This window comes from Lycium barbarum, chromosome 12 (genome assembly GCF_019175385.1).
Source record: "Lycium barbarum isolate Lr01 chromosome 12, ASM1917538v2, whole genome shotgun sequence".
Lineage (NCBI taxonomy): Eukaryota > Viridiplantae > Streptophyta > Magnoliopsida > Solanales > Solanaceae > Lycium > Lycium barbarum.
Window position 1 is genome coordinate 101525348 of NC_083348.1, and position 71201 is coordinate 101596548.

Here is a 71201-nt window from a genome sequence, read left to right on the forward strand (position 1 = left end):
GAAAAATAACAATTTGCATAAAATAATTTTAGTTATAAACAAACTGAAGAAAACGCAAGACTGTACAATGTTGCATAAATATATTTGAGGAAAATAAATTATATCAACTACCCATTTAGAAGGAATCACTATAAGATTAATATTAGTAAATTTAAGGTTTTACAGTATTAAAATGTGATGGTATCGCCAGATATCTGAGAGGTCTTTAATGTTTAAAAGATACAAGTCTTCATTATTTTAAAAGTATTCCTAAATCAACATGACCTATTTGGAAGGTATAGTTATTGTTTGGCCTTTGATGTTCTTTTGGAAAGACATTTTTTATTTAACCCAAGAAATTTATAAATACTAACATTAATTTCATTCCAGATTTTTTAAATGATCCTACTTGATCTTCCAAAACTACAGTTCTTATGAACCCCGCTAGGATTCGTCTAAGCTAAGAAAACAGCAAACTAAGATAAATGTTAGTCAATCCGTGCAAGTCAAATATACAAAAAAGGAATAGAGTAGAGAAAGTAGATGGGCCTAGCCCATTTAAAGGCTTGTGGCGTTCGGTTCTTTGCTATATGGGCATGGCCCAAGATTTTTTTTTCTTTTGTATGTTGCGGGTTGAGGATGACTCGAGATGAAGATTTCGTTGGGTTTTGGCCCAACACCGAATGCGGCAGATGATGAGTCCCGAATTAGGACTCCATTTTTCTCCGATGTATACATGTAAAGAAAAGGGTAAATATTAGCATAAATTTCAAAGAAGACACAGCAACAAAATGAAGCATCAATACAGCAGCTTTTAGAAAGGATTAAGCCAAGTAAACTTAGTAGAACGTTTCAACTAATAATTAATGCTCAAATGGTTCACTGTTTTAGTGATTATTCCCCCCCTAGAACTGTACCAGCCAAGCATTCCAAGATTTAGAGGCATATAAGTCCAAAATGGCTACTAAGCAGCAATAGAGAAAGACTCAAAGTGCAATAAAAGAGCGATTGTATTCAAGCCCAAAACTGCAGTAGAAACATGTTTAATTCGCAGCAACAGCAGTTTAACATGCTTAACATGCAGCAGCAGTTTCGTTTAATCCGCGTCAACATGTTCGTACAAAGGAGAACCTATAAACATATACATGACTAAGTACCTAAGACCCGAACAATCAGTTATTTAATTGTCAAGAAATTTGGCAAGTGGCGCATGCTAATTTTCATGGCACATACAGAAAGAGGCAAGAAATGAGAAGCAACAGAAAATTTGTGGGAAACATCGTCCATGGAATCAGCGTTTGGAGTACTGAATTTTCTTTACAACACTGATATTAAAGATATCTAATCCAATAGGCATATAATGGTATTAGTACAACGGATATTACAACTGGAAATCACCCATGGTACAAATTTCATATTGCTCCCTATACTAACCTCATTAATCACTAACGAATATTACGACAGAAGCATCTAAACTCTATGAATGAAGCATGAAGCAACGAATGACGATGATGAGGCAAGAAGAAGATAATATTTGTTCAATGTGCAAGAGCTTCCAAAGTTGACTCGAGGCTCGCAGGCATGCTAAGGAACACGCAACAAACTGATTTTGGCAAACACAAAGGCATTCAAGGACATTTGCAAATTCGGATCATTTCTAAAATGTGGTAAAGAACAGAGAGAAAGAAAAAAAACAGAGAGCAAAACTGAAGAGGACAGGGTTCAAAAAAAAAGGAAGGCATAAATCCTTTACAAGGTTTCATCCCATAATACTGTGCATTCAAATAAACATTCTCTCAATCCCTTAAGTTAGTCATAGTCAGCTAAATAACAAAATGGCATCGAACATTATGGCTACAATCCTTCTAATGCAATAACAGTCTACAAAAAGCACCTTAAGGATATTTTGGATTCGAAACTCAGTTTACAAGAAAGGATTTCTTAGTTGAAGATAAAAAAGCTGAAAGTTCAGAGCTCAGGCCCCCCCCCCCCCTTTTTTTTTAATATATTATCATAACAGATGTGGGTTTACATGACCCTGAGGAACAACTAACAAGTACGAAGACTGAACTTTTATTCCAAGCACATTCAATTATACATAACACACACATCTGCAGCATATGTTAATTTTAGCACTTGATATCACTGGAAGTTGTAAAATAGCCTTTTTTATCCATTAGACAACAACTTCCAACTATGCGACAGAACATTCTCAATGTACCCACAGGCAATCAAATAACAGATGTAACTAACAACTAAGTTGACATGGACAACATAGAGGAAAGTAATCACCAATTGTTCTAAATACAAGCATATATCAAAACCCCATTTATATTTTGAGAAATACAGAATCAGACCCACAGGAATCAAGTTACCTAGACAGATTACCAAATTATGCATTAGAACAAACACAAGCAATGCTTCAAGAGGTATACATCAGTCTATATATTACTCATGGTGTCAACATACAAAGTCATATGAGATAAACAACCGAGATCAAGTCATGCACAAGAAATTTAAAGCTAGTAGTATAACGACAGTAATTCACACCCGATGAACACAATCTTTGATCATTATGAATCCGATCATCCACATAAACATTATTTAATCAATATAGCCGGCAAATAACTTAACAGACATCTTCGACTAAACAAAATTACCACTTAACTAATTACTCTGTTCGAACTAGGTAAAATTAACTTGGTAGACATAATGAACCACATCAAGCTTAAATTGATACTAAACTTAGCAAAGCATAACTAAAAATCCAATAAAAGGGGTAAAAGAGATAGGAAATTTACCTCTTGTGGTCGCAGTGAATGGGGCGTCGATGTCGTCAAATCTACTCTCTCGTTATGAATAGACCCGAACCTTGAGCCAAACGAATTCGAACGAAAATATTACGGATTTTTGTGAACTAAAGCTCTGTATTCACTTTTGACGAATTGAACGAAAAATGCTAGGAAATAGAAAGTAAAGATTGTTATTCAACAATGTCCTTTTTTTTTGCCCCCGTAACCCCCAAAAAATCCCCCGCTTTATAGGACTTTGTTTGGTAAAAAACAAATAGAGGAGCGTAAGAGAGAGACGGAGTGGGGAGCAGCGTGTAGGGGACAAGGGAACGTGGGCTGGTATAAAGGTGGAGGGGAACGTGAGGATGGAGGCGAGAGGAAAGGAAGGAGAAAGAGAAAGGGAAGGAGAGGAGGCGGGTGAAGATAAAGAGGAAGAGAAAGGAAGGAGGCGGGTTTAGGGATTTAGGGTAAGGAGGAAAATAAAGGGGTGGGCCGGGTCGGACGAATTCTATTGGGCTGGTCCGTTTGGGCTGGCCCATTAATTTGAATATGGGTTGAAAATGTGGGTTGGGTATTAACATGTAGGTTGTTTGGTAGGGAAATAATATTGCATTTGTATTTTAGGCCATTAATTTGGCTGAAAATTGTTGGTCCTTCCTCCGCTATTTTAATTATCTTCGGGCTTTTAATTTAGTGACTAGTACAATATCTATTATGTGAAGATAAATAGTAATTAGTGTATAGAAAGTAAGGATTTTACCAAGTGTTGTCTTGTAATTAATTTGACGAATCCGAACCCGAAAACGAGACGATGACTAACCGTTTGAAATTTGTGATAAAGTAATGCTTATAATGTTAAAAAATAAAAGTTGTGATATTAATAGTAGTAGCAATAAAATATCGCGAAAAATAAAGTATTTAGCTCGTTAGTAAATTTTAAAACCCGGGTAAATTAAATAAAAGAGGGACAAAATTGGGTGTCAACACTTAATTCACACATATTTAGTGATAAACAAAAGAAATCAACAATATTTAGTGATCAATGTATAATACTTAATCAATTTGATGTATTTTGAGTCAGGAAAGATGATCTACTAAGTCAGTATGCACTAAATCGAGTGATCATTAGAGTAATTTGATGCGAACTACTTGATTCACCCATATTTAGTGTTAAAAAAAGGAAATAAATGGTATTTAGTGATGAATATATATACCTACTAATATCCTTAATGGATTAGATATTAATTTCATGGATTAGATGGGCAATTCTAAGTGTATTCTTCCTAAATCGAGTGATCATTGGAGTGTTTTAATGTGAAGTACTTAATTCAACCATATTTAGTGATAAACAAATGAATTCAATGTTATTCAGTATAAACAAAGGAGTTCAATGTGATCAATATCGTGAATATGTTACAACAATGGATGAGTTGTTGCAACATATGAGATACCTGCTGCAACATATAAGTAAGTTGTTGCAACATATGAGATACCTGCTGCAACATATGAGTAAGTTGTTGCAACATATGAGATATCTGCTGCAACATATAAGTAAGTTGTTGCAATAATTCAAATCTGTTGCAACAACTAAGCAACTTGCTTAAACATCTGATCCATCTGTTGAAACAGATTAATTACTTGTTGCAACTTCTTCAACAAGTGTATGATCTGTTGCAACAATTAACTCACATGTTGCGACATATTTTTTAGTTTTTGTAATAATTTAAGCCATTGTTTGATTTTTTCCAACAAGGTGAATAATTTGTTGCAACAACTAAGCAACTTGTTTAAAAATATTAGTAACTTGTTGAAACAGATTAGTAACTTGTTGAAACAAATTAGTAACTTGTTGCAACATCTTCAAGAACTGCATGCATCTGTTGCAATAATTAGTAAGCAAAATAAATAAGTTCATAAACAGAAATTGTTCAAAAGCCACCTTGGTTGCAAATACCACAACTAATCAAAATAAATAAGTTCATAAACACCATTCACAAATAACATAAAGGACAAAAAAAAAAAAACAGAAATTGTTCAACAGCAACCTTGGCTCCAAATACCACAACTTAAGTAATAATTTGTTCAGCAACTGCCTTCTAAGGTGTAGCAGATTTCCTTGATCTACTCCATCTCCTTCATTTCCATCATCAGTTTCTTCATCTTCTAGTTCTTCTTCACTTTCTTCAATTGTATCTACTGCTTCTTTGCTCTGTTCTTCATCTCTTTCTAAGGATTGATTGTCAGTTTGGCTATTCAATTTGACTATATCTTTCCTCAACATTTGCTGATTCATAAATAAATTGTCTACTTGTTGCAACACGTGTAGAAATTGTTGCAACAACTACAAATCTGTTGGATATCTTCTACAAACAGAACCAAATAACTGAAGCTATGTCCAACAGATTTGTAGTTGTAGCAACAGATTGTCTACTTGTTGTAACAAGTGTAGAACTTGTTGCAACAACTACAAATCTGTTGGATATCTTCTACCAACAGAACCAAATAACTGAAGCTATGTCTAACAGATTTGTAGTTGTTACAACAGATTGTCTATTTGTTGCAACAAGTGTAGAACTTGTTGCAACAACTACAAATCTGTTAGATATCTTCTACAAACAGAAGCAAATAACTGAAGCTATGTCCAACAGATTTGTAGTTGTTGCAACAGATTGTCTACTTGTTGCAACAAGTGTAGAACTTGTTGCAACAACTACAAATCTGTAGGATATCTTCTACAAAAAAAACTAAATAACTGAAGCTATGTCCAATAGATTTGTAGTTATTGCAACAGATTGTCTACTTGTTACAACAAGTGTAGAACTTGTTGCAACAACTACAAATCTGTTAGATATCTTCTACAAACAGAAGCTATGTCTAACAGATTAGTGAGTCGTTGCAACAGATTGTCTACTTGTTGCAAAAAGTGTAGAACTTGTTGCAATAACTACAAATCTGTTGGTTATCTTCTACAAATAGAATCAGATAAATACTAGGACAGGAACAAAAAAACTATTTGTTGGATATATTTTTCTAAACCCTGAACCATACCAGACAGCAACAGAAAAATCATCTATTCACTACAAACTTTTCCTAAACCCAAAAAAAAAAAAATTCAAAACTTCCTTTTAAGATTTTTTTTTTTTGGAGGGGGATGGGGTGGGGGGCAAAAAACCAAAAATAAAAACTTTCCAATACTTTTTTTAAAACAAAATTAATTTTTTTAGGGTGGGTGGGGGAAGTAAGAAACCAAAAAAAATAATTCAAAACTTCTTTTCAAGAAAAAAACATTTGGGGGGGGGGGGGGGGTAGTGGTGCGAAAAAACAAAAAAATTTCAATACTTTTTTTTTTGGAAGGGTGAGGGGTGCAAAAAAACAAAAAGAAAAACTTTTCAAAATTTTTTTTATGGGGGGAGGGGTGGGAGGAGGAGGGGTGGGGACCGGTAAAAAAAATCAAAATTTTTTTAGGAGTGGGGTGGGTGGGGGGGGGGTGAAAAAACAAATAAAAAAAATTAGGGGGGGGGGAGGGGGTGGCTGGTGAAAAAGCAAATAAAATAACAAAACTTAACAAAAAAAAATTGAGCGGGGGGGGGGGGGGGGGGGGGTTGGATTACGCGGGGGAGGGTTGGGAGGAGGGGGGTGAAAAAATAAATAAAGAAATTAACAAAAATTCAAAACAATTTTTTTTTAAAAATTGGGCGGGGGTGGGGGCGGGGTGTGTGAGGAGGGGGTGCTGGTGAAAAAGCAAATAAAAAATATCCAAACTTTTCTTTAAAAAAAAAAAAATTGGTGGGGGAGGGTGGGGCTGGGAGGGGTGGGAGGAGGAGAAGGTGGGGCTGGTGGGTTTTTTTGGATTAAGTTGAGATCTTTTTGTATTTTATAAAAGATTAATAAATTTGAAAAAAATACATTTTACAGGGACTTAAAGGGCTAAATACAAAGGAATTCAGGAATGTAGATAACAAAATAAAACTTGCAAGAGCTAAATTGGAGGAATTGCAGGAACATATGAGGACTGATCATCATGCAGACCATTTTGTTCAGGAAAGATTTGCAAGGCAAGAACTTGAAAAATGGAGTTGTGTGGAAGAGAGTATACTACAACAAAAATCTAGGGTGAATTGGCTAAAATTAGGCGACTCTAATAATGCTTATTTCTTTGCGAGTATGAAGAATAGGGTGGCGCAAAATAGTATTCAGAAGCTAATTTCCAACTCCGAGGATATTATTCAGAAAGAGGAGGAAATTGAAGAGGAAATTTCTACGTATTACAAAGGGATTCTAGGGTCTGCTGCTGCTGTACTACCTGCTATTAATCCCGTAACAGTGAGAGATGGGCCAGTACTGCATAAGGAACAACAGGAAATGCTTATTCAACCGGTCACTCAGGCTGAAATTTCAGCGGCCCTTGCTGCCATAGGAGATACAAAGGCACCAGGTTGTGATGGAATGAATGCTTGTTTTTTTAAAAAGGCGTGGAAACTGGTGGGGCAAGATGTTAGTGATGCTGTGGTAGACTTCTTTGCTACAAGTACTATGTACCAAGCTATAAATTGCACTAATATTACCTTGATCCCCAAAGTTAGAAATCCTTCAAAAGTAACTGAGTTTAGACCCATCGCTTGCTGTACTACGCTATATAAAATCATTTCAAAGGTGTTAACCAAGAGGATGCAAAGTGTGATGGATGAGATTATTGACAAGAACCAGTCAGCTTTTGTCCCTGGCAGAGGCATAGTGGATAATATTGTGCTAAGTCATGAACTGGTTAAACATTATGGAAGGAAGAACATATCTCCAAGATGTATGCTTAAAGTTGATATGAGAAAGGCATATGACTCTGTTGAATGGGCTTTCTTGGAACAGGTTCTTCAAGGTCTGAATTTTCCTGAGATTTATGTGAGATGAATCATGCAGTGTGTTACTACTGTCTCCTATTCTGTGCTGGTTAATGGAAATCCTGTTAAGCCTTTTCCTGCAAAAAAAGGACTTAGACAGGGTGTTCCATTATCACCCTACCTATTTGTCTTAGTAATGGAATACTTTACACGAACTTTGAAGAGGTTGAGAAGGATACCAAATTTTAATTTTCATCCTAAGTGTGAAAAGCTTAATATTATCCAATTAAGTTTTGCAGATGATCTGTTACTATTCTGTAGAGGCGACATTTGGTCTGGTAAGCTACTGGTGGAGTGCTTTGCTGAATTCTCAAAAGCCTCGGGACTACAAGCCAATGCTGAAAAAAGTGCTATATATTTTGGAGGGGTTCCCGACTTGGAACAAGAGATCATTCTCAATCAACTAGGATTCTTAAAGGGAGATTTACCCTTCAAGTACCTCAGGGTACCGCTGAGTACCAAAAAGCTCACTATCAATCAATGCCAGCCTCTATTGGAGAAAATGATGGGCCGAATAAATTCTTGGACTTCCAAATTTCTTGCTTATTCTGGTAGAATTCAGCTTATCAGGAGTGTCCTGTTGGCTATCCAGAATTATTGGTCCCAGATATTCTTGCTGCCAAAGAAACTCATCAAAACGATAGAAAGTGTATGTAGAAGGTATTTGTGGACTGGAAGCATAAATCCATCCAAAAAAGCATTAGTAGCCTGGGAACAATTATGTCATCCTAGAGTGGCTGGTGGCATGAATATATTAGACATCCACAGGTGGAACAAGGCTGCACTCTGCAAACTATTGTGGAATTTATGCACCAAAAAGGACAAACTGTGGGTCCTTTGGGTGCATACTTACTACATAAAGCAGGGATCCGTGTGGGATACTCAAAGCAAACAAGCATCCTGGATGATGAATAAGATCATCAATGCAAAAAAATACTTGGATGCTATCTCATGGGATGAAGAATTTTTGATGCGACAGGCCAAGTTTTCTATAAAAAAAGTGTACACTTTGATGGGGGGTCAGTTCCCTAAAGTTGACTGGAGGAGACTCACGTGCAACAACCACAGCTGCCCAAAATGGACTTTCATTCTGCAATTGGCGTTAATAGAAAGGCTGGCCACAAAGGACCGACTATTGAAATGGGGAATAATAGATTCAGCTGCCTGCCCTCTATGTGATAACATGGATGAGAGCCATAATCATTTATTTTTTGAGTGCTCCTATTCGATGAGAGTATGGACTAAACTCCTGAAATGGCAAAGCATAACTAGGACTGTAAGACGATGGCAAGAAGAGAAATCGTGGGCAACTAGCAACGCATCTGGTCGAAGTGTGCAGGCAGATATCTATAGGATGTGTCTAACTGGGGCTGTTTATCATATATGGCTCGAAAGAAATGCTCGGGTGTTCTCACAAGGGCAGAAGGAAGACAAGGCTTTGGTCAAACAGATTATCCAGGAAGTTTTTGTTCGTGCATCCATGAATAGGAAGATTGCTGCCAAGTTAGCCCAAATGAATTACTATCCTTGAAAGTAGCTATGTATAGGAGGATAGAGTGTACTGGTTGAATGAGACAGATTTGAGACTAGTAGTTCAATTTGTCTAGGAGTTTGTACTGAACTGTTCACTTGGTAAATAATACATTTAGTTACCAAAAAAAAAAAAAAATACATTTTAGACCTAATTTTCTTAATTCCAAATTTAATTGGGTTTTGATTTGATGTGGTCCCACAAGTCACCAATACTAATTTGACAACTAAAAGGTGATCTTTTAGTTAAATCTTCCATGTTTGTTGACCACCGCCTCTATTTCATCCAACGGCCAAGAATGAGCAAGTTGTAATCGCAAGGCCGATATGTTTTTGGGATATTTATTGGAGTTACCCTTCATCTTCTAGAACCAACAAGTGTGCTTCTGTGCATCATTCCAGCAAAGGTAAGTTTCTTCTGCTACCTTCACTTCATGTAATAACAAAATATTTGTTAGCTTGATATTTAAAGGATTAATCAGGTTGTTTAGATTTTTAATTTTTGCATTTGTTTCTTTTATTGAACTGATGCTTTAGCTTTTACAATTGGTTAGGGTTTTACCAATTTTGATATGTGTTGCATGATATAACGATTTCGTGGTTTTTGGGTGTTTCCGATTCGCTGTAAATGTCCATTTAATCACTTCTCTATCGTTCTCCATGGGCTTGATCATGGTTCTAACTGAGTTTTGGAAACGGCCATTGCAGATTAAAAACAAACCCTTATTTTCATAACAAAGTTTAGGGAGCTTCCCATAGTTGGTCCCAATATAGGCCTGAATAAGAGCAGAATGTATGGAGGATTCGTATTGCATATCTTCAGCTAGTTTCGGATAGAAGCTTATATGGTTGATCCATTTACAACTGTTTCCTCACAATCCGTTTATTTTAGTATTAATATATCGGCTGCCCCTTAAACTAAATTTCATTTAGATACTGGAACTACGGCTTGTTCCAATTGAGCACCTGAAAGTGTTCCTTTTAGACACTTGCGACTCAAATTCTGGAACTTCTTTTACGTGTGTTCTCTCATACACGCCCATTACGTAGATAAGTTAATCACTTAAAAATATGTGACCTCCTTTAACTATACGAATTAGTCTCAATAAGCCGTAAATCCTCAAGCATATTCCGATTGAGGATGATGTGTCTAAATAAAATATGCTGACAAGTTAAAGGGGTTGTCAATGTATTAAGCCTTTATTTTATGCCTTCATGTTTTCATGTTTTATGACAACTGTTGGAGCATAGATGTAAATGAGCTCAGAGAAGAATCCTTTTTTTTTTTGAAACTTTCAATTAATGCTTCTAGTAATGATCATTGAAGGAAAAAGGATTCTTTTGAATATGGCTCCTTAATGTCTATCTACATTGAATTTGTGATACTGACTCTTTACTGTTCTGTTTTACTAGGTTTAAAGATGGCTTTTCTCAATAAAATTGGGAACATTCTTAAACAGAGTGTAGGCAAAAACACAAACTTGGACCTCTCTGGCTCAAATGCTTCACTTTTCCAGGCTATAAGAAGCATGTCTTCGTCTAAGCTTTTTGTTGGAGGTGAGAAGATATTGTCTGTATATGAAGCTTCTGTGATTTTTCACTTCTGTTGCTTACTCTATAATGCCGTATTGTCTGCTGCAGGTCTCTCGTATGGCACTGATGAAAGTTCTTTGAAAGAGGCATTCTCTCAATATGGTGATGTAATCGAAGGTACTAGGGGGTTACTGTTTTGCATATGTAGATTTAGCAATGCACTTCATTTAAAAGAGATGATTGCTGTGTAGTTGCAGCATTAACTAATACTCGTATCAAAAGATCATCAGAGACGGAATAATGCTGCTATGATTGCGAATAGAAACGAGCTAGTGCTTTCAGATGTTAAGGTAGTGAATATATAGAAGACTCAATTCTCATTTTTGTTTTGAATTAATTTTGAAGTTGGAGTTCAAATTCATTTCTCCTATTAATGAAACAAGAAGTCTTTGGTCTTAATTGGACATGTTTCCTTATCAGTTTAGTTCTTGGTGAAATGTCCCAATTCTAATGGCCTATGAGACAGGTTCGTGTGTGCGGTGTCTGTGGAGATTTCTCTGAAGTTTGCTTCCTTTGCTGTCTGTTGTTTAGCTGAATTTTTTAATAAACTATTTCCTCTCCCTTTGCAGCTAGAGTTATTCTGGATCGTGAAACTGGGAGGTCCAGAGGCTTTGGTTTTATTAGTTTTCCATCAAGTGAAGAAGCAACAAGTGCCATGCAGGCCATGGATGGTCAGGTATGACGTTACTTCTAGTGGAAAAGTTATCCTTGTGAACAAAAAAAAAAGGGCACACAAAGCATCCTGTGTTAGCAGGGTCTGGGGAAGGGCCATACTCCAAAGGGTGTGAAAGTTATCCCTATGAAGACAAATTACATATATTTTTATCCATATGCTAAAAAGAAAGAACTTGAATAGAAGACCAATATGGATTTCATAGGAAAACGACACTTTTACTTTTAATGCATAGTTCAGAAACAATATTTCACCCAGAACCTTACTAGCAAATTCTTTTGTGATGACACTTTGTATCTGCAAAGGAGGACAGTGACGCTTTTCCACTTGTTTATTCAATTTCCTTTATGTAATTCTGATAATCGCTTTACATCGTAAGACTATTTATAGAGAGTGAAAATTTTCTAGAAAATCCCTATTGCCTGTAATTACACTCGTTTGAATATACTTACAAGTTACTTTTTGCACCCCTCCCACCGGCCTCCTACCAGTTCCATCTTGGGTTGGCCAATAAATGTGATATTTCCTAGCACCTTAATGTTGTCACTGGTCATTTTTTTGGAAACAAAAAAAAAAAAAAAAAAAACTTAGTAATGGTGTGAAGGTGATTTATGCTGTGTAACTTTTTCAGGATCTTCATGGAAGACGGATAAAGGTGAATTATGCCACAGAAAAGCGTCGTGCTGGTTTTGGAGGTGGCTATGGTGGTGGTAATTTTGGTGGTGGTGGAGGTTATGCAGCCGGCAATTATGGAGGTGGAGGTGGTGGATTTTCTGGTGGTTACGGTTCTGCAGGAGGAGGTGGCTACGGTAGTAGTGGTGGTGGTTATAATTATGGCGGGGATGGTGGAAATTTTGCAGGTGCTGGAGGTTACCCAACCAACAATTATGGTGGAGGGGGTGGGTTTTCTGGTGGCAACAGTTCTGGTGGATACGGTAGCTATGGAGGCGGTAGTAACTATGGGAACAACAATAGTTCCCCTGTTGAGGGTGGTAACTATGGAAGCCCTCCAAGCAGCAATTATTCTGGTCAAGGCAGTGATTTTTCGGGTGGTTATGGTGGAGGCAACAGTGGGAATGACTTTGTTGGAGTTCCTAGTAATAATGGCTTCACTAACATAGGATTTGGTGGGAGCTCTGAAGCATCACATAATGGAGGCCAAGAACAGCTTAGTGCAGATCAAGGGGGGGCTCAATCTGTAAATGAGGACCTTGGACAGGAGACATCAGTAGAAGGAAATTACAGGGATGACGATGATGAACCAAAGGATTACGCCAACAGGGGCTGAAAAAATGTTTAGTTTCAAGAGAATGTCTAGGACATGTTTGAGTCATTCGTGAATAAAATGTCCATCCCGTTTCCGCAGCATTCATAACTTTGTCTAGTTTTATGAATTTACAGGCCTCAAAAGTTTCTTAATAATACTCGGTTTAGTATCAATTGAACTAGCAATATGCGTATTAGTGAATACTTACTAGCAACATTTGCATAAAAAATGCACAAAATTTGTTATCTCTTCAGAATGTGATATTCATCATATTTCTTTTGTTTTATATTTTAGTATATCTCGGTTTTATATTCGTAAATGTGTTTTCATTTGAGATCAGTGAAATGAATAATGGGAGAATGACGTATATATATATATATATATATATAAGAATAGGGTATATTTACAAAATATGATAATATTTTTTAGTTTACAAAATATAACGATAGATTTCTTACAAAATATATACGAAATTTTCAGTCTAAGACTTTAAATTTTCGCTCAAAATTTTGTATATGAAATGTGTATATCTTGCTCAAGGCTTAAAAAATTCGCTCAAAATTTTGTGCATGAAATATGTATATCTCGCTTCAAGACTTAAAAATTTCACTCAATATTTTGTGTATGAAATATGTATATCTCACTGAAGGCTTAGAATTCTTACATTTTTTGTGTATAAAAATTGTATAGAAACGATATGAAATATGTATATAACTGTATAAAATTTATAAAAAGTTCATGTTAGGTTTTTGGAAATTTAATACAACTACAACAACATTGTATAAAACTTTCATTGGCTTATAAGTTGCTTATAAGCTGTTTTCAGCTTTTTTAAGTGTCTCGCTGGCCAGCTTAAAGTCATTTTGTGCTTAAAATAAGCTCAAAAAAATAATTGGGCCCATTTGACTTAGCTTATCTAAAGCATCTTAGCAAAAAAAAAAAAAAGTTAAAAAAGTAAGTTAGACTATTCAACTTATTTTTTTTAACTTATAAGCTGTTTGCAGCTTATAGACATAAACCCATCCAAACAGGCTATAGAGCTGTTTAATTAGATTATAGCAAGTAAGTTTTATAACAAGGCCTGATACAATTTAAAACCATAGGCGTGTCAGATTACACATTATGATCATACATACGAAATAATTTAAAATAGTTCAATGATTCTTATCTCCGCATAAAGTGCATATAACCTAATCGACTGCTTTTCCGCAATCTTTTCTTTGAATAAAATGTGACACATTGAAGTGTGTTACAAATTGCAAAATGAGACACAGGCTGCAAGAAAACCATTCAAACTGCCTCCAGTGCATCAGCAACGAGTTCTTTTCAATTTTCCCCGTTATAATCCCTTCCCTCATTTCAATCTTAGTAGCTCAGTAGGTTGACTATTAGAACTTTCATCTTATTGATGAGAGTTTGATTCCCAACTTTATAACCCTTTGATTCCCCACTTTATAACCCCCTCCCCCAATTTAAAAAATAATAATAATAAAAAAAAAATCCCAGGAGAAGGGAACTCTAATTCCTACTTAATTTGTACTTAACATGACTTTAGTAACGTTTAGGAAGGTTAAGTAGCAAACAGAAAAAGAAAAGAAGGATTAAGTAAATAAACTTAATTAGAAATAAATAATGCTAAATAGCATTAAATAAGAACAGAATGGGATAAAGTATTACCCCTCGGTTTCAATTTGTTCATCTTTCTATTCTTTTTGATATATGTAAAAAACAATGCCACTTTTTGTATTTAGTTACTCTTTGCACCCAACAACTTGCCTGACATATTTAAGACCACAAGATTTTAAAGAAATTTTGATACATTATATACATTTTTAGTTTAACATCACAAGATAAAAAATCTTCTTTATTTTCTTAAACTCCGTGTTGAGTCAAATTAAAACAAACAAATTGAAATGAAGGGAATTTTTGGGTAGAGTCTGTGTTGTTGGAGCTGAATTAGTATTTTAATAAATGGAATATAGATGACGATAAGAAGCTGGAATAGCTCAGTTGGTTAGAGCGTGTGGCTGTTAACCACAAGGTCGGAGGTTCAAGCCCTCCTTCTAGCGATGTACTTCTACTTATTTTCCTTTTTTCTTGCCTCATTTCCTGCAGGAGTGCCATAAACCCACAATACTTAAAAAATTCCGTTAAACCCTAGTTGATACCCACCTCCCACACAAGCTGTTAAAATCTAAGCTTCCTCAACCGTATCTCAGATTAATTTGAGGGTGAACGTCTTCGTAATTCCACTATATCCTTATCTGTAATGGATATTGATGACAAGGCTGCAAGGCGTATACAGGTCCGGTTCGTGACGAAGTTGAAAGCCCCCTTTAATGCCCCACCTAATTCCATTGCTGTTCCCTCTAACCTCACCAGATTAGGCCTCTCTTCCATTCTCAACAACCTCCTTAAAGCCGGTAACTTTTTCTTCTAACTCTTTCTGCCCGCTATGCTGAATGTGTTGACTCCAACTAGTTTATTCGTTGGTTGTGTAACATAGTTTGAGTTGTTAGATTATGGCTCTTTTTTTTGTTGTAAAAAAGTTAATTTTAATTACAGAGGAAATGGTTCTCCATGATAGGCTTGGTGGTAATGTGCAGCCTAGTTTCTGTTGTAGCTATCTCTCCTTCCCTACCTGTAGTATTAACAATTTCATTCTTCTTCGATTTCTATTACCACACGGTATTTCTTCTGCTTTGGTTATCACATTTGTTTTTTGCTGTTGTTACTGTTTCTTTTTTTTCTGAATGCTATGAACTACTTTACCTAGTAGTTCCCATTTCTGCTTCTTTTCCATATTTCATTTTTTTTTTTCTTTCAAACTGTTTTAAAATACTTTTCTTGAGTCAAGGGTCTTTCCAAACAGTCTCTCTACCTACACGGGGTAGGGGTAAGGTCTGCGTACACTCTACTCTCCCCAGGCCCCACTTGTGGGATTACACTGGGCATGTTGCTGTTGTTGTTGTTGTAATTACAAAGGACATGGTCGTTCATGCTGAAATAGATGTTTGTGGGTAATGATGGTTCAACTCTACAGTTGTACATAGCTCATGTTAATTGTCAATTTGGCTTAATTGGTTGGTTTAACTCACTTGTTTAAGCTACGAGCTAGTAAATTTCTTCAAATGAGTATTTTTTAATTTTGCTAAGCGAAATGTACAGAGAGGAGGATTCATATAGCTGACCCCGTCTAGTTTGGGACTTAGACGTAGTTGATTTATTGGTTGTGTAATATGGTTTTTTGTTTAATGTCAAAGGAACCCCCAGCCGCTATCCTTCGGATGCGCACAGGGTAAAACCTCGCTCCTGTCCAACAGCCCGCAAACCACACAGAAGAGATAAGCCACACTAGGCAATTAGTTTTGAGTTTTTAATGAAAATGGATGTTCTTTTTTGTTAATTATAATTACAGAGGATTTGGTTGTTGATGCTGAAATAGATGTTTGTGGGATATGACGGTTCAATGCTACTGTTGTGCAGAGCTTATGTTAATTGTCAATTTGGCTTAATTGATTGGTTTAACTCACTTGATTAAGCTACGAGCTTGTAAATTGCTTAAAATGAGTAGTTGTTAACCTACATTAACAAGTTGAATAGGTTGTTGGTTGTGGTCCGAGAGCTTTGTTATTATGGGTTACGGTGCCATAATTGAGCAGCTTTATACTTAGAAATGACTCTATCAAAATGTATATTGTGTCTAGATTTGGGATCAGAGATAAACGAGTCAGGTTCATATTTAATTAAATAAAGGACCTGATCTCATGTATACTTTACCCTCCCTTCCAAGGTAGGGGGTAAGGTCTGCGTATACTTTACCCTCCCTGGACCTCACATTGTGGGATTTCACTGGGTATGTTGTTGTTATTGTTGTTGATCTCATGTATACTGGACAAGAACTGTATTGTCTGCTCATCTATTCTCCTACCTGTGTTCTTACTAGTATGCTTACCTGTTTGTCATTTGATGTTATTAGGAAAGGATGAGTGGAATCCTGAGCCTTTTGATTTTCTCATTGATGGAGAACTGGTCCGCATGTCACTTGAAGAGTTTCTCCTTGCCAAGGGCATTTCAGCTGTAAGCGTCTCTCCTGAAATCACTTCGTGACATTTAAAATGACCACAGTTCCAGTGTTACTGTTTTGTCTCTTCAGACCAACTTAAAAATCAAAAGATGCTTTTGGAAGCTGGTTAATCTTGTTTCCAAACTAAATATAGAATGAACTGTTTTGTCTCTTCAGACTGACTCAAAAATAAAAAGATACTTATGGAAGCCAGTTAATCTTGTTTCCAAAGGAAATATAGAATGAACTCTATACATTGATGTTAACATTGATTTTAAACACAATAATAGAAGTGTGTTTTTGTTGTGTGGCGCCATTAATGTGTAATGACATTCTGCTTAAAGTTTGTTGCTTCAATTTGTCTGAGCATAATGACTGGTGGAGAATGATAATAATGAACTCTAGAACTTACCAAATAACAACAACAACAACAACAACAACAATAACAATAATAATAATAATAATAATAATAATAATAATAATAATAATAATAATAATAATAATAATAATAAATCTATAGAAAAAGATGAATAGCCAGTCATAAAGTTGATATAAGTGGCCCAAGCTCGAGCTGAACTTGTACCAACAGTTGGATTAGCTCAAATGCTGCCCCCCCGTTACTTGGATTTATTTCTAATTCCACAAAGCATCTACTGGCTGCTGCTAGTGGGATTGTTCTTTTGCATTATTTCATAGGTTTTTATTCTTTTTATGCTCGCAATTGTATCTTTTATTGGAGTTTCAAACTTGTAGAAAAATCCAAACATATACTGTCTCCTATTATGTGCTTTTGCACCTCCCAACTCCAAAGTATTAAAAGTTCTGTTTCAAAATTGTAGGCAGTGTAGTACCAATCAATACAAAAAATTGTAGTCAGTATAGTGTAATGTGAAAACATTTTCTTTCCGGAAATGATACAGATAGTTGACCTTCACTTACGAGTTGTTTGAAATAATTGTACGTATTGCAAAGAGTATATACATACCTGAAGGTTATAGAAGTACTGCTACTCTGTAATTCTAGTTCCTTCCTAGTTGTTTCTCTTATGTTCTCATTCACTAGCCAGAAGTGGCTTTTTCAGTCACAAGCCATTGAGATTTTTGACAATACGTTTTACTTAAGTAATTATACACTTATTAGTGGCTCTTATATTCCTTATTATGTTTCTTACTTTTTTTCTATATATTTTACAGGAGAAAATATTAGAGATTGAGTACATTAGAGCTGTGGCTCCAAGAAAACAAGAAGAGCCATCTTTGCATGACGATTGGGTCAGTGCAGTTGATGGTTCTAATTCTAAGTAAGCATGAGTGTGAGATTTGTTTTTCTAGAATCTTCAGAGTGATCCTTGTAATTTTCACCCCCTTGTATATCTTTCTTTCTCTAATATATTTAAGATTTGATACATGTATGCTTCTAATGGAACTTCTTTACTGAAAGAGAATATAGGTTTATCCAAAAAATAAAAAATACAGAGTCTGCATTATATAACTAAATGGAATGGTTTCATGTCTCTGGCTATTGGATCTCTCTAGATTTCTGAGGAGAACATTTTTGATATTATTATATTGTGCTGCTTTTTTTCCAAGTGTTTTTGAGGTAAAATTCAACCTCCATGTGCTTCTTTGTCCTAAAATATTGGATGGTGATGTTAAGAATGTAATAATGGTCTTCTTTCCATACAGTGAACCATTAGCTTAACTGACAAGATGTATTTGTGATCTGACAGGTTTGTTTTGACTGGATGTTATGATGGTTTTGGAAGGTAATCTGCTGATTGTATATTCTTTTGCTAATTTCATTTTTGGTTCAGAACTCGGCTTTATTTGTTTTTTGTTATTGTGTCAACCTAACATTTGATAGTGCTACTCAGAATATGGAAGGCTGCCGGATCTTGTACACATCTATTGGAGGGCCATACTGGTGCAATTACTTCTGTTTGTGTTGTCAAACCAAGAGGTATAAGTGGGAGATAGTTTCTCCGCAGTTGCTCGCTTTCTAGCATTATGCTTTACCATCTGCTGCCATTATCATTTCTCTGTGATACCATGTTCATACTCCCAGATCACCTGCTTTTGATGTTTCGTTTTCGGTTAATATCTCTTGTTGATATCCATTCTATTAGCTTGCCTTGCAATGCTGAAATACATTGGATACCAAAAACTTTTACCAGCATGTGGAAATATAGTTTGAATTTCTCCTGGATATCTTCTTTGTGCTTCATCTCTTCCGCAACTCTGTCTCTGTGTTTATCATTTTTATACCTTTTATTTTCTTTAGTGCCTCAAAGTGGTGCTGATCAAATAGTAGCCACGGCTTCCAAGGATAGGACACTGCGGCTCTGGAAGGTAACATGACGTGCCTGCACTACATATAACTCACTGCCTAATTCATGATCTTCCTTTAATTAGTATATGTTTGGCTTAAAAGTTTGATGCAGATGAGTCTTTGGATCAGATAAAGAGGATTAGAGCCTTTAAGATTTTACATGGACATACTGCTTCTGTCCAAAGTGTTGCAGCAAATCCTGCTGGAGATACGGTCGTGCATCTCTTCACTTAATTGATCATTTGAAGCTTTTCAATTACGAAATTGATTCTAAGAACTTTTACTGACTCCCAGTATTTATTATTTTGACAGGTTTGTTCAGGGTCCTGGGATTGCCAAATAGCTTTGTGGCAAGCAAGTGGCTCAGATACAGGTGATGTAGTTTCAGTCAAAAAAAGGAAGAAGGATGCCCAAGAGGAAGATCTTCAATTAGAAGTATGACTAGATTCCTTTTAACGTTCTATGTTAAAGATAGAAAAATACATCTATTTCATGCCGTGTAGTGTATAAAAATCCATGACCTGTTTAATAAGGATAATGTGTCGGTTCTAACAAAACAATCTACTTTTACTTTTTTGCAAAACCTATTCTTCCCTAAACCCTACTTCTGCACCCTTTTCCATCCTACATCTTATCTACGACACCCATCCAATTGTCCCACCCTACTTGCTGCTGCGCCTCCAATTTTGTCTTGCTACTCCCGCGAATTATGTGACATAGTTTGAACCGGCACGGAGTTTAGAAAGAAATGAAGAATTTTGGAACATGTGGTCTAAAATATGCCATAACATTATATGCCATAACATTGTGTGACTATAAAGTTTTTGAAACTTGTAACCTTAACATGCTATCACATAAACTGGAACTGGAGGGAGTATTTGTTCTTCTTCCTTCCCCCTACCTGTCACCCCGCTCTGTTCCCTAGCTTCCTCCCTTGTTCCTTCCTTTGTTGCCATTATATTCTTCTCTTCACAGTTGTTTCAGCAACAATTTTGATTCTCTATGTTGTATCACATTGACAATTGATATTGATTAGCAAAATCTTGTGTCCCTTTTGGTGAAAGACAAACAGCCTTCTGATTTCCTCAAGTGACAATGTTCATCAATGCGTCTGAAGGGCCAAAATAATTTTGGAATTGATTTTGAAATATGTCGGTCTTTGGCAAGCAGGAGAGGCGTTATCTCCTCTTATTATATCACTCGTGCTTGATCTTAGTTTTCTCTCTCTCTCTCTCTCTCTCTCTCTCTTCCTTCTATTGTTCTCTCTTTTATTTTTAAAATATTTTTTAATGTTTGTTATCCTAATTGTGTACTCAAAAAATTCTATCACATCTTATGCTCACAGGAGGCGGCTAAATCTACACTTGTAGGACATACACAATGTGTCTCTTCCGTGGTGTGGCCACAAGATGAAACAATTTATTCAGCATCGTGGGATCACTCTATTAGAAGATGGGATGTTGAGATGGGCAAGGATTCATTGAACCTGGTGACCTTCCATCTCTTTTCTTCTCTTCTTCCAGTCACATCTCTACTGTCCTGTGCATGTAGATTGTAGGGGATAGTATTTCCTAAAATTACTTACATATGGATTGGAGGGGGCAAATTAAATTTACCAACTTGTATACTATTCCTGTTGATATTGCTTTCACTTTCTGTCAGAGATAATATTTCTCTTTGGCAGTCAACAATTATATTTTAAAATTACACCATCTTGAAGAAAAAGATACCGCCCATCATAATAAGTTGCCGATTTTTGAACATTTTTTAATCCCAAGACGTATAGTATTTTTGTAAAGTCTATTCTGTTGAGAGCTTGAAAGTTGAAACTGTATTGTCCTAAAAGTATGGATAATGATCACCTTCCTATTCAACAGTACTGCGACAAAGTCATTAATTGCCTTGGTGTTGGAGGTGAAGGTTCTGCCCTCATTGCTGCTGGTGGTTCTGATCCCATTCTTAGGATATGGGATCCTCGCAAACCAGGTTTCTTTCTTTCTGTTCAACTTGCAGAAGCACTTATAAACACCCACTTGAACTTTAACTCCCTGTCTCTCTGTGCTTACATATCTTTTCTTTGTGTTTATTGTTCAAGTAACTGATGACCTTAATTACATCACACACCGATATATTAAAAAAATTCTTTCATGTATCACTTAACAGGTACTTCGGCGCCTGTCTATCAGTTCTCATCACACGGTTCTTGGATATCCGCCTGCAAGTGGCATGAAAAGTCATGGTTTCACTTGGTTTCTGCATCGTATGATGGGAAAGTAATGTTATGGGACTTGAGAACTGCGGTTAGTGCTATACTTTTAACGTCTCTATAATGATTAGTATGACTTTCTATAAACACTTACGTTTTCCATTCCTGGGTAAAACAATTTGTATTGCAGTGGCCCCTTGCTGTCATTGATACTCACAAGGACAAGGTACTATTTTTTACCTTGTAAGATCTGGTTTAAGAGTATTTGTTCTATTCATTAGTATTTCCTAAACATCAGTCTGTCAATACAGGTATTATGTGCGGATTGGTGGAAAGGAGAAAGTGTAATCAGTGGTGGGGCTGACTCGAAGCTTTGCATATCTTCCGATGTTTGTGTGTTGTGATTAGAGGTAAATTTTACTCTCTTTTTGCTGTAGAGTTTGATGAGGAATTATCTTTCACAGCTTAGTTAGGTGGAGTAGAACACAGATTATTAGGAGGGAAAAAAAAAAAGGAATAGTCCATACTTGGGTTCGATTCCAGTTGCTACATTTCATTTTCCTTGTCAAAAAAGAAAAAAAAGAATAAAATCCATATACAGATGGTGTATTATTGAATGTGTAACAAGGTAGTTATTGCGAACCGGAATTGGCTAAATATATGATTAGAACTTTTGTTCTGTCAGGACAGATCTCCCCTGTTGCCGATGAGATTGTGCTTCAAATGATGATGCAGTTTTGCCTATGGAATCGGTTGGGTCAAGCTGAAGTTGTAATAATCTACTTCAGATTCAATTTTGTCTATGCTAAACTGGAAACGGTTTGTATTATATAATCATGTGAGGCTAAGTGAATTGAAGCTGTAATTTTCGCATGTTATTTCAGCAACTATTAATACCAATTTATGTAGAAGTGACCATGATCACCAAAACCTTATTTGAGATTGGTGTTGTTACTTTTCTCTCCCATTTCCCCCCCTTTTTTTGAAAGGTGGCCTCAAACTGCAAGATATGTAAAGTAGACATCATTTTGCTGGTGCCATCATATTGGATTTGATAAGAATCCTTTTGAGTTTTGTGTAAGAAATGGTTAATTTTGCCTATGAAATCGATTTTCTCAAGATTACAACCAGCTCGATTCATTCACAAATTGCAAGAAATATGCCTACACTACTACTACTAGTAGTATACTACTACTGCTGCTATACTATTTGTGAATGAGCTCATACTCAAACTGGCGTGTTTCTTCTTCCTCAATCTTTTAGATTCCGGTTATGCTTTAAAGAATTTTTCAAATTTTTGCAACTTATGAACTACCGGATCTTACATGGGTTTGCTAGTACTAGTAAGCACATCACCACGTGCACTGCATGGAATTTCACTAGTTCCCTTATACATTTCCAACCACGCATCGTTACCGTATCCAATTTTTTGCTTTTAAGTCTTGTACGGGTGCATTAAATATGATCAAATAAGTGCTACAACTGACATGATGCAACTTGCATCATAAATGTTGAGGGGATTGGTGGTATGTTCCCCTCCGAGTTGGTCCAAAATAACTACGTGCATTGATTAGGTTAATATAAATGTGCAACATGAGTATAAAGTGGATCTTTTGCCTCGGTGGAATTGAGGGGATTGGTGGTATGTTCCCCTCCGAGTTGGTCCAAAATAACTACGTGCATTGATTAGGTTAATATAAATGTGCAACATGAGTATAAAGTGGACCTTTTGCCTCGGTAGAAAAACACTTCTGTTTTGAAAAATAAGTAAAATACTTTATATGAAGATGCGGTGGAACGATGAATTAAATATGAATGAACAAGGTAAAAACTTACATGATATAACTTGCATCATACATAGGAGATTGGTGGTATGTACCATTCCGAGATGATCAAAAATAATAATGTTGATTTAAGGTCAAGAAAATATGCAACATGATACATCAGTATATATAATGGATCTTTTGTCCGGGTTAAAAAACACTTCTGTTCTGAATAAATAAATTTAGATGCGGGGGATAGATGAGTTAAATATGAATGGGCAAGGGTTACAACTTACAAGATACGAGAAGTGAAACTGAGATGGTTCGAGCATGTGAAGATGCCCTGTTAAGGAGGTTGAGAGGTTGGCCATAGTGAACTTGAGGAGGGGTGGAGATAGGTCTAGGAAGTACTGGGTTAGGTGATTAGGCAGGACATGGCACAACTTCAGCTCACCGAAGACATGATCCTTGATGGGAGCGTGTGGAGGTCGAGAGTTAGGATAGAAGGTTAGTAGGTAGTCGGATTTATTTCTTTTCCATCCCTGGGTAGTAGTACTACTCTTGCACTTTCTTATTCTTAGTTCTCTATTATTACTTGTTGTTTCTTAGTCTCGGTTATCTTATTATCTTGCTGTTGTTTATGCTTGTTGCTACTGCCTCCTTTTTATCTTCCTTTGAGCCGAGGGTCTACGGAAATAAACTCTACCTTACCAAAGATGGGGGAAATGACCTCACTTGTGAGTTTGTTGTTGTTATTGTAAGGGTTACAACTTACATGATGTTACTTGCATCATACATGTTGAGGGACTGGTTGTATGCACCATTCAAAGATGGTCCAAAACAATATGTGCATTGATTAGGTCAAGAAAATATGCAACATGAGTATATATTGTGGATCTTTTGCCCAGGTAGAAAATACTTCTATTCTGAAAATTTTAATGAAAAATGTATATGGAGATGCAGGGATCCATGAATTAAATATGAATGGACACAAATTACAACTTGCATGATGTGATATAATTTGCATCATACACGTTGAGAGGATTCGTGGTATGTACCATCCCGATATGGTCCAAAACATAATGTGCATTGATTAGTCAAGAAAATATGCATCATGAGTATATATAGTGAATCTTTTTTCTGGGTAAAAATACACTTCTGTTCTGAATAAATAGATATTTTTTTTAAACTAATATGCATCATGAGTATATATAGAGCCTGTTTGGATGGGCTTATGCCTATAAGCTGTTTGCAGCTTATAAGCTAAAAAAAATGGGGTAGTCTAACTTATTTTTTTTGGCTTATAAGCTGTTTTCAGCTTATAAGCTGCTTTAGATAAGCTAGGTCAAATGGGCCCAATTATTTTTTTGAGCTTATTTTAAGCACAAAATGACTTTAAGTTGGCCAGTCAAACACTAAAAAAAGCTGAAAACAGCTTATAAGCAACTTATAAGCCAATCCAAACTGGCTCATAGTGAATCTTTTTTCTGGGTAAAAATACACTTCTGTTCTGAAAAAATAAATAATTTTTTCTTTTAGTTTAAAAAAAAAAAATCTATACGGAGATATAGGGGATCGCTGAATTAAAAATGAATGAACTTGAGTTAAAACTTATTTACATGATGTAATATAACTTGCATCATGCACGTTGAGGGGATTAGTGTGATGTGCCATTCCAGATGGTCCAAAACAACAATGTGCATTGATTAGGTCAAGAAAATAGGCAATATGAGTATATGTAATGGATTTTTTTTCTGGGTAGAAAAACAATTCTGTTTTGAAAAATAAATAAAAACATTTATGTGGAGATGCGGGGGATCGAACCCCGTGCCTCTCGCATGCAAAGCGAGCGCTCTACCATTTGAGCTACATCCCCTTTTGCTTTGACTTCCCACGTATTTCATATTAAGCCGATACAAAAACCTAATTACGTTAGTTTTAGCTTTTTTGGTCCATTCATTGGAAGATGTTTTATTTATTTATTACAGTTTATGCATCTTGCTGTAGTTCACGGAGTTTGATTTTAGGATCAAATTGGCAAACTTTTTGAGTGATATTTCTCCTGTAAAAAGGAGGCGGCCCAATGCACAAATTGTCCTACATTCTTTAAATTTCAAAAAACATTAGGAAGTACTATTTAATAAGTCAAAATAAAAGGCTAGGATTCTGTATCAAATTAAATAAGTTAAGCAGCAACTTTAAATGAAGACTAACTATATTTTATGATCATCGTGACATTTCGAGACTAATTGTGTCATGTATATATGCATATTTCTCGTATCTATTTATGTGTGTATAATATAATTAACCAAAAAAAAAAAAAAAAAAAAAGAAGGAGAAATTGTTAATTACATTGCAGTGACAGTTTAAATTAATTCCTCCGACCACATATGAGATGAATGTAACCTCAAATTCTAACCAAGATAATCCACCTAATCCCTCCGACGTAACGACCCCTTAGTTAAATTTCATCCTTATCCACCAAAACAAGTTTCTAGCGCGTTGTTGGAACTAAAACGATCCGACAGAAATTGTGATGCAAGTATTTGGTCTAATTTCTGTCCTACCAAGAGTAATCTAGAAGGTCCAAGCTACGTTTGAAAGATTCTATTTTTGACATGCTACTTTTGGCGTCTATAAAATTGGATAGAGCGCCTAATATAAGGAAAAGAATAATATTGAGACGTACTTTCAAGTTGCAACACATAACAACAGAAGAATAAAGGTGCATATATTTGCCTATTTGGTCCGACATAAATTGTGATGGAAGTACTTGGTCTAATTGCCGTCCTACCAAAAGTAATCTAGAAGGTCCAACATTTGTTTTAGCTACTGATCATCGCCTTGGTAAGCTATTGCCTCACCAACTAGCTAATCAGACGCGAGCCCCTCCTCGGGCGGATTCCTCCTTAAAGATTCTATTTTGGCATTCTACTTTTGGCGTCTATAAAATTGGATATAACGCCTAATACAAGAAAAATAATAATAGTGAGACGCACTTGCAAGTTGCAACACATAACAACTGAAGAATAAAGGTGTATATATTTGCCTATTGATATGCCGGAAGTCATATTTAAACGGAAATCATTTTCTAGTGTTTAGTATGTCGGAAATTATTTTTTAGGAATAATAATAAATAAATAAAAAAGGAAGAATGATTTCCTCACTTGTGAGCGAAATTTATTTTCCCTGCCTTTATTCTTAATGTTAACTTCATATTACATTTTCTAATGAAATATCGAATGAAAAATAACTTAGTCATACAAAAACACACTGTAAGTGATTATATGAGAAGAAAACAAGAGCAAATAACAAAGTGATCGATGAAATTGAAGTTTCTCAGCTTAGTCGATGTCAACATTCACTTCAAAGCACAGACATAGGGCTATAGGGCTTTCTTATAACGCCAATTTACAAGCTTTGTATCAACATTTAGGGAAGAATACATCAGGAAATAGAATATATCCCTATTATTTTTATTGATCCAATAGTGTTGGTAATATACTAAGTCCACGTACCCTTGGAAAAATACTAGTAAATGTTAGTAATATACGTTCCAAGAAAATACTACTAGTAGAAACACAATGTTGGACGAATGTTAGTAATATACGTTCCAAGAAAATACTACTAGTAGAAACACAATCTTGGACGTCCATATTCTTGATATTAAAAAGAATTCAATATCTATAAACTAGCCCACCTAAAAGGTATATTACATGTAATTCACTCTCCATATATATGGTATTAGTAACCTGAAAAATAAATCAGTTTTGTAGTTTACTTGCTAACAGGTTAAAATACAATAATATTGTAAAAATCTTGTGATAAAGTAAAAGAAGGTCGTCACTCGTCAGTATGTATATGAGCTAGATTATAGTCCCTACGTTTCACTTTATGTGTCTTAGTTAGACCAGACATGAAGTTTAAGACAATGAATGAAGACTTTTGGAATCTTGTGACCTTAAACTAGATAAAAGATGTGTGTGATGCATCAAAATGTCATTAAAATTTGTGGTGTAGAATATGGAACGTTAGAAAAGATAGAAAATAATAAATTGAGGGAGCATTTAATTAAAAACCTACTTCCTGATTCTGGGCTCCCTTATATAATGCACTAACTATAAGCTTTAATCTCTGCAAGCTAGGAAGAAATCAAGAAAGAAAAAAAAATGAGTCAACCACATATAGTTGCTGTACCTTATCCAGCACAAGGCCATGTTCTTCCTTTAATGGAACTCTCCTTGTGGTTAGTCAAAGAGGGCTGCAAAATCACCTTTGTTAACTCTGAATTCAATCACAAAAGAGTGACGAAGGCATTATCCGAAAACGACAATGTACGGAACAAGATAAACTTAGTTTCAATCCCAGATGGATTGGAACCTGAGGAAGATAGAACAGACCTGAAAAAGTTGACAGAAGCAATTGGTGAAGTGATGCCTGGGAAACTAGAGGAAGTCATTAAAATGATTAATGAGCCTGATGAAAATGGAGTTTCATGTGTTATAGCTGATCAAAATGTGGGATGGGCACTTGGAGTTGCGGAAAAGTTGAACATTAGACGAGTTGCTTTCTGGCCAGCTGCAGCTGCTACACTAACATCTTTTTTTAGTATCCCAAAACTCATTGATGATGGAATCATAGATAGCGATGGTGAGCTCCTTTAATTTTTTTACTTAGTTGAATTTATTCCATAGCACTTGTTATAAAATAGGTCTTACTTTTGAAAATTTACATAGAAAATGAGGACTCGTTGGGTTTGAAGTTTAAATTTGATACTGCATGCATCATCCAGTATTTGGTTTTGTATTTTGACTCTTGCGTAGCTAATCCTAATAAGTATAATTTGTTACACCAACTGTTATATTATTTTATGGGAAAAGGGTCAAAAATACTTCTGAACTATTCGAAATGGGTCACTTATACCCTCCGTTAAATTTTCGGGTCAAAAATACCCTCGCCGTTACCAGACGAGGCCACAAATACCCCTCTGGTTAACCACCTTCTACTTCATCCTATGTGGCAGTGCCACGTGGACTGCCACGCCAGCCTTTTGAATAGGTCAGAGGTATTTTTGACCCCCTAACCCCCCACTCCCGCAAAAAAAAAAAACAAAAAAAATTAATAAAAGTTTTTTTTTTTTCTTTTTTCACCAGCCACCCCTCAGCCCCCTCCCCTTGCCACCCCCCATCCCCTCCCCCCCAAAAAAAAAAGTTTTAATATTTTTTTTTTTACCAACCACTCCCTCTCCCTCTCCCCGCCAAATTTTTTTTTTTTGTTTTTACACCAATTCCCCCTCGTCCTCCCCCCCACCCCCCCCCCCCCCCCCCGCCCCCCAAAAAAAATACATAACTTCTTTTCAATTTTTTTTTTGGGTGGTGGGTGGGTAGGTGATGCAAAAAATAAAAAACAAAAACTTTTTTTTTTCAAACAAAATTAATTTTTTGGGTGGCTGGGTGGAGTAAGAAACCAAAAAAATAAATAATCAAAACTTCTTTTCAAAAAAATAATTTTTTGTGGGGTTGGGGGGGCGGGGGCGGGGGCAAAAAACCAAAAACATTTCATTTTTTTTTTAAAACCCAATTTTTTTTGAAAGGAAGTTTTGAGTTTTTTTTTTTGGTTTCTTACTCCATCCACCCACCCAAAAAAACTAATTTTCTTTTAAAAAAAAATTGTTTTTGATTTTTTGCACCACCCACCCACCCACCACCCAAAAAAAAAATCTTGAAAAGAAGTTACCTATTTTTTTTGTTGGGGGGTGGGGGGGGGGGGGAGGGTGCTGAGGGGTGGGAGGACGAGGGGGGATTGGTGTAGAAACAAAAAAAAAATATATAAAAAAATTTAATTTTTTTGGGGGGGGGGGGGGGGAAGGGGGGTGGGGGTGGTTGGTGAAAAAATTAAAAAAATATATCAAAACTTTTTTTTTTTTTTTTGGGTGGGGGGTCAAAAATATCCCTGAACTATTCAAAAGGCTGACGTGGCAGTCCACGTGGATAATTTTTTTCCACGTAGCACTGCCACATCGGATGAAGTGGAAGGCCGTTAACCAGAGGGGTATTTGTGGCCTCGTCTGGTAACGACGAGAGTATTTTTGACTCGAAAATTTAACGGAGGGTATAAGTGACCCATTTCGAATAGACCAGGGGTATTTTTGACCCTTTTCCGTTATTTTATACCTAATATAGTTATGGGATAAAAAGACGCATATATTTGAAATTTCCCATATATCCCATTTTAGTACCCCTGTCTTGTGATATATATGATACACATAGAAATGAACATCTTTGAGCAAGGAATCCCTAGTTGAATCATTCCCGATCAATACAATATCATTACTCATACTGAAACTTACAAAACCAAGCATCAAATAAAAATAATATCTATAGTACATTTGTTATATTACGAATCCCTACACTACAAACTCATGTATACAGTCCCTGCATAATTTGGTTCTAAACCAAACAACTTCATTAAGGCCTCAATGGGTAACCATCTTGTTTTATCTATTGAATCAGAATGAGGACAATGTGGAAGTTTCGGTAAGAAACAACCTTTCACGCTAGGTGCTCACCTTCTCTGTTTGGGTAGAAATTGGTAGGGAGGGCTTGCTTATAAATTGGATAAACAAAATTCATAGACTTATTGCCTGCAAATTTTTTTATCAGGAAAACCTCGCTCATTCAAGGGCTTCTTATTTAGAATGCAATTTCTTGTTTTTAAGTATGTAATTAAGCATTGGTAGGAGGGACAGGGTGATGATGATGAGTACATAAATCAAAGTACGATTTAATTAATAAACGTGGTTCCGAAATCGGAACATGCTAAGCATGATCTTAGATTTAGAATAGCTGCTTAATTAGATGTGGATGCATGGTCTAATGTAGTGGTCAACCTATTTATTACCTCATGCCTATTTAAGCAGAGAGCTACCTAAATCAATTGAGCTCATGTATTCAGCTCTAGTTAGTTCCATTGAAATAAACCATTCCTTAATGCATTGTTCCCCGAAAATGAAATGAAGGTTCCCCTGTTAAGACAATAACATAATGAGCAAAATGGAACTTAGACATATCTATATAGTTCATATAATATAATATCAGTACATACTGGTTAGAAAGAGTATCCAATTAGTTGTATGATCTTTTGGATTCCTAACAAAATCTACATTCCAGGAGCAATCTTGAAGAAACAGGGGATTAAGCTATCACCAAACATGCCCATCATGAACTCATCAGACTTTACATGGGCTTTCTTTCCTGATCCAGCCTTGAGGAGAGTGATATTCGATCTCATAAATGACAACGCCGAAAGAGTTAAATCCGCAAGTTGGATCGTTTGTAACTCCGCAAAGGAACTGGAGCCTGAAGCATTTGCCATGTTCCCTCAAATGTCACCAATAGGACCCCTTTTGGCAACCAATCGATTAGGATCTTCAACGGGCCATTTCTGGCCCGAAGACTCAAATTGCCTAAATTGGCTCGATCAGCAGCCACATAACTCTGTCATTTATGTCGCGTTTGGTAGCCTTACAATCTTGGATTTAACTCAATTCCAGGAGCTGGCACTTGGGCTAGAATCGTCCAAACGACGATTCCTCTGGGTGGTCCGAGAAAATCTAATTTTGAATGGTGATAGCGTTTACCCCAAAGGTTTTAAAGACAGAGTAGGCAATAGAGGCCATATTGTGAAATGGGCCCCTCAACAAAAGGTGCTAGCGCATCCTTCTATTGCTTGTTTTGTGAGCCATTGTGGATGGAATTCGACGGTCGAGAGCGTAAGCAATGGGGTGCCTTTCTTGTGCTGGCCTTATTTTGCTGACCAGTTGTTTAATCAGAGTTATATTTGTGATATTTGGAAAGTGGGATTGGGATTTAACAAAAATGAGGATGGAGTTATTGGCAAAGAAGAAATCAAGAATAAGCTGGATAAGCTATTTGGAGATACCACATTTAAAGAAAGGGCTTTAGACCTTCAAGCAAAGGTTAACACTAGTGTCAAAGGAGGAGGGAGTTCTAATAAGATGTTTGGTAAATTTGTCGACTGGATCAAGACTCAAAGAAGTTCAATTTAACTGGGAGAATCAGCATGAGAAAAGGACCATAATTCCCAAGAATACAATATGGACGATTTTCTGTTCTTGTTTAGCATGGAATTTGATAAACCCCTGCTCTACGTGAGATTTTTTTTCTTTTCCCTATTATATGTAATAATTGTTAAGGTTTCCCCTTAATTTCCTACCTTATTTAGATTCTATCATAATTTTATTTTATTTCAAAATGATATTTTTGATGGAAAAGGTTTCCTTGGTGGAAAATATCTCTTCGAATAATCCTTTCTTGGAGGAAAAGTTTCGGATTTCTATAAATTGAAGATCCATCTCTTTCACATAAAACATAATAACATCCACAATGTAGTCGTTTAACGAGTCTTGTTTAGGGGAGATGTTTTCCTAATAGTTTTAATATTTTTTTAATTAGTTTCTCATATGTAGGCCAGTTGGCCAAACCATATCAATATATTATGCCTCTTTTAGTACAATTTTATTTGTTGTTCGATTTATTGTGTTCAAGGTTTGCAATTATTAGGCTTCCGCATGTCGCCCTGTTATTTCGATCCCAACATATATATCAATATGTTATATCTTATATACGAATTGTTGTTGGAGTATCATTTATTGTGCATTTACCATCGTTTTTTAGAATACATGAAATTGAAAATAAAAAAAGTAGTATTACTACCAAGATTATATCAAGAAGGAGAATGAATTTGATTGAATGAAAATATATAAAGATGGATTATTGGAGGTATTGTGCACGAAGAGAATTTTTGTTTATTCAAAGGGTTTCTCATTTATTCATTTACCTTATATATTGTAGATTATATAATTTAGTTAATAGTTGTAGATTATAAAGTATTTTATGCTTTCACCAGTATTTATGAGCCTTTATGAAAATTTTCCTATTATTTTAGCCTATCATAAATTACAACCAGCTCGATTTATTCACAAATTGCAAGGAATATGCTATACTACTACTATTTGTGAATAAGCTCATATTCAAACTGGAGTCTACTGTTTACGTGTTTTGTAACTCGTGTTTCTTCTTCCTCAACTTTGTAGATTCTTGTTATGCTTTAAAGAACTTTTTAGTTTTGGTATGCAATACCAGTCCTTACATGAATTAGCTAGTAGTAGGAAGCACATCTTCAGGTGCAGGTGACGGTTTTTCAGTGAAAACCGACGGAAAATCGACGCAACATGTGTGTCGGTTTTCGAATACGTTATGTCGCTTTTCGAAAACTGACGGACTCCGTCGATTTTTTTTTTTTAAAATAAAATAATGAAATGTAACAACTTGGAATCGAATCCGGCTCCTTGGCATTAAAGGGCTCTACCACTTGACCATTCATGTTCTTTGTTCAAATACTTACATTAATTTAATTTATACTGTTTTTTTGCTCTAAAAACCGACGGACTCTGTAGACTTTTTTTATAAAAAAAATAAAAAATAACAAATAAAACCAAAAACCTACAGAGTCCGTCGGTTTATTTTAGAAAATAATATAAGAAATGATTATATTTTTCGCGTATTTTTGCGTGAAAAATAACCGAAAATAGCGTGGAGATGCGGGGGATCGAACCCCGTGCCTCTCGCATGCAAAGCGAGCGCTCTACCATTTGAGCTACATCCCCATTTGATTTCTTAAAAAAAAAAAAGATTTAAAAAAATTATCTAAAAACCGACGGTTTTTGCCAGTTTTTTAGTAGTGAAAGAGATTAGAAGTGCAATTGAAGGTTAAAAGTGTTTACTTAAATATCACAAGGACTATAAACTAGAAATTTTTCAATAACTGGTAGCACTGCTTGGAATTTTCACAAGTTCCCTGGAACATTTCTAACCGCGCATCGGTTACCATTTCCAATTTTTTGCTTTTAAGTCGTGTACTGATGAATTAAACTTGAATGAACAAGGGTTACAACTTACATGAAGTATTATAACTTGCATCATACATGTTGAGGGGTTGGTTATATGTACCATTCCGATGTGGTCCAAAACAGTGCATGTTAGGACTTCAGCTCAAGAAATATGCAACATCAACATGAGTATATATAATCTATCTTTTACCTGGGCAGAAAAGTACTTCCGTTCTGAAAATAATAAATAAAATAAGCGTGGAGATGCGGGGGATCGAACCCCGTGCCTCTCGCATGCAAAGCGAGCGCTCTACCATTTGAGCTACATCCCCATTTGATTTTGCTTCCGGCTTATGTTCTATTCGTCAGCCAAATTCCCACAATATACATAAACGTAATAAGGTTATTTTTGATGTTCCATCCATTGGAAGATTTTTTTTATTTTTCTCATTTAATACAGTTTATGCATGTTGCTGTAGGTCACGTAGTTTGATTTTAGGATCAAATTGGTCAACTTCGTGTGTGATATTTCTCCTATATTCTTTAAGTAGGCGTTTGGTCATAGACACCAAAACTTTTTCACTTTTTTTGGAATTTTGGAGTTGTGTTTGGCCATAGTTTTTGCAAATAGTATTTTTTTTTTTGTTGAAATGTACTTGTTTTGGTTGTGAAAAAAGTGAAAAATTTGAAAAACAAGTTTTTTTTTTTATTTTTCAAATTCCAAATGCAACTTCAAGTTGTATTTGGAATTTTCATTACCTAACACTAATTTTTGAAAAAAGTGAATAATTCTTATGGCCAAACGGGTCTAAAAATTTCAGAAAGCAATCGGAAGTACTATTCAATAAGTCAAATAAAAGGCTAGGATGTACCAAATAAGTTAAGCAACTTTTACAGAAGAGTAACTAGAATATTTTATGATTAACGAGACATCTCAAAACTAACTCTTCCATGTATATATGCACATTTTTCGTATCTATTTGTGTTTGTGTGTGTTTAATATAACCATAAAAAAGGAGATCGCATTTAAACTGCTAAACATATATGTCACTGCAATGTACTGCACCTGCTGTTGGACAGTTTCTTCCTGAATTTTTCTTTTTATTTAAGGTTAAACCCTTGTGTGTGTGTATCAATTGTTTCATAAGGATGACTAGTGCTGTTAGCTGAATATATAACATACCAATCCATGTGTATGCCGAATCATGCAGTATAGGATTTGGTAAATAATTTCAATATTATCAAAACAAAGGTTGAAGAAATATTTAGGCAATGAAAGAATGAAGTACAAGTTTCTATGAATGATCATGATCGTCGTATGGTGACTTATTTGTCAAAGCCAAGATGACTGGATATCGTCTTAAACCTACATAAGTAGTAAAACATATGCACTGTCAGTCTAAACTATTTTTACATCGTCGGGTCATTTTAACCTATTGTAATAGGTAGTTCAAATCCCACATTTTAATGAAGAATGGTTATATGTAATACAATTTGGATAATCTAATAGTCTAAAAAAAATATTTATATCAACGGTGTTAAAATTTATAAGTTAAACAAGGGGTCGTTTGGTAGGTGGGACGAGATTATTAGTCCCATGGGATTGGAATTATCCCATGTTTGGTTATACGGGATAAAAGATTGGATAAGTTATCTCATATATATATATATATATATATATATATATAGAGAGAGAGAGAGAGAGAGAGAGAGAGAGAGAGAGAGTGGGATAAGTTATCCCAGCCTATCCCACACAATCTCATCTATATGGAATAAATTATCCCTCCTACCAAATGACCCCTTAGTTCAATGTCAGCCTTATCCGCACCTAAACAAGCTAAGATTCTCGTTGTTGGAAGTAAAACGATCCGCAGAAATTATGATGTAAGTATTTAGTTTAATTTCCGTCCTTCCAAGAATAATCGTCTGAGAAGGTCCAACGTCTGTTTTGAAGATTCTATTTTTGGCAATGCTGCATTTTGGCATCTATCAAATTGGATAGAGCGATTAATACAATAAAATAATTAAGAAAACAGAAACGGAACTTTTAGTCACTGGCCGACTTCAACTACTTCACCAGTGAGATGTACTTGCAACACAAAAATAAATGTGTATTTGGTATGCCGGAATCATATTTAAGAGGAAATTATTTTCTCGTATTTGGTACGACGGAAGTCATTTTTCAAGGAAAATTTGAAAGGGAAAAATTGATTTCCTCACTTGTGAGCAGAATTCATTTTCTTCACTAACAATCTTAATTTTAACTTCATATTACTTGCTCTAGCCAAACACCGGACGAAAAATAACTTGTGTCATACCAACACACTCTAAGTAATTACATAAGAAGAAAACAAGAGCAAATAACAAAGTGGTCGATGAAATTGAAGTTTCCCAGCTTAGTCGATGTGAAATTCACTTCAAAACACAGACATAGGGCTTTCCTATAACGCCAATTGACAAGCTTTGTATCAACATTTAGGGAATACAACATCAGGAAATAGAATATATCTCTATTATTTTATGATCCTATTGTATTTTTAGTAATTTACTAAGTCCATGTACCCTTGGAAAAATACAAGAAATAAACGTTAATATTCCAAGAACGAAATACAAAAATATGGTGCAACTGCGCATATACACTATCAGGTTATGTAAAAAGTAGCAACATGTATGTGCAGGGGCGGAGATAGAGTAGAGTATTACTTACGGGTTTGGACGAATTCAATAGCTTTTTCTTAGGCTCATTGTTTGTATTAAGAAATCCATCAATTAAATATGTATAAATATTTAATTGCGAATGTACCCAGTAGCTAAGACGAGCTATGAATTCGGTGATAAGTTCAGAACCCATAAACTTAAAATTATGGCCCCGCTTCTATCTACATGACCATACATAAAATGATAAAATGTAGACTCAGTACCTTGAAAAATAAGGCAGGCAGTTTTACTTGCTAAACATGTTATATACTCCTATAAAATGCAGTGATAGTGTAAATTTTGTTTACAATGCAATCGTATATATAAAAGTTAAACTCTGAGTATTAAAAACAATATTTCCTGATTCTAGGCCCCCTTATATAAAGCACTAACTAGAAGCTTTAATCTCTGCAAGGAAGGAACGTACAAAGAAAGAAAAAATGATCCAAATTCCACATATTGTAGCTATACCTTATCCAGCACAAGGCCATGTTCTTCCTTTAATGGAACTTTCCTTGTGGTTAGTCAAAGAGGGTTGCAAAATCACCTTTGTTAATTCGGAATTCAACCACAAAAGAGTGATCAAGGCATTATCTGAAAACGACGATGTACGCAACAAGATAAGCTTAGTCTCAATCCCAGATGGTTTGGGACCTGATGAAGATAGAGCAGACCTGAAAAAGTTGACGGAAGCAATTGCTGAAGTGATGCCTGGGAAACTTGAGGGAATTATTAAAAGGATTAATGAGTCTGATGAAAATGGAGTATCATGTGTTATAGTTGATGAAAATATGGGATGGGCACTCGGAGTTGCAGAAAAATTGAACATTAGACGAGTTGCTTTCTGGCCTGCAGCTGCCGCTACGCTAGCGTCGTTATTTAGCGTCTCAAAACTCATTGATGATGGAATCATAGATAGCGATGGTGAGCTCCATTCTTACTTCGTTGAATTTGCAATTAGCCTTGTGGTCTTCTAAGTTCTATAGACCAACCACGTAAAAAATATTTACATAATCAGGTCATTGATTAGTTGATTACAGATAATTTCTTGATAATCAGGTAAAAAGTTAGCTAATGTATTATCACAAGTTAAAAAATTTACTATAGTATAAAAAATATTTATGTTATCAGTATATATAGCTAATAAAACCATAGAATAAGTCCTACTTTAGAACCTTTAATTACTTAGAAACAACAAGATCGCCTAAAAGGCATCGATGGGTAACCGGCTATAGTTTTGTCTATTAAAAAGGCGCGACAATGTGGAAGTTCCCAAAGTAACAACCTTCGCCGTTAGGTTCTCACCTTTTTGTCTGGGTGAAAACTGGAAGGTAGGCTTTCTTAATCGAATGAATAAACGAAATTGAGGTTCTTTTTTCTTGCAATTTCATTTTTATCAAGAATGTATCGGTTATTCAAAGGGCTTCTTATTTAGAACTAATTTTTTTGCTAATAGTGAATATTAGTGTTGGTCGGAGGGGCAGGATGATGATGAGTATATAAATCAAAGTACGCTTACATTTGTAAACATGGTTAGTAAACATGAATAACTGCTTAATTAGATGTGGATGCATGGTCTAATAGTTAAGAGTAGTAGTCAACCTATTTATTACCTCATGCCTATTTAAGCAGAGAGTTTCTTAAATCAATTGAGCTCATGTATTCAGCTCAAGTTAGTTCCATTCAAATAAACCATTCCTCATGCATAGTTTCCTGAAAGTGAAATGAAATTTCCCCTGTTAAGACAACAATATAATGAACAAAATGGAACTCGACATATCTATAGTTCATATCCGTATAATATAATGTCAGCACAGACTATGACTATATGCAAAGAGTATCCAACTAATTGTGTGATCTTTTACCTTCTAACAAAATCTGCTTTCCAGGAGCTATACTGAAGAAACAGGGGATTAAGCTATCACCAAACATGCCCATCATGAACCCATCAGACTTTGTATGGGCTTGCTTCCCTGATCCAGCTTTGACGAAAATAATAATGGATCTCGTAGCAGACAACAATGAAAGAGTTAAATCGGCAGATTGGATCATTTGTAACTCAGCAAAGGAGCTGGAGCCTGGAGCATTTGCCATGTTCCCTCAAATGTCACCAATTGGACCCCTTCTAGCAACCAATCGATTAGGATCTTCAACGGGCCATTTCTGGCCTGAAGACTCGAATTGCCTAAAATGGCTCGATCAGCAGCCACATAATTCAGTCATTTACGTCGCATTTGGCAGCTTTACAATCTTGGATTTAACTCAATTCCAGGAGCTGGCACTTGGGCTAGAATTGTCCAAACGACGATTCTTGTGGGTAGTTCGGGAAAATCTAATTTTGGACGGCGATAGCGCTTATCCAAAAGGTTTCAAAGACAGAGTAGGCAATAGAGGCCATATAGTGAAATGGGCCCCTCAACAAAAGGTGCTAGAGCATCCTTCTATTGCTTGTTTTTTGAGCCATTGTGGATGGAATTCGACGGTCGAGAGCGTAAGCAATGGGGTGCCTTTCTTGTGCTGGCCTTATTTTGCTGACCAGTTGTTTAATCAGAGTTATATTTGTGATGTTTGGAAAGTGGGATTGGGATTTAAGAAAAATGAGTTTGGAGTTATTGGCAAAGAAGAAATCAAGAATAAGATGGATAAGCTATTCGGAGATGGAACATTTAAAGAAAGGGCTTTAGATCTTCAAGCAAAGGTTAACTCTAGTGTCAATAAAGGAGGAAGTTCTAATAAGATGTTTGGTACATTTATTGACTGGATCAAGACTCAAAGAGGCTCAATTTAATTGGGAGAATCAGCATAAGATAAGGACCTTAGCTCTAAAAGAATACAATATGGACGATTTTTGGTTCTTGTTTAGCATGGAATTGATAAACGCCTGCTCTACGTGAGATTTCTTTTCCTTTTGTTTTTGGTTCAATCATTCTCCCCATGAGAATTTTCATTTCTGTCCTATGTTTCTTCTTTTTCTGCATAAAGAAGGTTTAATCAACAAGTTACTTTTATTTCCCTTTCCTCATTTTTCTGAGAGAAAATGTCCAGTGATAAGACAAATCCCCCGCCACAAAAGTGTTAAAAGAATTAGAGCATTCAATCTAAAATATTAAAGAAATTGTATGTCACTTGGACAATAGCTACGTACGATCAGTAAAGTTCAATTTAATTGATTATATTCATAAAAATAGTCCTAAAGCGTCACTCACCATTTTATATAGTTGTATAATCGTCACAATTTTTTTTTAATACTATGCCAAACTAAACCAAGACCTTTCCTACAAAGAAGCTGCGGCTCAAGAGCCTCGAGCTGATAAAGGCCGACGAGATCTCTAAATTAGACAAATCTTCCTTCTTGAGGCTGTGCGTACGTTTGCAATTTTGTCAAACAAAACATTATGGTATTTCTCTGAGAAAAGACCTTACTTGGTCCCCTTGTTGAAGAAGAAAAATATATACTATATTAAAGAAAGGAGATGTCCAATTATGTGCATTCTTATCACTATTGCTGTTCCATAACTGCTCAATCCCTGAAAAGCCCATCACTGAACAGTACATGAAAAAGGCAAAAGAAGGCAATAGTCATGGCTGGTTTCAAGTATTTCTTTTTCTACTTTTTATATTATACGGTCAGATCTCTCTATAACGGCACTCACATATAACAACACCTTTCTATAACAACTAAGATTTTTTGAAACCGGTTTTTACGTTATATTTTACTTCTCTTTAACAGCATTTTACCTATAATAGCAACAGTCAACTTTATAGCAGTACGCTCTTTGTAAAATTACCCCCCATATAACAGCTATTTTCTTTTTTTGGTAATATAATAATTAACCATCTTTATAAAAATAGAATATCTATGATTATCAATAATAAGAGTAGAAATTTTGACCAAATATTTGATCATTTAATACATTATTTATGACAAAAAATGTCATATGAATATATATATATATATATTCATCATTAAATAATTTTCCTTCGTTATACAAATGCAATTAAGCTTAGAATTTGATAATTAAAAATAAAAATTAAATTTTATGCATCTTTTTTGCATATAATAACGAAGTATTATTTAAATGTCAATGCTGTTATAGATGTATAACAGTCATTCTCTATAACAGTTAAAAATTTTCAGACCCAACCATGCTGTTATAAAAAGGTTTGAATGTACTTACACCCTCCTTTTCCTTTTGCAAAACACTACTAGCTAGTAGATAAAATGTGAAATTAAGCAAGGCAAAAAGTAACCTCGTTAAGCATAAATGTTGTATAAAAAAGGATAAATGGAACGAGTGTTTCAGATTGAAGTACACGAAAGCTTTCACCACAATCTAATCGACTGCTCCATTAGCAAGTGTGCTATTTTGGGGTAAATTGCAGGTCATATAACTATCAATTTTTTCACTAAAGTTAGTTAACTATATTTTTTAACATAAAAGTCATATAACTATTATTTTTTTCACCAAAGTCACTTAACTATGTTTTCTAACATAAAAGTGACAAAACTTTGAGCTTACTAACACAAAAGTCACACCTACCGGAAATTCCAACTTCTGATTAGTAACTTTTTTATTTTTTTTATTTTTAATCTAATAAAATTACCCATCGGAAGTTAGATTTTCCGGTAGGTGTGACTTCTCTGTTAGTAAGCTCAAAGTTTTGTGACTTTTGTGTTAGAGAACATAGTTAAATGACTTTGGTGGGAAAAAATGATAGTTATATACTTTTGTGTTACGAAGTATAGTTAAGTGACTTTAATGGAAAAAAGTGATAGTTATGAGACTATCTATAAAATTGACCTTGCTATTTAGTAAATTTAATATGCTAGCTCACATGTTCAAAAACATTGAATGCAGCATCTCATTTCAGTCGTTATCAAGAACAAACACTCCTATCAGAAGTAATTGCAGTATATGTGTCCAGAGGTGGATCTAGAGTTAGTTTTATGAGTTCAGTATTAAGGTTCTTAGCATTATATATTTAACGGAAAAGGGCCAAATATACTTTTGTACTATCGAAAAAGGGTCAAATTTACCCCTCGTTATACTTTGAATCTAAATATACCCCTATCGTTATAATTTGAGCACAAATATACCCCTCCACCGTTAAAATTTACCAAGATTAATATTTTTAATGAAATAAATGTCATGTGGTGCCACCTCACTAATCAAATCCAATTTTAACCCTCCTCTTTCCATGTCATCTTTCACTATTTGCACCACCCCTTCACCAATACTACACCACTGTACCCACCACCATTTTGACGAATTTGAAAGGTGGAAGAAATCAAAATGCTTCAAATGACTCATCCCAATTAACTGCTTTCTCATCAATCCGATACTCAAATAACCCTTGTAAACTGAATTTCAGTACCATTAACAAGCTGATAAACTAGCCTAACGAAACCTCTTCGATCTCTCTGCTCTTTTTCACGGTAATCAAAAGCATAAATCAGGTCTTTCAACAGTGCACCACGAAGTTGACCCTTGCGAACTCCAAGGACGAAGCTTATTGCATCGATTAGATTAGATTTTCCGGCTCCATTGGTCCTATAATTGCTGTAAAGTCGTAAAATGGTCCAATTGTTTGAAATCCTCTATAGGATTTGAAATTCTCGAGTTCTAGACGGCGGAATTTTCCCTGGTGATGGCATTGTGTAAGTCATTTGAAGCATTTTGATTTATTCCACCTTTCGAGTTTGTGAAAATGGTGGTGGGTATAGTGTTATAGTAGTGGTGAAGGAGAGGTGCAAATAGTGAAAGATGACATGGAAGAAGGGGAGTTAAAATTGGATTTGTTTAGTGAGGTGGCATGTCACATGACATTTATTTCATTAAAACTATTAATCTCGGTCAACTTTAACGATGGAGGGGTATAACGGTAGGGGTATAGTTAGACTCAAAATACAATGAGTGGTATATTTGATCCTTTTTTGATAGTACAGGGGTATATTTGGCCCTTTTTCGTATATTTAAAGTGATGGGTCTATATTTACTATTTGTTGCAATTTTGTGAATTTTTATATATAAATTTATGTTCTGCGTCAAAAACACTATGTACAGATCAACTCGATGCCGATATATATGCTACATCCGACTCTATATGTGTCTTGTTAACCTACTACCTGAAGATTGCTGATGAAATAGTAAAAGCATTTTGGAGAACTAAAAAGCAGGTATAATGCTAATCTACATCATATTCATATAAAAATCTGTTATTAGCAATTGAAGTTCATTTTCATTTGATGTATGTACCCCCCATCACATTCTTTTTTTGAGAATGACAATGGTTGCAATTTGTCTGTTACTAGTTGCTTGTAGCTTCCCTTTAATTTTCTTGACAGTTCTAAGACGTATTGAAAGGAAAAGAGAAATCCAAAATTGCTCTCCTTTTTTCTTATTTTGTTTGTTTACCAAACTTGGAGGCATTCTGAGTTGTGCACATGTTCCTTAAAGCGTTACTATTACTACTGCTAGTACTGGTTGTCACTGCTGTCCATAACATAGCATGTGATGCCATAACATGAAGAGCAGTGCTGTCTGTTTCACTGAGATATCATGTGAAAAACACTCAGAAAATTACACCCCCACCCCCTCGCTTCCGCCATCTTTGCCGGTACCATCAACCCCTCTTGGCTCTGACAGTATAATTTTTTTAATTATTATTATCAATGTAATTTAATTTATTAAAACAAATCATCTATCTTATATTTTCAGGTTAATAAGATAAGTATAATATATTTTTGTAGGTTCCCCTTTCTCTCAAGGCAGTCTCTTTCTTTTTTTCTTTTTCTGATAACCGCAAATCGTAATATTCGAGTCAGTTTATACGCACCTCGGCTAAATTTACGGGATATCTGTTTCGAGATACCTGTCATCTCTTACCAGCAAGAGGTAAGAGGTAACTCATTTACCAAGAATACAAGACTAGAACAGATGGAAATGTCTATCAAGACTAGAACAAATTAGAAGATCACCTAATATTTTTATTTCTGCTACAATTTGAACTTCAGATCTCCTGGTGGGGACACATCAAATGAATCTAGTAATTTTGACACGAAATTTTGGTAAATATTTTACTATATTTTTGGAAGCCTATGGATTTACTGACGAAAAATTTAAATGTTGAATCTGTCAAATCTAAATTTTAATTTGTTACACAGTAAGCTTTGTTGTCAGCTCTCACATTCAGTGAACAGGTCTGAAACCTAAGGCGTGGCTTCTGATGGAAAGACTTTCAGATTTTTTGTCTGCACTCTAAGCTAGTATATATTGACAAAAGACAAATATTATGCGACTCAAACCTCTTACCTAAAATTACCCAAGAATATATTTCGTAAACAGCTAATTAAAACATTCTATATATTTAGTTAGCTAGTGTTTTTACCATTTGCAGTAGATGAAACAATTGAACAAGTCAAGCACAACGAAGAATTAATAATTTCTCAAAGAAAAATAATTAATTAATGTTTAACCAACAATGCAAATCTGGAGTATTCATATATCCCTGCCCATTAATTAAGGCTATTACAGATAGCTGAATAACAAAATGTTAAAAATTGAACCAATATAGAAAGGTTAAGACTTTCTGATACTAAATATACTAGTAATAACTACTTACTTGATCCTGAAATTCAGTACCAATAACCCACCTAACCATACATAGCTTGGAACCTAATTAAAAGAAGAGGAAAAAAAATAACTCAAAAGGTTTTTAAAAAAAAAAAAAAAAAAAACGAAGAAGAAGAAGAAGAAGAAAATTAAAGCAATTTTTTTTTCTTTCTGTTTTTGGCTGGGAAAACTGCTATGTACTATAAAGGATGTTGGTTATCTTGATTCTGGTCACCATAAAAATCAACGAGTTTCTGTAAAACGAAGACCTGAGTTCTGAGAAGAACAATGTAGTCAGCAGTTTCTTTAAACAACTGGTCAGCTTTGACTTCACCATTGTTGGCTGGGATTAACTGCTTGAGTGCTTCCAATTTTTCAGAAATGGAAGTGCATGGGCCACTAATTCTACCACCATCGACGTCGTTTTGAGATTTACATGGTTTTTTTGTTCTTCTTGTTCTTCTCATTGATAAGCTATTGGAGCTTAATTTTGAGCGAGAACCCATTTGGTTATAATTGGGAAGAAGAATACTGTGAGTTTCTGGTGGAACGGAGAGAGCTAATTGTTTTATTCTGTTCCGTGCTACTATAACGGAGAGAGCAATGCGTTTTGGGGTTTAAGTAATGGAAGCTTTTATCATTGCCACTCTTGCGTGAATATATTACAGAAATGCCATTTCCACTTTTTGGTAGTTGCCCCGTTCAACATTATGGAGCAATAATTCCTTTTTCGATTTTCGATTTACAAATAAATTAAACTTCATATTTATTCTTAATAATAATAAAAAAAAAATTATAAACACGTAATTAAGTTAAGTTAACGCATATTCAAAATTTTGTCACATAAATTTTGCAATGGAGTATTAAAATATTACAAGAGTTAACTGTCATTAATCCAGTAGGAAAATAATGTATTACAATACTGTATTTAGTCTTTTTTATCTCGAACTTTTTTTTCTTATTTCAACTTTACTACTCTAAGAAGGTATATACCATATGTATTAATTAATTACTTATTTAAGGAAGAGATAAATATAGTCAGATACTTTGTATAATTAATGCTATCAATTGTTTTTTAATATATATATATATATGTAAAACATTAAACATCATATCTATAAAATTAAATGGAGTGATGTAATATTGTTGTAAATATCAACACAGAACATATGTACCACAAAAGTTTATTAAATTGTCATTTATATGCAATTTTGTTCACTAATTCTTGGCTGAGATCGAATTACAATCTAGCGGGCTATAGCTTACTAGGTAAAACACACTCTCCAGTTTCTTATCCAAACAGATTATAATTCAAAAAGAACTTCGGGGATTTATTACAGAATAACAAGAAAATATATGACATCATAATAAGATACTATAGTTATAACTGTCAAATTCCCATTATGGGAGCCACTGAAATATTTCCAACAATTTTTTTGGATACATGCTATTGCCACCGTTTAATGGACGTGATGGAATTAAATAAAACCAACTGAAATAATTAATTACAACTTTGAGATAGCAACTGGATCAAAACGACGAAGAATTTATTGAAATAAAAGTCGACATCAATTAATTTCTAATTAATTCTTCGACGTTCTAGAGAAAGCACGAGCCAAAAACAATAAATAGCGTTAGCAAAATCATTTCTTGCCAGAGAAGCATTCATTAATATGTTCACGTGAATTTAGGCTTATTTCCATGCACAATTGAATTCGTAGTATCCTATAATTATTGAAGATTTTGTACCACACGTGATACCGTTTGTAATTCTTCTTAGTTCCTCCACTTCCATATTTCATTTTCCTTTTCTTGTTTGGAAAACGCTTGCTAAGTCTCCAATGAAATATTAATTTGCGGTCTGTTTGGCTAAGCAATTTAAAAAAAAAAAAAAAAAAATTTAGAGATTTTAGGTGTGGCAAATTTTTTAGGGAAAAAAATATTTTGAGTAGTAGCAATTGATTTTTGAAAGTTTGGCCAAATACAAACTGATGCACTAATATTAATAAAAGTAATTTTCAAAATCGAGTAGCTAAACATAAAGTGCTTTTCTCCAAAAGTATTTTGCGAAATACACTTCTGACGAAAAATATTTTTCAAAATAAGCAGCGTTTGAAATTAAAGTTTGACCAAATGTCCTATAAAGTCATTATATTGATATGTACATAGCGGATCAAGAAGTTAAACTTGATGGACTCAACTTTTAAGTCTTAAGGTTATTAGCTCAATACTCCTTGTACTTATAAATCATAAATCTAGATATAATATTTGTCAAAATTTTATTGCACTGTGTATATTCTTGGTTCGAATCATAATGCTTGGTTGGAATCAACTACATATACATACACACAGATATATATATGTGTGTGTATATCATACATATATATTTATATATATACACATACACACACATACATATATATACACAATACATATATATATATATAGTGCACTGTCTATACTCTATCAGGTTACAAGAAGACATGCTTTTTCTATTAAATATTTTTCCAGATCATCATGAAGAAAGAAAATATATCAAAGTTGTTTGAAAATTCAAACTACTTGGACTCTTTATTGCCATGAAATTCAATTTAGTCATTGGATGCTCCGGAAAATAATAGCTAGCATGCAGTTGAAACAAAAAGAAAAGCCAAACTAACAAAACTGTATGCTGTGTAGTTTCCCATTATTATTTTTTAGAAATAAAAAGGTTCCCGTGAAAGTTAATGGTCCTGATCATTTATGGGCGGCTTTTTTCTGATCAACCATTACATTTGGGTCCTCTCTACCTACAATGAGAATAGATCCCAACTCCACGACTTGTTATTTTTAATTCATGTGAAAAGATGTTGTCCTCTAAGTTACTATCTAGTCTAGTGTAAAAAATAATTAAGGTGTATTAGTACTCATCTTCCACATATTAACGGAAAGTGTATTGTAGTTCGAATTTGTGAAACTGTAATTGACATTTGACTTATTAATTACATAAATGTTCATTAGATCACCGTGTATCTTCGATTTAATAATTTGAAATTTCTAGGCACAATTAATTCGGTATGTGTGTTGAGTAAGTCCGTGAAATGAATGAGTTTCCAGGCATGTGCTCAGGGCGAAGATATCAAGATCTCTTTTATTTTTTTTATTTTTTTTCATGAGCATGATTTTGAGCTAGTTAACAACCTCGAGAGTTTTTCACATCCCAATCGATCATATCGACCATCAATAAATGTCGGAAGGTGTTCTTTACCCGGACGTTTTCCACTTTCACAACTTAAATGGATAACTCGTTAGGATTTTAGTAGTAATTTGGTGGGAAGACTAAACCATTTTGGTTAATTATTAGGGCCAAAAAAATTGTATCCAAGTTGAATAGAAATTTAGTGGACGCCCAAGAAAGGCTTTGCCAGAGAAAGCTGGCTTAGGTCCCATGTGAAATGACGGGACCTTCTATTTTTGTACCCAAATTACCCTCAACAAATATCCAAATAAAGGTAATACACTTATACCTTTTCCCTCAAAAGTAATTTTATTATTGGGATATTCTCTTATCAAACAGTCTTTTTGGTCTCTCTCTTTCTCTTTTCTCTTTTGCAGAGACTATTTTATTAGATAGTTTTTCCTCTATATAGTCATATTAATTAAGACTTTTATCTCGTTAAATCTCTAAAATTTGTTTCTATAAGACTTTTAATTATCTTATTTGATGTTACATCTGCGGAGGTGTATCTATAACATTATATTTCCCTACCTTTTTAGCTCTTAATATGTTTTATAAGCTCCATTGACCTAGTTTAATCGGATATCAAAATGAATACACAGAGTAATATCTTTAGAATATATGGTCTTGTGGGTGTTAAACTATTATAGTGTGTAATAACGAGCAAGAGCCAATCAAACTTTAAAACCATGGGGTTGAAAGAAAAGGGGGGGGGGGGGGGGGGACCACGGGGTTGAGGTAAATGCATGTGCACTTCAATGTAAAATTTACTCACACTTGATACTATATATGTCCTGCTAATTAATTAAAAGATTCTAATACATAATTAAGTACGTAGGATATTGCATTAATCGCTTAATGAAATACAATAATATATATAGTGACAAGCAAAACATTATTGAGTGTAAGATTATGCTTGAAAAGCATTGAGCTTGACCACGTTAGATTGAAAAGGGAACCGTTATTCTTTAATTCATGTACAACATTTTAGTAGAGAATAATCTAAAATTAACGGAGACAAGAGAGTACTTTTTTGAAGAACTAAAAAGGATGAAGCAAAGATAGGAAAGGCAGAGCAAGGGGGCAAAGAAGTCATTGAAAAGAGAAGAAAGTTAGCCAGTTGTGTGAGGGCGCATGTGAATGTGGGTACGGGGCCAGCAAAGCCTAAAAAAACGTACTACATGAAATGAGAGAACATATATATATATATATACAAACACATGACAAAATCAAATGGCCTTAGCTTATCTGCACACCTCTCCAAAAGGGATTTAAAATCTAAAGTTTATGAGTTTTTACTTAAATCCCAATGTAATATGCAATATAATTGAATTTACGGTCAAATAATCTAATAAATAATATTTGAGCAAAAATTATTGAGTTCCCGCAAACCGGATGAGTCCAATCTAAATCCGCCACTATCTCTCTTACCGGTGGTCCAATGAAAAAAGCACATGGGAAAGTGCACATGCAATTGCACAAGATTATAAGCTAAGAGGCAAATGCAAGAGAGAAAAGTGGAAAGAAATAAAAGTGGTAGTGTTTGAGAGAGAGAGGGCATGTGACAATGTATAGACAGTGAAGCAGCATGAAATGTAGAGCATGTTCTGCACATTCCCTGCAAGCTCCTCTGCTCTATTTCCTTGTTACTTCCTTTGCCTCACTCGAGATATTATATTGTTAGCTGTTAACTGTTAAGTATCAGTACAGGGAAAATGAATGAATATATATATATATATGTGTGTGTCTTTTATCACTTAACTACAACTATTAATATACTATGTATTATCGTATTCAATCCCTATACTTAACCATGTTAAACTCAAGTGGCTTGGTGTAAACATGACCATAGAAGGGGATAATTTTTTGTTCTGTATGAAATCTAGAGTTAGAACGTCAGCAAAAATTTCGGGAAAACATACACTGTAATTTGTAGTACTAATTAAATTCATAGTAGTATATAGTTATTGACAAAAAGAACTAGTGAATGTCATAGTAAAAAATCCATTTAGCGATTTAAAATTTCAAATCTGTTTTGGTTTTACCATATGAAAGATGTTATTTTATTTGTAAGTCATCAAATGTAAAATAGGTTTATTGTGAATGCTAATATATATTTTATAGGTCATCTTAAACTGATGATTAATTATTATCTCAATTGTCGTAAATGCTAGCTACGGCTAATAAAAATGTGATTATGAGTGATAACAGCATGGAATATCACATATTCAGATCAGAGATGCTACATTCTCTTAATTAATTTAGTCACATGTCGGCATGTGATAACCTAGCTATCTATAATACGGCATGTAAGCCACGTGTGACTAATGCTCGTGCTTTCATCTGTCATTAAATAATTGCTAAATCTATAATCTCAATTAGTAGTAAAATATTTTACGAATCGTGATTGAAGTTGCTTTCCAAATCTGATCCTCTCTCTAATCATCCAATTACAGTCTTTAGTCGCTCCTACCTTTTCCCATTTCTCTAATTATATATCCCTATCCTAATCCCTTCTTCTTAATTTATTTCCCAGTAAAATTCGGTGGAAGATAACTTATGCATTGGCTAGTTTCATAAGGATTTATGATGTTATACACACTAACATTAGTGAATTTTGACCTGTGATAAAGGGTAAGTTATCCTTTTTATCAAATTACCGATCAAGAGATCATGTACTTTTATATATATATATATATATATATATATATATATATATATATATACATCTAATAACTGGCATAATTATGTAAATATTTCTTATCCCGTCAATTATAAAACCTAAAACTCAATTTAAAATCACTATCAGCAGGTGAAATATTGTAATCAACACGTTACACTCTCTCGTTTTCTATGGCTAACAATCTGCTAGGAGTAATATGTAGCCTGAATACATCAACATCAATATATATCAGCAGCAGCTACATTTACGATTCACCATGTGTTTCAGTTGTGTTCTCTATTCCTTTTGTTTTTTGGTCGGCACGGTGTACAAGCTTCGCTCAGCTATGCTTGATATTGTATGACAAAAATTATTTATTAAATCTTTTTAGTATTTGGTTGCTTCAGTTATAAATAAAATACTTCAAAAATTATGTTAAGTATTAAAATATTAATTCCTTTATAAATTAAATTCTCCCGTACGTCCTTCTCTGCAGTCTATATATATCACTTTAATTACTTCAGTCAACTTTGAACTTTGTTATCACCTTCAATACCACAAAATTACGTATCAAACCATTGTCGTCATACATTGTCCTACACCTTCTCCTTGTGTGATTATATACACAACCAACGTATATATCTAACCTAATTCTGAAAGATGAATCATAAAATGATCATTTTCAACTAAAAATAATACTATATTTTCCATATTTTCATTCGTTCGAGTGTACCCGCTCTCCTCGGGTCATCGGTGAGATTAGAGGTGGACTGAGCTAACTTATAAGATATGAGTTTACGTGAATTCAATCATGAACCTATTTATTATATCTATTATTTTGAGGTCATTGTAATAATTTTTTGAAGAAGGAACTCCATAACATAAAGGGGGGTTAAATGCTAAAACACGGATTCTAATTCTATATATTCTTTCGGATTTTTATGTCTTTATCTCAGCGTTCATAAACTTCAAATCTTAAACCCGATGGGATAGAGGTTCAGGGTTGTTGGGACGAAAATTAGTGCTTCCAGGTAATAATTATTTTTTTTCAAATTTACCACCACATAAATAAGCGAGAGTGAGTATACATCTTAAGGGGTGTGTGAAAGCTTAAAGCACCACTTACTTGATAATTTAGGGGTGTATAAAGTAAACTGACAAACCGCACCAAACCGATAAATTGAATCAAACCGAAAAAAAACCGACTAGTGGTTTGGTGTTGAAAAAAAAAACCGACCATAATTGATTTAGTTTGGTTTTAGCTAAAAAAAGTCAAACCGAACCAAACCAACCCGACATTACATGTATTCAATTTTTAAAATATTTTATACATAAAAATATTTATTTATAATGTAATTTATAAATATTTCTTAAATTTTTTCGTAGTTTTTTTTATCTATTACATATTATTCAAGCTTGAACTTAGAATTTTGAATGTCAATAAATTTTATATTCTATGGATATCAGTAACTCATATAAAGTCCAAACCAAAACCAACTCAACACTAATACTAACAAAAGAAATTCAATTTACCACTAGGAATGACAATAATGTTGGATATCTATTATTTAGTTTTGCATAATTGGTTTAGAGAGTGAAAATACATAACTTAAGTTTTTTTTCTTGTCATGTAATTAATACTTATTAGCCGAACTTATTTTAGCATGACTGAGCGAGTGGAATAAACGAGTTCAATACGCTTAGTATTTTTAGATTATGATCATTTTCTTATGGCTTATTAATCAGCAATATTTATATCAATCGATTTTATTATCTTTTGTTGAATATTTTAATACAATGACATCACTTTTCTCACATTTTGTTTATTTTCTTATGAAAAACCTTCATTATATAGTTGTATCTTATTAGGACTAAAGAATATTTGAAGTAAAAGTTATATGTTTTGTGTCAAGACTATTCCGGAAAGAAGAAAAAAACCGAAAAACCGAGTAACCCAAGAAAATTCAGATTTTATTGATTTGATTTGGTGTATAAATTTAAAAACCCGACGCAATTAATTTGGTTTGATATTTAAAAAATTCAAATCAATTCAGTCCATGTACCCCTACTTGATATGTATATGCAGGGAGTAGTAAAGTAAGCCCTTTTATTTTTGGTTTAATCCCATTCGACCCACTTGTTTTGTCCCGCATGCGACAATGGTTCCAGCATTTCTTCTTCTTTTTTCCTTTGTCGTTTTGTACCTTTTCCTTTCTTCTTTTGTTCTTCTGTTTTTCTTTTTCCTTTTTAACGTTGCTGCTTACGTGTCGCATGCACCATATGAGGATATCAAGTCCACACTAACGCTTTCCCTATTTCTCTCTTTCTCTTTCTTTTAACTCCCTTTTTCTTTTGGGACAAAAAATCGAACCACCATCTCTATTTTCAGTTTCTAACACTCCCTTTGTTATATTTTACTTAACCATCTTACTTTGATGCAAATTGACTAACATGAAAATTAAAATGATCAACTCCATTTGTATATTATATAAAAAAAAGTACAAAATATTAAATTAATTATAAAAATTTAATGCACTAAAAAATATATCGCTCCGAAATTCTACAATTAGCATTAGTATGCCTGAATTAGGTTGAATAATCGATTAATTATTTGACATCCACAAGATAAAATCTATATATATAATAAAGCTAAACATAAATAAGGTAATATTGCACCTCTTTATGGCTATCGTTCCTATTTATCTTTTTTCTCATTTTTTTGCATTTTTCAACTCATTCTTTTCATTTAATTATTTTTTAGGAAAAACAAAACAATCCATTCTTAATAAAGAAACAGTTGATTACAGAATTTAAAAGTCACCGTCGAAGGTTACCACCATTACTAATAGTCCACAAATGTCTACACGTTTTTGCTCTATACTAATAGTTACTACAACTGTTTATAATATTAATAAACCATTATTACAATTATTCATGATTTGTTTTTAAATCAGACCCATATTTTCATGGATCATTATGCATATGATTGGTTTTCTTCCTTATTGGAAAAGAGTAAGTTAGAAAGGTTTAACAGCCTTTGGAATTTAGCAAATCTCTTCATCTCAAGGTTGAAAATGAAATCATCTAATAGATATTCTTGCTTCAATGTCTTTTACTCCAACAAATTATTTGTCGACTAACACCTCTTGATTTGATGAGTATCAATGTGGTGTTTGTAAAAAAGAAGGGAACAACTGGACGGGACCTGACGGAGGGGAAGACAGGTTGGGTTATAATAGGACGGGACCTAATTAATGGAAGTTATCTTTTGCAACTTTCTTTGACATGTAAGATTTGATCACTCTTTTCTTATTGAATTTCACAAATATGTTTTAAACATAACAAATGCTAACAACGTCTTGAACTGGAATCCCAGTCCACTACATCCCACATTTGTGTTTATTGTGAATATTGCCGATTGAAGCAGTCGTTTCCTCTTTATAATTTTTGTAGTACATTGATCTTTGTATCGGTGGAGAGCACTTTGCAATAATCATTTTTTATTTGTATTTTTGCAATAATCACATTTTAAATGGCTTTCAAAATATGTTCCCCAAAATTGAGATCATATTATAGACAGTACATATATAAAAGTACTTGTAGTGATGATGATGATTAAGTGAATTATTGTGAGGCGATTGACAAAGGAGGAAATCAAACTCTTGTAGAGAGAAGTAGTAAATAATTTTTAGGCAAATAGCATAGGGCCTGAGAAAAAGAATTATAACTAAGTTGTGGTTAGAGAAAATGGATGGTGAAATTGAAACATTAACAACACGAAATAAAGTGACCAAACATTGCTTGCTGGAGACCTTCAAAACTAGGGCTGGGCATAAACACCGAAAATCAAAAAATCGGACCGAACCGAATTAATTCGGTTTTTCGGTGTTTCGGTTCGGTTTTGGTTTTTTTTAATAACAAATTCGGTGTTTCGGTTGGGTGTTCGGTTCCGAGTCAACGGTCTTCGGTATTTCGGTTTAACCGAAGATTACTACTTTTTTTTTTTTTTAAAGATTTACTAAATGAATACAATTTATTTATTTTTTACAACACTCAGTCCACTCTCTCAGGCCCAAATTAATGTATCCAAGCTCATCCCTATAGAGTATAGACCCACCCTAATTTCATTCACTTAACCTAAGCCCTAACTTCATTTTCTCAGTTCCTCTCCTCTATCCTCAGTTTAATGATCAGCTTGACATCCATAACACAAAAGATTATATCACGAGTTCAAATTTTCCAATATTCATTCTTAAATGTGAAATCTATCCCGAATATAACAAATATTGGTGCGTCTTCAGTTGTTTGGTTTATGTATATCAGAATTTCAGAACCTTTGATAATTGTTCTTCATGTTGGCCTTTGATAGGCTCTGTTCATGATCTATTTTCTTGTTGCTTCTTAGCTGCTTAATATTATTTTCTGTATGATATCAACTTCTGTGTCCTTTTATGTATTTTAAGTTAGGTAACAAAACAATTGTGACGACCCCCTTTGGGACCCACTACTCAAGGTATTGTCTATGCCAGGGTACAGCCAGTCCGCACAGGGGCTTGCCCCATTATCCCTCTTCACGCTGCAGCGCTACGGGGTATCGAACCCGGAACCTCTGGCTCCTTTACATTCCCCAAACCCATTATCCCTCTTCACGCTGCAGTGCTACGGGGTATCGAACCCGGAACCTCTGGCTCCTTTACATTCCCCAAACCCATTATCCCTCTTCACGCTGCAGCGCTACGGGGTATCGAACCCGGAACCTCTGGCTCCTTTACCCCGTAGCACTGCAGCGTGAAGAGGGATAATGGGTTTGGGGAATGTAAAGGAGCCAGAGGTTCCGGGTTCGATACCCCGTAGCGCTGCAGCATGAAGAGGGATAATGGGGCAAGCCCCTGTGCGGACTGGCAGTACCCTGGCAGAGACAATACCTGAGTAGTGGGTCCCCAGAGGTGGGTCGTCACAACAATATTTTAGTGATGATGTTTACTTATCTATAGGACTTCGTCATATAAATGAAGCATCTCATTTTGAAACAATCAATAAGCATTCAATAATCAGTACTCTGCAGTTTGCGCAGATCCACCAAATTAAATTGACCCTACTCCATAAAACAATTATTAACTGATAAAACGCCCACCCCTAATTTTATAAGCAGAAATTAGCCCATTTTAGGCCCATGCTAAAAAAAATCGAAACTGAACCGAACCGAACTTCAAAAAATTGAACCGAATCGAACTGACTCGGTGCGGTGTTCGATGTCCACTTTCAAAAAACCAAAACCGAAAAACCAAACCAAAGAATTGTTGTTGAACTTTACAAATTAAAGCTTCATTTTTTCTTGGTTGAAACTATAATTTTTTTCTATAGCAATAATGTCTTTGAGAGAAATTACACACTTCATTATTATCTTTTATTGAATCTCAATTTGAAAAGCCGGATATGATTTCATGATGTCATCCGATCCTTGAGGGTCATGTTAACACTTAAGATTTATTAATAGTTATCTTGAATATATACAGAATATGCAATAGAAACAGTTTGACCCGTAATAAAGATATAAGAAATAATTCATACGAAATTATTTAGAAAAGCAATGAAATATAAGTCCATGCCCAAGAAAACTTTGAGAAGAGTTGTTCCTCTTTAGTAGATCCAACTAATCATGAGTAAAATTAATTTGGAAGAACATTTTGAGTAAACACTATTCAAAGGCAAAAATTAACCTTACGAAATAGAAAATAGACCAAGTTGATTTAACAATATGGAGGCTTTTTATCCAAGTATGAACACTTGACTCTTCAATATGAACACTAACACGATAATACTTGACAAGAAGATCACTGTAATTAAGACTTATTTTATATTTATCCTATAAAATATAATAAACAGTACTCATAATGTTCATCACATATTAAATAGTAGTAAGAGTTACTTATTGGGTATGGATTATTTTTCTTAATTTAATTAGATTTTTAAATTAATTGCAATCATAAAATTTGACACTAAAACTCATAAATTGTATTTAATTCAATACTTCTTCAAGACAGACTAATAGCCTAGTATGGTGTATTGCAGCCAAATTTGTCAACTGCAACCAAAATAAACACTACATAGTATACCAAAAAAAAAAAAAAGGAAGGCAAAATGATAATATGAACAACCTGAGGAAGCAATTAGGATTTAATTAGGAGATACTTCACGAAACTCAAATAGCTCTGTTCCCCCTCTCGGCTCACAATAAGTTTAACAGAAGGATTAAAAGAGAGATGCATATGAGTATTCTTCAATAATATGAAAATTGCTGGCTTGCAGCAGTAAATATTGAGGCTTTTAGTTATCTTATAATAAAGAATAGGAATGTGTGGAGTAGTAAATTTCGAGATATTTAATTAAGTTTTTTCATTAAAGAGTAAAAATGAATGGCACATGTCTTTTATATGAGTGGCCTTTGAGAGAATCTCTGTGGAATTAATTGTCTTATGAAAAAATAGCACGTCTGTTTTAAAAAAAAAAATTAATTCTGATGAGATTTCCAATATTTCTCCCATATGTTTTAGGATAAGCTACTGTTGGTACCAGTTATTCTTCATTTTTACATTGCAACTCTTGTGGCCCGTGGAATATTGATTAGTTTTTGTTTTTGTATCCGCCGATGTTCTTAAGGGAAAGGTTTGAGGATGATTAATCCGTGTTATATTCTTATTCCACTTTTTCTTCTCTCCATATTTCTCTCTTACTTTTCTATATATATTCAATTTTTATGCTTTTTAGCATGTTAGTTCTATATTTTGTGCATTTATATTGTAAAATCCTATTTTCTTGGAAGAAATTATTACTTATGTGCAGGGTTCGGTGTTAAAACATTTAATTTTAACTATCAATTCGGGTATAGATTATTTAAAATTGTTAAATCAAAATTTACATATTAAAACTATACTAAAAGTAATATAAGTGAACATAACTAATAATTCACAATATTTAAAAACAATCGAGAAAATTGTAGTAGAAAAAAATCATTTGAGTTCCAAACAGTAATACCTTCACATAAAATAAAATGGGAGCATATTTTAGATTAATGTGCGGATTAAATCTATGACTTTTGTATTTGTAAGAGAACTATCTCTAACAATGTACACTAGTAAAGATATAATTTCAAGAGACATTAGTTTAAGTTTGACTTCATAATACTAACATCGTTTAAGTTTGACTTCATAATACTAACATCTGTTGTGATTTATAATATTACGCCTTATACCACTCAAGCATGTTTGATCCATAAAAAAGAAGATACCTAATAGTAGTTAAAATTTATTATCACACATTAAGCCTATGCTAATTAAACTAACAAAATCATTTTAATATTATATTGTTATGCAACAAAATACAATTTTAATAAATAAAATGATCGTAGCCAATGTCCATGAACCATGATAGATATTGAGCAATTGTAACTTGCTACGGTCTTGCTTTGATTTGAATAATAATTGCACGGGGTGGGTTTTAGTTCAATCCGTTTTGACCTAAGCAAATTTTAGACAGATTGAATTATATCTCATATTTGATCCGTCTTAAACCCAACCAGTTTTGACCCACACAAATTTTGGACGATTGGGTCCTGACCCGCCTATTGACATAACTGATTTTGACCCGTCTAAATTTGATTCAATCTATTCATTTGTCATCCCTATATAGCACTATGTATTACTTCATTCAGATTCACTTCAAATATTTGATTTTTGATATTTTTAAAATTTTACTTCTACATAAACATAAATTACACAAGTAATATAAGTGATCAACTTCTCAAAATTAGAAGTATTTGGAACATTTGTTGTTTTCATTTCTGGAAGAAGTAGTTTAATTATTATTATTATTATTATTATTATTATTATTTTGAAAAAGAAAACCATTTCATAAGTAAAAAGGTAAAAAGAATAGACTTGTACTCATTAATCATTATCGCCAAATCAAACAATTTAATCTTAATAAAACATTAAATAAAATACATATTACTTAATCATGATTAAGTGATAAATACATACATATATATATATATATATATATATATATATATATATATATATATATATATATATATATATATATATATATATATATATTACATTTATAAGTTTAATGTAAATATTAAAATTTCATTTTTTAAAAAAATTTCAATCAAGTATATTGGGCGTACTTGTCAAACATGTGGAGTTGTGGACTGACGATAAGATACTATGTATGGTTCACCAATTGTGTTTCCTAGAAACTAACTCAAAATCAAACTCATTGTGAGTTTCCCACCTCAATTCTCGAACTCGGGATCTTAGGAAATACTCCATACGGTTCATAATAAGTGTTCACTTAATTTTGTTCAAAATAAGTGTTCATTTACATAATCAAGAAAATTTAATTTAATCTTTTCATATTTATCCTTATTAAATGCTAAGTGACTAGATCTCATTCAATGAATATAATTAAATTTGCGAGGTTTTTTGTTGTTAATATTTAGTTTGAATACAATACTGATAGTTGTGAATTGTATAACTACTTTGTCAATTAACTCTTTTATTCAAAGTATTTTCTGTTTTTTCGGGATAATTTATGTCTTACACTTCCGATTACTAATCGCACACTCTTTCGACTTAGGGAAGAGCTGGACTTCTCTCGTATCCCCCTCTACTTGATGATAAGTCTCCATATACAATCCACCTCGAGCCAAACAATGCTCATATCTTTGACATGTTGCTTGGATTCTATAGTAATTATACTCACCTGGTAGTACTTCCCCTGGTGAGGTGCTAGGGATATTAGTAGGAGTTATCCCTAAGAAAATATACTTAGTTTGGCTCCACTGAGAGGTCTTAACAATGGGCCCGCACAGACTATGATTCTTCTAGTATTAGGAGGTGGTTAAAAATGAATCTAAACATAAACTTGCATATTTTCTTTACTTTGTGTCTTGTATAACAAATTTATATTTTTTGAGAATTGATTGGGCTGTGAATTTGCTCATTCTTTTGATCGATGAGTTATTGATGGGATGACTAACGGGGTTGAGATTATTAGTTTTATTATAGAAGAAGATATCAAATATATGGGGGACGGACACATTTCTTTTTATCTTTTCTTGTATTTAGCTTAGGTTTCAGATTTTCTATTAGTTTATTACTTACTTTTTTTGACTTTATAATGCAAATTCTTTTTTTTCTTTTATTTTTACTTTTACAAGACATAAAGTCTTTAAGTTCACAACAACATCAGGTAGTAATATTATTATTTATATATTAATAAGGGTTAATTCAAATTAACATTCATGTGTTAGCAATACATTATTTTGAATCTTGTTGAAAAACAAAACTTTATTTACGAACATATATAAAAGTTTGGATTGTTAATATAAAGTTCTAAACTATTTCAGATGTTAAAAGATTTTGTATTTTTTTCCCTTATTTGTATCATCTTTAAAATCATAAAATTCACTATTAAAATTTTTAGGCCGCTAAAGCTTTGGAGCCTAGAGCAAAGGATTTACTAGCCTCTTCATTGAGGCGCCCATGATATCTGAGCTACTGGAACATCCCTATTATTATTAAACACCTTAGTATAATATGCAGTTAGCTGGTATTATTAGGGTTGTACAAAAAAAACCGACAAACGGCACCAAGTCGAGAAAAAAATACGACTAGCGATTTAGTTTGACTTGGTTTGGTATTAAAAAAAAAATACTATAATTAGTTTGGTTTAGTTTAGCTTTAAATAAAAAAAAATCAAATCAAACCAAACTAATCCGACAATACATATATACAATATTTAAAAATATTTTATCCATAAAAATATTTATTTGTAATGCGACTTATAAATATTTCTTAATTTTTTTCATAGTTTTTGTCATACATATATAGTTGTATATAATTACAACTAAAACACTATTTGAAGTAAAAGTTATATGCTTTATATGAAGGCTATTCAGAAAAAAAAACCTCGAAAAAATCAAAAAATCTGAAAACCCCCGGGTTGAAAATTTCGACTTATAATGGTTTGGTCTATAAATTTTAAAATCTGACACAATTGATTTGATTTGATATATGAAAATTCCGAACCAACCCGGTCCATATACACCCTTAGCTGCTATATACTTCAATTTGTCAAATTCATATATTTCTAACTCCACTTGTCACTTTTCTGTTGGATTGTCAAACAATCTTCGAGCTTAATAATCTAATTCATCTATTTGTTGTATGATTTCCCCGCCTCAAGTTTCTTTTATAATTATACCATTTATCCAAAGGATGATGAAGTAGCTATCATACTGCTTGTATCTCTTTTTAGAAAAGTGGGGCTCGTCCAATTATTTAATTTTCAGTACTAACCCATATTCAGCGAGATCTTCATTCCAGGCACTAGCTAAATCGTTCACGGGGAGAACAATGGAGGACATCGTTAACGAGATAGACTCGTGGACGATCGAATATGCACTTGTCGAAAAGAAGAACAAGAAGGATGGCAAGAAGAGGAGGAGGAAGAGGAGAATAATCTGCCATCTTCTTCCTGTTTCTCCTCTGCTTCTAGTACTAGTGCTAGTAGTAGCAGTAACAACACTTAGATTTGGAGGAATTAAAGGACGAACATGTGTCTTTAACTGTTTTAAGATTTTGAACTTTTATGATTATTTTATTTACTAGTTAGTTTGAATTGTGTTTTATGTGATTATTATTGTTCGTTGTTGTTGGTGGACATATGTTGTGCCCTTAGAATTTTGTTTGGGCGTGCTTGGTATAGGCAATGACTCTATATTGTACTTGGATGATGAACGTTAGAAATGTCTTCCACGTACTCGGTACTACTAGGACTGTAGGACATCAGTCTTAGTAAAATATTATTAAAGTTTTTAGTTCACATGCTTTATAAAATTCTGAGTCCCAAAAAGAACAATTTAAAATCAAGAGATCATCGTGTAAATAGGCGACATGATTATTGTTAGATCCAAATAGCTTAATTGGATGTTTTGCATTTTGTCTTCGTTTCAAGTGACACCTATGTTATACCTTTAGATGGCAATGTTAAATCAAAATGTTTTTCTAAAAATAGAACCTTAGATATTTTTCCTTATAAAAGGAAAAGAACACGAAGAATAAATTTTAAGACAAAACATATACTCTCTCCGTCTCATAATAAGTGTCACCTTCGCAAAAAGCACGCATATTAAGAAATCAATCATGCAATGTAAATTTTACTAAACTACCCCTGTATAATAAAAATAAATTACTTTTCCCTTTTGATTAGACATGAAAAGTAAGCCTTTTGACATTGGGACTCCAATAATAACAAGTTTCTATGTGCTTTTTGTCTTGAATACATAAATTCATCAGTTTTTGTCTAAGGGCAAAGTTGGAAAAAACTTGTCAATATATGCATTGATTTCCTAAGATGACACTTATTATGGGACAAAAAACTTTGGCTAAGGTGACACTTATTGTGGGACGGAGGGAGTCTCTATTTAAAACCCAAGGAAGGACCGTAGGCGACCCCGAGGAGGGGATAAAAACAGGAAGAAGAATTTTCTATAACTAAGTAGGCGTTTGGCCATGCGTTTTCAAATCAGCGTTTGGACATGCGTTTTCACTCATGGTTTGAAACCATGGTTTCAACTTTTTTAAATATAAAATTTAACCTATAAGTTTATATTTTGTAAAAAAAGACCCATTAGTTGATAAATATTTTTAATAATTAACCCTCATCAATCATTTACCAATCTCATTAACTTTCACCAACCTTTAGTTATGTCTACCGTCCTTTAATTTATGTGGGAGGATTATATTAAAGAGTAGTTACATTACTATTCATGTTAAATTTTCGTTTTTATTGAACTAAAGTTTGATTAATTAATGTTGCATTTTTTAGAAGAGCCTTCTAGTGGTGTACTAATTTTGTTATAAACTATGATTTGCTCATTTGGTAAGATTGTATAAGAATTGAGAATGTTTTGATGGTTTTCACACTTTGTGGGGTTTTTATGTTTATAAGAGAAAATATAACTTAAAATATTCAAATTGCATGTCTAAACATGGTTTGAAACTATAAGTTTCAAACCATGTCCAAACGGGCTTAAGTATAATGTAAATATAAGAAAATGACTATAAATATCTTATGTGGACTTGTCAACCATTTGGGCTGACGATGAGATTCTATGGGCCATAATGCCAAGAGCCTTCCAATTCTTGATTCGTAACTCAGGGCACCTATGGTCCATGGAGCGGTTGAAGGAAAAGAAAAAAAACTAGGAAAATTTACCTGCCATAACTATCTCTAAAATTTATTTATGAATAATAACTATCTTATTTTTTATTTAATTTTTGTAGCTTTATTTTTTTTAAATTACATTTCATAACTGATCCAGTAACTTTTGAAATTCATGTACCTCTCTATTCTCCCTCACTACACATTTAAGATTTATCATCTTCTTCAAACCCTAAAAAAAATTCTCTCTCCTCTCTCCCCTTTCCCTCACGTACGCCTCTCTCCCTCTCTTTCTCTATCTCCAGCCTCTCTTCTCCTTCTCCTCACGTACCCCTCCCTCCTTTCTCTATCTACACCACCCACGCCGCTGTCAACACCACCACCACTATACTACCATCTTCATCTCCAAACTCGAAAAAAAGCTTAAGCTTCTAGTTCTTCAGATTTGAACTCAGACGCATATAATATATCAGATTTATACAACAAAATTGTTGAATCTTAGAAGTATTTTAATTGTAGAAAAAGAGGAAGCAGTGGGTTTCACCGGAGCCGCCGCCACCACCATCACTATTACTATCATCTCCATCTCCAAACTCGAAAAAAACTTTAAGGTTCTAGCTCTTCAGATCTGAACTCCATATACTTCATGTATTAATGGTTTTTTGTGGTGGTTTAGTATTGTTTTTGGAGTGAAGGAGGATAGTGGTGGATCGAAGAAAGGCGGCGGAGGAAGGAGGAGGTTTTTTTCAATTTGTTGTGGTGGTTCGGTAGGTTTTTTGGAGTGAAGCAGAATGGTGGATCGGAAGAAAGACGGCGGAGGAAGGAGGAGGGGTTTTCCAATTATTGTGGGGGTTCGGTAGAGTTTGTGGTTGTGGTGTTTCAGTATATTTCTGTATATTTCATTATATTTCGCTATATTTCAATGTACTGTTTTAGTATATTTCAGTGTACTGTTTCAGTATATTTCGCTATATTTCAATGTATTTCTAATTTACGACACACTTTCTGATACATTTCATTGTATTCCATTGTATATACGCATACTACAATTTTATATTTCTTAAACAATCAACCATATTTCATTGTATTCGAGTGTATATTTTTCTGTATTTGGAAGTACTTATAAAAGTTTGGAATGGAGCAATTTGGAGAGAGAAACGTGAGTTGTTATGGAACTTCAACCGTTGCGTGATACATGGTTGATTTAATTTGACTTACCATTTAAAATGAAAGAAGATAATATGTTCCATAAATACAGCCTATGTTTACTCTGTCAAATTTTGTATTTTCGTGTATTTCAAAAACACGAAATACAACCGAATGCAACAAAAACCAGCAAAAAACTTTTGAATAGAGTGATTTTTGATAGAGAGACGTTAGCTGTAATGAAACCTCATGGGGTTTGCATGAATCATGGAACCATTAATACAAATTACCATATAATTTAAAAAAGATTTTTATTGCCATAAATATAGCCTTTTTTTATTCAACAGTCACGCTGTATTGCATGAATCATGGAACCATTAATACAAATTACCATATAATTTGAAAAAGATTTTTATTGTCATAAATATAGCCTTTTTTTATTCAACAGTCACACTGTATTTCACCGTATTTCGCTATATTTCACTGTATTTCAAAAACGCGAGATACAACTGACATACAGCCAAAAGCCGCTACGAATTGTAAATCTTCAACTTATAGCTATAGCTTGTTAGAAGCTGTTAAAAGGTAGTTATTTGTGTAAGTTTTACAAAAACGTACTAGTAACGAAGCTAAACCAGCACGGGACTGTTTTCTAATTAAACAAATTAACAGAAGAAGAAAATTGTAGAAATAACAGATATGTTCCATTTGAAAATATATCTCCTAATAATTTTAATTTGTATATAACTCCCTTCAATTTATGTTTGTACAGAATTCGAGGCACAGATTAGTTTTTTATTTTATTTTAAAAAGATAAATTTGTTCCTAGTCTCCTAGCAATTAGCATTATGAAATAACATAAGATGATGAAACTTAATAAATACAGATTGGTCCATTCATGGCATAATAATAATAATAATAATAATAATAATAATAATGTAATTTTATTTTTTTACCAAAGGAATGGAAACAATTATTTTCAGTAGCAGATTAAACCAAAAGTAGGACGCGATGAAACGCAGCCGTTGTGGCACCAGCTGAGGGGATAAAAGGGCTACAATCTGGTGCATCAGCAGCATACGAAATTAAAAACGTTGAATTATCCTGCACCGTTGGATAACTACAATCAAGAAAGATGGGACCCACAGAGCCCAATCCAAAGGGTCCGCAGTTGGTTTTATGTAAGACATATCCACACAAATCTGTCTCTCTTAAAAATCAAAGTTTGCTAATCATTTTCTCTTTCGATTACCGGCGAGTAATTTCCGATGACGTGTCTTCTTTCTTTAAAGAGGTAATTAATCTCTTAATTTTTAGCTTCTTCATTTCAATGGTTTGATTTACGCTTGCAATTTCCATTGATGATCATCATATAAATGAGAAGGACAAATTGTTAATCTAGGGTAAATTCGAATTAAGGTTTCAGATGGAGCGGAATAAACAGTGATGAATTTCATACGACGCACTGACTAATTTTTTTTATAGTTATTCTTTTTGTTGTATTTATTAATTTAGGGTTTTCTTCTTTTTAATTTTTTTTCAATTGGGGTTTTTTTTTTAACCCAGAAATTTACACTTGTTTGTTTGTTCCAGCCTTAAAAAGCGAAAAAAAGGAACCTTTTTTGGGGTGGGTTCTTGGAATTACCTTTGTTTTGCTCATTATTGGAATTACCTTTTTTACCCAGAAATTTACACTTGTTTGTTCTAGCCCTAAAAAAAAATGAACTTTTTTTGGTGTGGGTTGTTGGAGATACCTTTGTTTTGCTCATTTTTGGATTTGTATGCTTTGTCCTTTTCCATATACTGCTTGCTAGGGTGTTGCTAATTTGGGTAATTTTTAAAATCCTTTTTTAGTAATTTTCAGAAAGGGGTGTTCTTTTCTCTTCAAGTATTTTCTGGGACTTTGATCAGTAAACTGAGCACTCAATAGTTACTTCGAAGACCATAACATGTCTTTGTTGTTTTCATAAAGCTGACAGCTACTTGGATGTAAGATGAAATCTTGCTATTTTTTGTTTAAATTTTTTACAAGCTGGTTTATGGATTCTGATGTTTTTACAGATAAATAAGCAAACTGTAAAGGCCTGAGCTTGTACATGTCTAATCTAGAGCATATTTCCATGTGCGTATGCGTTGCTTAATGAAGGAAATAACAACAACAACAACAACAACAACCCAGTGAAATCCCACATCGTGGGGTCTGGGGAGGGTAGAGTGTACGCAGACCTGACTCCTACCAAGGTAGGACGGCTGTTTCCGAAAGACCCCCGGCTCAATAAAAGCATAAAAAGAAGTCAGATAAGGTTAAGAGATTCGGATAAGAGATTTAAAGCGATATGAAAATGAAATAATGCAAGCGACACAGATAACACATGATAATCAGAGCACAGGAAATAACAGACAATAGCAAAAATCGGGGCAGATGACACAAGAAAACCAAAGCACAGGAAATAACAGATAATAGCAGAAATCGGAGCACAAGAAATTATATTGCAATAATGCGACTACTAATAAGAACGGATAATGAGACTATCTACTAGCCTTCTACCCTAATTTGGGTCCTCCAAACCCTCCTATCTAAGGTCATGTCCTCGGTAAGCTGTAATTGCGCCATGTCGTGTCTAATTACCTCTCCCCAATACTTCTTCGGCCTACCCCTATCTCGTCTGAAACCATCCATGGCCAACCTCTCACACCTCCGCACTGGGGCATCTGTATCTCTCCTCTTCACATGCCCAAACCATCTCAATCTCGCTTCTCGCATCTTGTCTTCCACCGAGGCCACCCCCACCTTATCCCGAATATCCTCATTCCTAATCATGTCACTCCTGGTGTGGCCACACATCCATCTCAACATTCTCATCTCGGCAACTTTCATCTTTTAAACGTGAGAGATCTTAACTGGCCAACACTTCGCCCCATACAGCATAGTCGGTCTAACCACCACTTTGTAGAACTTGCCCTTAAGTTTTGGTGGCACCTTCTTGTCACATAGCACTCCGGAAGCAAGCCTCCATTTCATCCACCCTGCCCCAATACGATGTGTGACATCATCGTCAATCTCCCCGCTGCCTTGCACAATAGACCCAAGGTACTTGAAACTACTTTTCTTCTGGATGGCCTGGGTACCAAGCCTTACTTCCAAGTCAGCCTCCTGAGGTGCTTCACTAAACTTACACTCCAAGTACTCTGTCTTGGTCCTACTCAGCGTAAACCCTTTAGACTCCAGAGTATGTCTCCAACATTCCAGCTTAGCGTTAACTCCGCTACGAGTCTCGTCAATCAGGACTATGTCGTCCGCGAAAAGCATACACCATGGCACCTCACCTTGAATTTGCCGTGTCAGTCCATCCATCACCAAGGCAAATAAAAACGGACTAAGAGCTGATCCTTGATGCAACCCCATCACAATTGGAAAGTGCTCTGAGTCTCCTCCTACTGTCCTCACCCTTGTTTTGGCTCCCTCATACATGTCCTTGATCACCCTAATGTACGCCACAGGTACACTTTTCCAAGCAAATCTCTATGTAGGAGGACGTATCATTGCGAGTTTTTTTTTTTTTTTGGTTCTATTTATTTCAAGTCTTTTTTAAATGGGAACCCCGTAACCTTGTAGATTTTGAGATGTTTGGTCATGATAAAATGGGACCCCAGTAATCTTGAAGCGTTTGAGATTTTGTAGTAATGATCCTCATTTGTTATCATTTCACATATCTTTATAGCTTCCTTGTTTGTCCAGTAACCATACTTTTGTGTCTTCTCTTTATTCATGATTCTGTGTCATCTAAGCATGAGTTAGTCCAAATCTATACATAGATATTAGGGTATCTTCATATTTACTCGTGATTATTGCATAAGGAAACCAGTTTTCTTTAACTGAAACTCTGCATGCAGATAATTCCATGCTTCTGCAAGTCTTTACCTAGATGAAGAACTATCCTTTCTCTGAAGTGCAGTATGATTGCTTCAACTGGGATGCATGAGAGCCCAACTGGGATGCATGAGAGCCGATTCCTTTTTATTACAATAAACCTCCTAAAGAGCTAAAACACAGATTTTCTTACCAGCTTGTTTTGTTGTTTCACACCTTTTTTTCGGTTGAAGTTTTATTTACGTATATACTTTGAAGAATCTTTTCACACCTTTGAATTACCATAATCGTTATAAAGAGCTGAAAAGCAGAGTTTCTCTTCCCAACTGGTTTCTTGTTGTGCACAAAATGGCATGTGAAGAAATTCTGAAGGCTGTTTTCCCATTTCTGGAGGGTAATGACCTGGCTACATGTATGATAGTGTGCAAACAGTGGCGAGATATTGCACGAGATGATTACTTCTGGAAATGTCTTTGTTGTAAAAAATGGCCATCAATTTGCAAACGGCCATCTTCTCCTACTGTAACCTACTATAAACTATTTCAGAACTTTCATAAACGGCAATATCGCCGGACTGTTCTCCCTCCGAAACTTTCCTTCAATGACTTGGAGTTCTACATTGACATTTGGACCGAAGAGAAAATAATTTATTCAGATGTGGTACCAGGGCCTGTTCTTCAGAAGGGAATCCGGATCCCACCTCCTGGAATCTGTGATGTGCTTAGGTTCCACTTAGAAGGGCCTGAATACAAGATGACTCTACCTGTGGAACCAAGATTTACAATTCCTTTGTGCCAGACCGTCAGCGTCTCTGTGCTTGTTGGACGCAAAGATACAAATAAAGTTGCATGCATTATCAAGAAATCCCTTTTTGATTATATCGATCGAACATCATATCGGGCTTTAGCTTTTGACTATCTTGATTTCTCCTCTCCTATTTGCTTGTTTGTATCGGGTGTTCGGGCATGGATATCTTTGCTGTTCACGGACCATGGTAACGAGGGCGCACTTGATGTTTTTGGGATAGAGATGGATTTCTGTGATGCTGCCAATTCTGAAGACGAGGTCCTGTGGCTTCTAGACATGGTGGACTGGAAGTAAACTCAGTGGCGACTGTCTTCTAGATATCCGTCAGGTGGCCAATCCTAGCTGGAGAATGTCCACTTTGGCTAAATCTTGTACATAGTTATGCTGCTAGAATGGATGACTATTTAAGTTATGCACAATGGCTAATTCCAATTTAAATTTATTTTTTCTGAAATACAGTTTTAGTTTCATCGTGGAAGAATTCAGAATAAGATCCTCTAAGATCATTTCATGTATCAATTGTCTATGACTTCTGCAGCGATACCTGTTAATCTTTTTCACTCCTGTGATGCATATTTTTTTAAAAGGTTTTTAAAATGTACGACTATCATAGTTGATTTAGAGTTGCCCCGGGGATGAAAGAACTATTGGTTCTTGCTTTTGAATTTAGTGGCACAATATATTTTATATGTTTGCTTGTTGATTGTGTATACTGGCTCTATCTGGCCACTGTTCCAACGGATGAAAAGGTCGTTTAAGACTACTATGTATCCTTCATACCATGAAGTTGGGCAGTGCCGCGGCTTTTGAAAGAAGGGTCCGTAGAGGTCAGGTAAAAAGAAATTTTTCTTCGATGCTTTAAATAGGAATAGATGGAAGAGCTGTGTAGTGAAAATAACTACCGTCTTACTTTAAATTATGTAAAGTACCAAAACATTGTCTGCAAATACTTAGCTTTGTGGATGGAAGAGTAGCGATTCGAATTAGTTCCCTTTGGATAAATTTTTGTTTTAATTTAACACCTATTATTATGGTTTTTTAGACCCTTAAGAAATGGAGTGAAACAAAAAAATGGCAATTTGCACGATTGTCCTTATTCGGGGTTAGTCTTTAACTTTTGTCCCTCAAATTGCTGGTTTGGGATTCGCCAGGTAAAATTTGACTGCAAGCTCTCCCTTATCAGGCAGAGCTTTAAACTTTATCTTAAGGCAAAGTTTGACTCAAACTCTCCCTTATCAGGCGGTTTGCATTAAAGGCAATTTTTTTTTTTAATACTCAGTTGGAATTTTGTAAAATTATGCCTTAAGGCTTAATTTTTGCTCGAATAGGCCTAATTTTTCTATGAAACTGCCTTGCGAATTTTATTTTTTTTGTGTATGACTGAGCGAACTTTGAACCCCAAACCTAGAGTAGTTAAATATATTTTTAGTTCATTTCATATATAACTAGCACTAGTCAATATCTAATATCACATATACATGTCTTTCTTCCCCAACGTAAACCAAGCATTCATCTTAGATGGAGTATTAGGCGAAGGTAAAGACCAGCAATTTGAGGGACAAAAATTAAAGACCAGTGCCTTTGTAGGACAATCCGTGCAAAAAAATGACAAAAGAGGTCATGCAGTCTTACTTCCCATCAAACGTTAGCAAAGCAACTAGAAAGCAATGAGTTCTCCCCTCTTCTATGTGAGACCATAGATTTAAATTTTTGGTTGAACAACCCACACCAGGAAGAAGGGGGGTTTTCGTTTCACGTGTAAGAAGTTAAAATACAGAAGATTAGTGTTGGGTTATCAAAAAATCATATCCGCATATCAGTTTGCTGATTAGTTGGATATCGGGAAATTTAGCAATGCAAAATAGAGGAGTCGCGAGTGGAAATGATTGTTCGTATGATCCCTAGTTACTGAGTACAACAGGAGAAACGGACTACTTTTAACTGTGGTATCTTCTGAAAACAATGTGCAGGAGTTGTTACCTAGATTATACATTATCCTTCTATTTCTCCCGTTAGCGAGCAACAACGAATTTACCTTTCACAACCCTCGCTCGTTTCTACTAAGCCATAATAACGTCAATGATCATAGTAAAGACTTCAACTGAAAAGGGATTATTATGCCAAAATTTCTAATAGCACCTTGATAATCAGTGAGCTCAATGAGAATAATAACAAAATAATCTAACAGCTGCTATTTTACAACTGGGGATGAACACATAGGTTTGCCAATAAGCCATATGTAGACTAGCATGCTCAAAATGTTCAGTACAGGCTTCGATGATGACTTGAGCTCTCGGGAACAATTGGCTCGCCAGTGAAGGGGTCGAATTTGTATGGCTCACCAGTGAAGGGATCAAACCTGATCCGTGGTCGAGTCTGCTGATGATCAGAAGTTGCGGTAATGTGTGAATGAAGTCCAACTCTGTCATTAGTAGTAGCTGACGGGCTCCATGTCGCTTGAAAAGTGGGACTTGCTTCATCTATTCTTGATACCCGACCAGATGGAAGGGATGCCGCCTGCAAAATGGGACTTGCTTCCTCCATCCTTCTTGTCGTCCCCCCGCCGGATAGAAGTGACTGCAACGTGGAACCTGCTTCCTCCATCCTCGTTGTCACCCGACCAGACAGAAGCGAAGTCGCCTGCAAATTGGAACTTGTTTCCTCCATCCTATTTGCTGTCATCCGAGCAGATAGAACGGGATCTAAATACGCCGAATAGCGAGATGTGTAAACATCAGCCCTGCAAGAAACGAGTAGAAAAGTCGTCATGTTACCTCACTAATAGGCTCCATTAAAGAGCCAGCAAAAGATACTATCATTCCAAGATTTTTTTTAATTTTTTTTTTTGCTTGCCCAGCATCATGCTGGTCTTGGATCCAGACATCCAGCACAGTTCTAATGATGTGCATTGAAGTGCAAGCTAACCTAGGCATGGGCAATGGTACTCGTGAGGCATATGAATCTAGATCTGGCAAATGAACTCTTGTAGAGATGCTGTCTGGTTCTGGTACCCTCAAGGCAACATCGTCTATCCTTGACTTACTATCGAACTGTTTCAATCCCAGTTTTTCAACCTGCTGCTATGTCCAGAAAAGAATTTGTTTGATAATGAGCACAAAAGATTATACTAACGAAGGTAAAAAAAAATAAAAAAATCGATGCTTATCTGCACTCCGCATAACATACTTTAGAAATTAATGAAGCTAAATATCCTCCCTTGTTCTGCATATCAGCTCCAGACCACATGAACTACAAATGGAAGGCATTGGAAAACAGAAGCATGAGCATCGATCTTTAATTGCTTTAGAATATACTGAAATTTTCACTAAGAAAATTCACAGGAGGTATAAATATTTCAGACCTGGTCAAGAATAGATATGGCAGCTGACTCGGGCAACCTCTTAAGACTGGTTAAACTTTTAACATCTATCTGAAAATAAAACACATTTAAAACCGATTCTAGGTAATAAACAACATTCAACATCAGAAATCGGCAGCCCTTACAGCAACTATTATGAGGTAACCGATGTTGCATAAAGCACGAGAAAAGCTTATGTTGCGTGATACCTTATGCAGATTTCGCAATGCGATGTGCGAACCAGGTAAAAACTATGTAGTTGTTTGACCACACAAGCATACAAGTAAATCATGTATTTGTACAATTTACTACACAACTCGCGCACTACAACAATGAACTAATACAGACAAAATTACAGAATTACTACTTCGGGAAGTAGAGTCCGTCTGTTAACTTACATCATATCTAGTAGCAATACCAAGCCGTAAGATCCGAACTAAACGCTCCTTGACAACCACAGGTAGTGCGATTACAGCAGCTTCATAAGGATCCAAATAATTCATTTCCTGATTGAAGAAATATAATCAAAGCATAAGACGACAGATTCAGAGTTGTACAGAAAATATCAACCATTCTAATCAAAATGAGCTCAAA

At 34.6% G+C, this 71201-nt stretch overlaps 6 protein-coding genes and 4 non-coding genes across 16 annotated transcripts in view; 6 read left to right on the plus strand and 4 right to left on the minus strand.

Annotated features, from left to right (window-relative positions):
- The first annotated feature begins 9449 nt into the window (after positions 1-9449).
- LOC132621667 (glycine-rich RNA-binding protein 7-like) lies at positions 9450-13015 on the plus strand. 2 transcript variants are annotated; one of them, XM_060336006.1, is made up of 5 exons: positions 9450-9603; positions 10610-10753; positions 10838-10906; positions 11359-11465; positions 12094-13015. In XM_060336006.1, exons 2-5 carry the CDS (start codon positions 10618-10620, stop codon positions 12748-12750), a joined length of 969 nt encoding a protein of 322 aa, XP_060191989.1. In that variant the 5' UTR covers positions 9450-9603; positions 10610-10617; the 3' UTR covers positions 12751-13015. The 2 variants fall into 2 exon arrangements, with proteins under 2 accessions (XP_060191989.1, XP_060191990.1); XM_060336007.1 differs by having other exon boundaries at positions 9598-9678.
- Positions 13016-14724: 1709 nt separating this feature from the next.
- TRNAN-GUU (transfer RNA asparagine (anticodon GUU)) lies at positions 14725-14798 on the plus strand. Its single transcript has one exon. It is a non-coding gene; the product is annotated as a tRNA-Asn (tRNA).
- A 10-nt stretch (positions 14799-14808) lies between these two features.
- LOC132623186 (ribosome biogenesis protein WDR12 homolog) lies at positions 14809-22269 on the plus strand. 3 transcript variants are annotated; one of them, XM_060337904.1, is made up of 14 exons: positions 14809-15152; positions 16709-16809; positions 17989-18095; positions 18525-18560; positions 18669-18754; positions 19076-19143; positions 19226-19336; positions 19436-19558; positions 20469-20612; positions 21001-21109; positions 21287-21423; positions 21520-21555; positions 21641-21739; positions 21998-22269. In XM_060337904.1, exons 1-13 carry the CDS (start codon positions 14999-15001, stop codon positions 21731-21733), a joined length of 1305 nt encoding a protein of 434 aa, XP_060193887.1. In that variant the 5' UTR covers positions 14809-14998; the 3' UTR covers positions 21734-21739; positions 21998-22269. The 3 variants fall into 3 exon arrangements, with proteins under 3 accessions (XP_060193887.1, XP_060193886.1, XP_060193885.1); XM_060337903.1 differs by having other exon boundaries at positions 14810-15152; positions 22015-22269; XM_060337902.1 differs by having other exon boundaries at positions 14811-15152; positions 22020-22269.
- A 2626-nt stretch (positions 22270-24895) lies between these two features.
- TRNAA-UGC (transfer RNA alanine (anticodon UGC)) lies at positions 24896-24968 on the minus strand. The gene has a single exon. It is a non-coding gene; the product is annotated as a tRNA-Ala (tRNA).
- Positions 24969-27211: 2243 nt separating this feature from the next.
- LOC132623683 (UDP-glycosyltransferase 83A1-like) lies at positions 27212-31403 on the plus strand. The gene is made up of 2 exons (XM_060338476.1): positions 27212-27742; positions 30262-31403. Exons 1-2 carry the CDS (start codon positions 27262-27264, stop codon positions 31158-31160), a joined length of 1380 nt encoding a protein of 459 aa, XP_060194459.1. The 5' UTR covers positions 27212-27261; the 3' UTR covers positions 31161-31403.
- A 1304-nt stretch (positions 31404-32707) lies between these two features.
- Positions 32708-32780, minus strand: TRNAA-UGC (transfer RNA alanine (anticodon UGC)). Its single transcript has one exon. It is a non-coding gene; the product is annotated as a tRNA-Ala (tRNA).
- A 481-nt stretch (positions 32781-33261) lies between these two features.
- Positions 33262-33334, minus strand: TRNAA-UGC (transfer RNA alanine (anticodon UGC)). The gene has a single exon. It is a non-coding gene; the product is annotated as a tRNA-Ala (tRNA).
- A 2673-nt stretch (positions 33335-36007) lies between these two features.
- Positions 36008-38785, plus strand: LOC132622878 (UDP-glycosyltransferase 83A1-like). The gene is made up of 2 exons (XM_060337548.1): positions 36008-36623; positions 37589-38785. The coding sequence occupies exons 1-2, from the start codon at positions 36140-36142 to the stop codon at positions 38485-38487; spliced, it is 1383 nt and encodes a 460-aa protein (XP_060193531.1). The 5' UTR covers positions 36008-36139; the 3' UTR covers positions 38488-38785.
- A 24915-nt stretch (positions 38786-63700) lies between these two features.
- LOC132622180 (F-box protein At5g39250) lies at positions 63701-67764 on the plus strand. The gene is made up of 2 exons (XM_060336730.1): positions 63701-63865; positions 66466-67764. Exon 2 carries the CDS (start codon positions 66791-66793, stop codon positions 67541-67543), a length of 753 nt encoding a protein of 250 aa, XP_060192713.1. The 5' UTR covers positions 63701-63865; positions 66466-66790; the 3' UTR covers positions 67544-67764.
- A 1581-nt stretch (positions 67765-69345) lies between these two features.
- Positions 69346-71201, minus strand: part of LOC132625041 (uncharacterized) — a 14410-nt gene continuing 12554 nt past the window's right edge. For 3 of the 4 annotated variants that reach the window (XM_060339808.1, XM_060339806.1, XM_060339809.1), the window contains 5 exons: positions 71006-71113; positions 70611-70679; positions 70436-70498; positions 70175-70329; positions 69346-69989 (listed from right to left, as the gene is read on the minus strand). In XM_060339808.1, the coding sequence (XP_060195791.1) occupies positions 69512-69989; positions 70175-70329; positions 70436-70498; positions 70611-70679; positions 71006-71113 (873 nt within the window). In that variant the 3' untranslated portion in view covers positions 69346-69511. The remainder of the gene's footprint in view (positions 69990-70174; positions 70330-70435; positions 70499-70610; positions 70680-71005; positions 71114-71201) is intronic. The other variant, XM_060339807.1, reaches the window with a different exon arrangement.

Coding starts and splice junctions, on each gene's coding strand:
- LOC132621667 (XM_060336006.1), top strand. CDS start 10,618: ATGGCTTTTCTCAATAAAATTGGGAACATTCTTAAACAGAGTGTAGGC. Junction 10,754..10,837: donor GTCTAAGCTTTTTGTTGGAG/GTGAGAAGATAT, acceptor TGTCTGCTGCAG/GTCTCTCGTATGGCACTGAT. Junction 11,466..12,093: donor TGCAGGCCATGGATGGTCAG/GTATGACGTTAC, acceptor TAACTTTTTCAG/GATCTTCATGGAAGACGGAT.
- LOC132623186 (XM_060337904.1), top strand. CDS start 14,999: ATGGATATTGATGACAAGGCTGCAAGGCGTATACAGGTCCGGTTCGTG. Junction 19,144..19,225: donor GGACACTGCGGCTCTGGAAG/GTAACATGACGT, acceptor TTGGCTTAAAAG/TTTGATGCAGATGAGTCTTT. Junction 20,613..21,000: donor GCAAGGATTCATTGAACCTG/GTGACCTTCCAT, acceptor CCTATTCAACAG/TACTGCGACAAAGTCATTAA.
- LOC132623683 (XM_060338476.1), top strand. CDS start 27,262: ATGAGTCAACCACATATAGTTGCTGTACCTTATCCAGCACAAGGCCAT. Junction 27,743..30,261: donor TGGAATCATAGATAGCGATG/GTGAGCTCCTTT, acceptor TCTACATTCCAG/GAGCAATCTTGAAGAAACAG.
- LOC132622878 (XM_060337548.1), top strand. CDS start 36,140: ATGATCCAAATTCCACATATTGTAGCTATACCTTATCCAGCACAAGGC. Junction 36,624..37,588: donor TGGAATCATAGATAGCGATG/GTGAGCTCCATT, acceptor TCTGCTTTCCAG/GAGCTATACTGAAGAAACAG.
- LOC132622180 (XM_060336730.1), top strand. CDS start 66,791: ATGGCATGTGAAGAAATTCTGAAGGCTGTTTTCCCATTTCTGGAGGGT.